Source organism: Nicotiana attenuata, unplaced genomic scaffold, assembly GCF_001879085.1.
Source record: "Nicotiana attenuata strain UT unplaced genomic scaffold, NIATTr2, whole genome shotgun sequence".
Lineage (NCBI taxonomy): Eukaryota > Viridiplantae > Streptophyta > Magnoliopsida > Solanales > Solanaceae > Nicotiana > Nicotiana attenuata.
The window spans coordinates 617-72,705 of NW_017673579.1; the positions used below are offsets into that span (position 1 = coordinate 617).

Below are 72,089 nucleotides of genomic sequence, written 5' to 3' on the forward strand. Positions count from 1 at the left end.
TTTGAAGAAAGTTCTTACCCATATCCTAAGGATCAATAATGTATAATTTCTACTTCATTCCATAACAAATTTCATGGCTAAACCTTGTTTTTATAAAAACCCTAGGTTTTACTCGAATCCCATGAATTTTTACTAATTTTTGTGTGTTAATCTACCCAAAACCCAAGTATTAAACTCACATTAAGTAGAAATAACTTACCTCACAATGCTAGGTTGAAATCCCCTCTTTGAAAGCTCCCAAATCGCCCAAGTGTGGAGATGAAATGAAATAAATGGCCTAAGTCCCGTTTTTAAAAGCTGTGTCCAGGCCTCTGATGTCGCATTTGCGACATCAGGTTCGCAAATGCGAAGTCGCAATTGCGACAAAAGCATCGCAATTAAGAACTGGCCCCCTCCTGCCTTGATCGCAAATGCGATACTGGGGTCGCAAATGCGGACCCTGCTGGGTTCGCAAATGCGAAGAAAATGTCGCAAATGCGACGACTGCCCCCGGCCTGGCTTCATCGCAAATGCGAGGTTCGAAATTGTGAACATTTCCTTGCATTTGCGAGACCTGCAACATTTCCCAGAAACACCAGAAAACTGGGGTGTTTTTCACCCCCAACCCAAGCCCGAAACTCACCCAAGCCCTCGGGGCTCCACTCCGAACACCCACACAAGTCCAAAAACATTGTGCAAACTTGCTCGAGCAATCAAATCGCCAAAATAACATCTAAAACTACGAATTCAACTCCAAAACGCATGAAATCCTAAAGAACACTCAAATTCCTATTTTTACAACCGGACGTCCGAATCACGTCAAATCAGTCCCGTTTCTCACCAAATTTCACAGACAAGACTTAAATATTATATTGGACCTATACCGGGCTCCAGAACCAACATACGGGCCCGATATCAACATGATCAAACATTATTAAATTCTTTCAATCCTTTGAATTTCAGTTTAACAATTTTTAACAAAAAATTCAATACTCGGGCTAGGGACCTTGGAATTCGATTCCGGGTATACGTCCAGGTCCCATATTTTCCTATGGACCCTCCGGGACCATCAATATGCCAGTCCGGGTCCGTTTACTAAAAATATTGACCGCAGTCAAACTTGGCCTTTTAAGCCAACCTTAAGGAACTAAGTGTTCCGATTTCTACCCAAACTCTTCCAAATCCCGAACCAACTATCCCCGCAAGTCGTAAATCAGTGAAAGCAAGTACAGAAAGTCATATTTAGGGGAACGAGGTTCTAGAAGGCAAAATGACCAGTCAGGTCGTTACATATGAGGTGGCTACTTATACCGCTCGATGGTGTGTGACTTGTCAAGGTTTGACCCGAGAGCAATTTGCTACGGTAGCGCCCGACTTCGCACGCCACATTCCCACAAACTTAAGGCACATATACCATGATATGGGAGGTCAACCGCAGGAATAAGCACCTTAACTACAATGAAGCCGATGGATTCTCCTTCGTAGATCAGAGTCTTCTTTTAGTTGGCAGTCCACTTTGATTTTTCATTTGTAGTCATCAGGTTTGTAAGAGTCTTTTAGTGTTTTGAGTCTTGATTAAATATTCTCTTGTTCGAGTCAAGTCCGGTCTTGTTTAAATATTCGTCTTTTGGGTTGTATCTTTATGTAATTTTCCTTTGTCTTATACCAAAAAGAAAAAATCGAAAGGGTCATGTCCTTGAACTACGTAATGATCTGATTCATGCGGCGACATGATATGTAGGCAACCCACAAAAGGTTCGATCGAAATATTTTTCAACGGCTCTAAAATAAGGCAAGGTGTAAAAAACAAAAAAAGAAGAAGAGAGAAATAAATAAGAGTGTCAATAAGCAGCAACCTTTTAAGCCGGAATGAAGCATGAAGCCTTCCAAAAGCATGTTAGAGACGTGATAATATTAGGAGCATAACATAGTTACGTGTGATTCGTATTTATAAAATGCTTAACCCTAACACGTTTGTTGCCTCTTATATAGTAAGCTTAAGGTGGTTGGTTTGTGGTGAAACTGGCAACACATCATTACTTTACCAGATCTAAGGGGAAGGTAGCAATGGCTAACAATGATGAAATTGAGTTGGTCAGTGACGACCCTCTAGGTCAATCGGTTGAGCAAGAGTCGGAGGAAGTAAGAAGATTGAAACATCAACTGAGTGATGTGTATCAGGCTTGGGTCTCTGGTCAGCCTCCGCCTCAGGGTCCCTCTGAGGGAACTTCCACCATACCCCAGGCTACTCAACCACTGCTCCATGCAACGAGCGAGCACATTCTACCACCAGGGTATGTGCCAAACTATAGCTTCCATACCGTCCCTGGTATCTCTAATGCACAGCCTCCTGCCGCACCGGTTAGGAACACATCTCTCGTCATTTTTGGTCCGCCTGTGTATACAATACCCCCACCAAATCTTGTGACGAAGCCAAACATTGAGCCACTATCTCATGCTTATGATGGCCAATACTACTCTCCAGATATGGATTTTAAGGGTTCGGCTCCACACGATCAGACCCCACAGTATGTGTTACCTGCAGAAAATGAAAAGGCTGTAAAGACAGGAGAGCCAGATGAGATGGTCAGGAAAATAAAAAGTCTTGAAAAGAACATAAAGAACATACAAGGACTAGGTGGTCACAAAAGTGTCTCATTCAGTGATCTGTGCGTGTTTCCTCACATCCATTTACCCCCAGGGTTCAAGAATCCAAAATTTCAGAAATATAATGGACACGGCGACCCTATCGTCCACTTGAAAAGGTACTGCAACCAGCTGAGGGGTGCAGGAGGAAAAGAAGAGTTGCCGATGGCTTATTTTGGGGAGAGTTTGGTAGGGGTAGCCTCTGAATGGTTCATTGACCAGATATCTCTCACTGGCATGTTTGGGACGACATGGCCCAGACTTTCGTCAAACAATTTCAGTACAACATTGATATTGCGCCAGATCGCAATTCCCTGTCCAATATGAAAAAAAAGCCGACTGAAAGCTTCAGGGAGTATGCCGTTAGGTGGAGAGAGCAAGCATCTAGAGTTAAACCACCCATAGATGACCATGTGTTAATCACTGTCTTCCTTCAGGCTCAGGATCCTGATTATTTTCAAAATATGATGGCTGCAATGGGCAGACCTTTTGCTGATGCAATCAAGATAGGAGAAATGGTCGAGAACGGCCTCAATACTGGCCGAATTATAAGTCAAGCGGCTCTCAAAGAATCCACCAAATCCAGAATAGGCCGAATAACCGTGTTAACCAAAAGAAGAAAGATGAGGCCATGATGGCATCACGGGCAAAAAAAGGCCAAAAGGGAACATCTCAACCCCCGGATCCACGATACTCAGTTGCCCCGCAGTATGCAACTCAGTCTTATGCCAAACCATCCAATTGCCAACAAATGCAGGCCCTAACTTTAACATACCATCATCTGCAACATCATAACTCTCAGTCACTCTACAACGCTAGTCCAAAACAAGATTAAGAAAGGGAACATAGGCGGAAGGACAATTTCACGCCAATCGTAGAATCCTACACAAGTCTGTTTGAAAGGTTGAAACGTTGTGGCATGATTGAGCCGCTTCAAGGGTATATTCCTGATCCATATGCAAAAGGTTTTAACCCTGCTGTACAGTGTGTATACCGTTCTAATTTCCAGGGGCATAGCACTGAGAAATGTAGGGCGTTGAAAAAAGAAATAGAAATGATGATTCAAGAAAGGATGATCGTGGTTCAAGATAATGGCACCCTAAACGTCATGACAAAGCACGCAATGCTTGGATGATTTACAATGTTAAAGAATATGGGGACAATTTGACGAAAAGGTCAAGAACCCGTCCACTGAATGCAAGGATATCAAAATTATTAAAGGTCTTTTTTAACGCTGATGTGCAAATGCATAGCAAAGATGTCGAGCTTAGTAATTGGAAAGTCACTCCCCTCCTTGCCGGAAAGGAGTCTTGGTAACTTATTTTGTCGTAATTTCTATCATCTGGATTACTTCGAGGTTGTGATCCAAATGTTGTTTGTTTGTCGTGTCATCAAACCTCTCTATCCTTTAATTAATGAAATGCAACTTTTTGCTATGTGTCATTTTAATCCATTATGTTTAGTTCTTCTTGCATATATAGTTCTTTTCACGCCAATTTTAGTGACATGACATGTATACGGAGTTTTCGGCTAGATTTTAGAAAGCTTGTCCAATCTTGAATTGAATCGAGGAAAAACACGTGGAGGACAAGTAAGAGGTTGGAAAACTTTGATGATAATCCTGTGTCAAGATCACATGGAACCAAAACAGTCATATCCGTAGAGGTTAAAGATGTTTATCCCAAATCTATCATGAATACTACTTTAAGGATAATTGAAAGTTTTGAAGTTTGTCTGGACTAATCAGCGAAAGCTTTTGGCCACGGCCTGCCATAATCTAATCATATCAAGGAAGATGACCCAAATCTCCAAAGAAGGTGCATTCCAGGGAACTTAAAATGATTAGTAGGTACTGAAGTGCATCATTTCACATCAAGGCAAAGACCAAGAAAAGGTGGCTCCAATTTGTCAAAGGTCATTTGTTACGAACAAGATATTGACTACGGAGCTATACAACTGGCAAAACCAAGAAGTCAGTCATGTCCGCACCTGAGAAGAGATAGTATGTTTGGCATTGTTGAGGCTGGGAGGCCTTTTTTCGGCTACCCAAACACTTTATACCCTTCGTTACCCCTTTTGAGCTGGTTTTATTTTTCTTCGACCCCCCCTCTTTTGGAATCAAGTATATAGTAAAAAAAAAACAAAGAATCGAAGATCCATGCCGCCAGAAATATAGGAGCTAGGACAATCTGATTATATATAAAATAAAATAAAAAGAAGAGAAGAAAAAGGAAAGAGAAAAGAAAAATGAAAAATGAAACATGAATAGAAAAACAACAAAGAAATCTTTCATATTAGTTTGAACTACGTTTGACTTGATTCCTTTAAAGGATACGTAGGCAGCTCTACACTAGGGTTCAGTCTAACCAAATCAAAAATGAAAATTCCCCAGTATCTGAAACTGGGGCAGAATTTTTTTTTATGTTTTTATGAAGAGTCAATTCCAAGAGTTGTAAATATACAACCCTATCATCTTGAGTCTATTTTAAGACTTAATGTGATCCTTTCTTTCTAACCCTCTCCAAAAGCCTTCCAAATAAAGACCTTCCAAATAGTCTTAAGAATGCCAAGGGAAACACGCAGTAAGCAACAGTTGTCACACAACGTAGAACAATGTCAAGTTGCTCGCACAAAAAGGCAAAAACAAAGAAGAGATAATGAATGGAAATGAGAGAGTCTTATTGGTGAAAACCCTCATGGGCACTATAAGGCGATGGTAAGTAGAGATAAATAAATGAGAGAGGCCGGTTGGTGAAAACCTTTCAGGGCACCACTGGTCGAAGGTGAGCTGTGATTTGATGCAAATGATTGGCACAAAGAGGCCAACTTCAAAGACGAAAAGGAAAAACAAGAAGAAAGGGTAGATTGGTTGGATAGATTCGGCCGCTCAGTCCAAAATGCATGTCATGATCATTAAAGTTGGCTACCATATTCAAAGGAGCCCCTTTTTTCTTTCTCTCCCGTAAAGTGGCATTTTCAATTAAATACTATTCCTTCTCACTTTTACCTCGCGTCATTTTGTCAATTTGCATTTTTATTTTGAGTCAGTCTTTGTTAAAACAACCGGTAATTGATTTCAACATCTGTTACCAGCTTTCCAATTATACAAAGCGATTTCTATCCTGGCACATCGAAGAGGACATACCTAGGAAGTAACATGCACAATAAGCTTGTTGAAGCTAAACGAGATCTGAGGGTTCATGCCAACGGAAGTTCCAAAAGTTTGTTGGTCTATTTGTTTAGAAGCAAATAAAGAAAGGGCCACAAAATTGGTCATTGTTTCCTAGAAGTGCAAAATAAAGGATGTGGGGCATACGCGGCATTGACAAAAGCATGAATCCAACTGTGATTTCCTTTGATAAGCCGAACAAAGTGTTTTGAAGACATCGAAAAGGTCGCTAAGCAAGACTTGTTTCATGGGAAAAGTTGATAGCACCCCAGACACAAATTAATTTCGGGTGCAAAATAATCAAGTTTGATTTTTAAGAAAAAAAACTACCAAAGTGAGGACTTGCTTTATAGACAAGGTTCAGCAACACCTTAGACATCCGATTATGAAACAGCCGAAGGCGACAATAGAAAGCCAAAGTTTCTAGAACACGGTGCAGAGCCTCCTAGCCGTTTGGTACCATTACTTGCAAATCAGTTCTCTAACAACGAGGTGGCCGCAGATTCAAACTGCTCAGGGCATTCAAGGCCACAAACCGACCACCATTGTTAAACTCACAAATCTTTCTTTGTTTGAAGCAGGAAACAAAGCAGTGTAGAATTGAAGTTCTCAAAGGACGAATGTCACCAAAGGTAAGTTCTTCAAACTCCCTACTTTTTCATTCTAGATATGCCTATAATCACATAATCAACCACTGCATTTTCCACAATAAGGTACATCAGTCCTTAGTTGAGGTTCCATTTTGAAATAGGGAACACCACTCCCTAGCCGCATGTTTAGTATAGGGTACACCAATCCCTAGCTGTATTTTCCGACATAAGGTACAACAATCTTTAGTGAGGTTCCATTTTAATACAAGGTATCCTATCCCCGGGTTACTTTCTCTCTTAGTGATACAAGGCGCCATCCATTGGTTATATTCTCTCAGCGATACAAGGTGCCAATCCCTAGCCATATTCTCTCTTAGTAATATAGGGTGCCAACCCCTGGTTACATTCCTTCTCACTGATACAGGGTACCAACCCTTGTTATATTCCCTCTTAGTGATACAGAGCGCCAACCCCTGATTACATTTTTTCTCAGTGATACAGGGCGCCAACCCCTGGTTACATTCCCTCCAAGTATTTCAAACTCAATCCTAGGAGACGCACTTCCTAGTCCAAACCTTTCAAACTCATTCGTAGGAGATGCACTTCCTAGTTCGAGCAATTCCAATAGGAGACGCACTTCCTAATATGAATCATTAATCCTAGGAAACTCACTTCCTAGTCCAAACCTTTCAACCAATCCTAGGAGATGCACTTCCTAGTTTGAGTTAATCCAATAGGAGACGCACCTCCTAGTTTGAGTCATTCTAATAGGAGACGCACTTCCTAATCTGAACCATCAATCCTAGGAGACGTAATTCCTAGTCCAAACCTTTCAACAGGAGATGCACTTCCTAGTTTGAGTTATTCCAATGGGAGACGCACTTCCCAATCTAAACCATCAATCCTAGGAGACGCACTTCCTAGTCCAAGCCTTTCAACCTCACTCGTAGGAGACACACTTCCTAGTTTGAGTCATTCCAATAGGAGACACACTTCCTACTCTGAACCATCAATCCTAGGAGATGCACTTCCTAGACCAAGTCCTTTAACCTCACTCGTAGGAGACGCACTTCCTAGTTTGAGTCATTCCAATAGGAGACGCACTTCCTAATCTAAACCACCAAATCTTAGGAGACGCATTTCCTAGTACAAGTCTTGCAACCTCATTCACAGGAGACGCACTTCCTAATCTAAACCACCAATCCTAGGAGACGCACTTCCTAGTCCAAGCCATTCAACCTCACTTGTAGGAGACGCACTTCCTAGTCTAATCCTTTCAAAATCATTCGTAGGACGCGCACTTCCTAGTTTGAGTCATCCCAATAGGAGAAGCACTTCCTAATCTAAACAATCAAATCCTAGGAGATGCACTTCCTAGTACAAGTGTTGCAAGCTCATTCACAGGAGACACACTTCCTAATCCGAGCCATCAATCCTAGGAGATGCACTTCCTAGTCCAAGACTTTCAACCTCACTCGTAGGAGACGCACTTCATAGTTTGAGTCATTCCAATAGGAGACGCACTTCCTAATCAAAACCACCAAATCCTAGGAGATGCACTTCCTAATACAAGTCTTGAAACCTCATTCCATTGGGAGACGCACTTCCTAATCTGAACCATCAATCCTAGGATACGCACTTACTAGTCCAAACCTTTTAACCTCATTTGTAGGGGACACACTTCCTAGTTTGAGCCATTCCAATAGGAGAAGAACTTCCTAATATGAACCAATAATCCTACGAGACGCACTTCCTAGTCCAAACCTTTCAACCTCATTCGTAGGAGACGCACTTCCTAGTTTGAACCATCAATCCTAGGAGACGAACTTCCTAGTCTAAGTCCTTCAACCCCACTCGTAGGAGACACACTTCCTAGCTTGAGTCATTCCAGTAGGAGATGCACTTCCTAATCTATACCTTTATTCCTAGGAGATGCACTTCCTAATCCAAGTCCTTCAACCTCACTCGTAGGAGACTCACTTCCTAGTACGAGTCCTTCAACCTCGCTTGTAGGAGACGCACTGCCTAAGTCTACCCTGTTCATTCTAGTAGGAGACACACTTACTGGTATGAATCATTAATCCTAAGTCAACCCTGTTTCGTGAATATTGAGCCATCCACTTCACCCAACGCCTGCATAGACGTGTATATCTCGACGAGGACTATTGTTTAACATTGGTCTCAAGCCGAAAATCTGGCCGAAAATCCGGCCGACTTCCGGCGACCACCCTACGGTCTGAAGCTATTTTCTCGACCTAGGCACGTTTTTCTTTGAGACAAAAATGCTAGTTTCGATGGCCGTGTGCCAAGGAAATTACAATGGCATTTTATCTCAAAGAAAAATGTGCTCGAGTCGGCTGCCTCGTTGCGGACCCGAGTTTGGTAAAACTCCTAATCCCTTTCTCTTTATCTTAAATTTTCTATTTTTCTTATTTGATTTGTTAGTTTGTTTAGGTTTAAGTTCTGATAATGATCGATCCACTACTTCGTATAGTATTTTTTCTGATTTCTACGCTTAGTTAGTTATGTCGTGATTAATTACTTTACTATAATACGTGTTTTGCCTAATCGTAGATTTTTATTTTTTTCCTCGGATTGATCATATCAGCATTAGTTTAATTGGCTAAGTTGAATGCTGAATTTTCTGTTTTTACATTGGCTTGAATTGGTTAGTTAGTTTGATATTAGTTTGTGAAGGGTAAAAGGTAAATGATGAAAAGGGTACTAGTAGCTTACTTTTTACTAGTAGGGTGACTGAAATGACATTTTTTTCTCCTTGTTTATGCTGTAACAGATTTTCAGGCTGTCCTTTCACCTTTTGGACAACCTTTGAATAGTGTTTTGCACACAAAAGTTAGTCCTTTTTAGGGATGGCAACGGGGCGGGGCGGGGCGGATTTGGCAAAACCCTCAAAAATTTCAACCTGCCCCGCCCCGCCCCGCTTAATTTTTTTCTTTTTTCTTTAATTTTTTTTCTAAAGCAAACTGGTCTAAAAAGATGGTCAGTGAAAGACATTAATTATATTTTAACTACGTGGATTCTACACATCTTGGACTTTATAATTCTTACAAGTTGGATGTTATTTTCAATTAAGTTAATATTAGCAAAAGCATCGATCTGCTCAAATTAAAGTACGTGTAGACAGTGCGAAGTTAAGATTATCACTAACTACATAACATAATTTTTTGGCGACCTTTAAACAAAGAAGGCTTCAATCTTAAAATGCAAACAAAATAAGAAAAAAAGGAATTTAAGGAAAATTAACTCTAATTTACTGGAGAAATTAGAAAGGATCTAAAACACATCACTGATCAGGTATCACGTGCACAGAGCGATATTATAAACTTTGCCTAAAATTAAAAACTACAGCATATATATATCAGATTTAATAACATGCAATGTATATTATCGTGACTTCGAGATTTAGCTATAAAAATCCCTCAGGTAACCCATGATACATATCTTCGTGCTAGTGAAGAAGAATGTGAATTTGTAGTTGAAATGATTGCTTGTTTCAAAAAAGATAAAATTCAATGTTGCCCAGCATTCAAGCCGCATTAAACCTGCAACCCGCCCCGCCCCGCTTTAAAAATTTTAAAAATTGTTTTAACCCGCCCCGCCCCGCCCCGCACCCGCATAAGAGTAAACCCGCCCCGCCCCGCATCCGCCCCGCCCCATTGCCATCCCTAGTCCTTTTGGACAGACTTTTGGTGAACCAAAATCTGCCCAAAAAGTGGCTTTCTTTGCCTACTTAAGGGCAACCCTTTCCTCACTTTACATACACACTCTATCACACATCTGCTAGACATTTTTACCCACTAAAAAATATAATTTTAGGAGTAAAAATCAGCAGTTGAACTTAAAGAAAGTAAGCTGAAATTGTGAGCTTTATGAGTGCTTCTTAGAGTGAAAACTCTTTCAAAAAAGAATAAGTCTTTTCGAGTTGATTCTGGGCTTCTTCTCTAAGGTTCTGGGGCTGTTTGAATACGAATCTGCTGCTGTTTTTGCTCGTTCTCATTTCTGCTATTTTGTTGTTGTTTCTGCTCATCTCACTGCTGTATTTTTATTCTGCGATCCAGGTAATTCCTACGCTTATGTAATGTAGCCTTATATGAATTAAGCGAAGAAGACTCAATAACTTGGAATCGTTTTAGTTTCTTCTACTTCTTATTCTATTTTTTTTAGTTGCTAGATAAATTCTGTAGTTGTGGAATCCTTATATTTGATTTTTAGTTTGTAGCAAAATTGGACTAGTTTCATGGTAACACTGTTAGAATTCAAAGTAAAAGAGTGTGTGTATTTAACATGTTTAGCTCTAGTTAGTGCTTAAAAATTCAAGTGTGAAGGCTTCGTTTGCCTTTATTTAACTGATGTTAAATGAACACAGACATGAAATAATCTTAAACTTCATACTTTAATTCTTTTTTCTTTGTTCAAAACTAGTATCAAAGTTCTCTGTTGGTGGTTATATTGAAGTTATAAAGGGGGAGGGGGGGGGGGGGTAACTGATCTTACTGGGCACAAAATGCTTCTTGCTAGGCATTATATTGATTTCTTTTAATTATTTTAGCTTTCCCATGGATGCTTATAGGACTGTCAGTTGGGTTTTAGCATGTTAAAAATTAGTGCGATAAATTTATAATATTGTCAGATGCTAAGTTACTTCGGGCCATGGGATTGAAAATGCTTTCGGCTTTTGGTAAGAAGGTTGCCCACTCTTTAAAATAACAAGTTGACCCAACTTTTTATATTTTTATTTAATTGAATAGCATCAATAAAAATCAGATTTTTATTTCACTCAAATAACTTTATAACTTAGTCTCTTTTATAATTAATTTAAGCGTTAGGCAATTAGTAGGCGCGCTTTAATTTCACAAAATCGCTTGCGTAATGTGATGTTTAACATTCAATAAATTAATTCAATAATGTCATATCATATTCGTTAGTTTTAGTTACTTTTTAATTTATTTGCTAAACTCGCGGATTCACTTGCGCAGTGCGATAGTTGACTTTTTTTAATAATTTTCAAAATTAATTTCTTTGAATGTAGTAATTTTCTCCAAAAGTAATGATGTACTAATAATACTCGTCATGACTCCGGATTCGCTTGCGTAGCGCGGTTATGAAAAAAAATCAATAAAACTCATCTCGGTCGCACATTCGCTTGCGTGGTGCGGTCAGGACAATTTTATTCAAATCTTTTCTATAATAATTTTAATAATAAAAGCGGACATAGGTAAAACATGAAAACCAAATAAAAACATAGTTTGTCCAAAATTAAATTAAAGCCAAATGTAGTCAATAAAGCGACCGTGCTAGAACCACGGGACTCGGGGAACGCCTTACACCTTCTCCCCGGTCAACAGAATTCCTTACCCGGACTTTGATTTCGCAGAACAATAATAAAAGAGTCAAATTTTTCTTTGACTAGGGATTCAAATAAAAGGTGACTTGGAACACCCATAAATCAATTCCAAGTGGCGACTCTGTAAATAAAATAATCCCTACTCAAAATTTCACTTTAATGGGAAAAACTCTTTAACCCACAATCCACAATAACATCACATATATTTTTCGGGAGGTAGAAAAAGGGGTGTGACAGGCCCTAGTGACAGCCGGGTACTCGGTTAAACTTTGCTTCAACTGGTGTGAAAGCTATGGAACTCCGGAATCTGATCGACTCGAGAATTGTAGGTCTCCACCTTCTTGTCGTTAGCCTCGATTTTCTTTTCTCCCTACTCTATTCTCTTAGTAAGCTCCTCGAGCATTCTCATTATAGCAGGGTCAGTTGTCGAAGTATTGTCACCTGATCTTTCGGGCATTGGCTCGGTACGACGAGTAGCCTCTTGTTCGACCCTACTCGGTGACATGTGCTGATTTTGCAACTGAGCAATGGCATTCTTTTGGGCTTGCAACATTTCAAATATCACTTGGAGACTGACATCTTCGTCTCCCCTGCCCTGAGTACCTCGACCGTTAGTTCGACCCTCTCTGCATACGCTTCCATCGGGGTCCCCGCCTAAGTTCACATTCTAAGAAATATGCGAACCAACATCGACCGGGTTGACGGGCGGTGCTCCTCCGATGTCAGCTTGTGGCACCTCGATTCCTGGAGCTATAATATTCTCGCTCTCTCCGTGGAGTCCGAGACCGTTGTCACCATGAGTAGCTGTGTTTTGTGAGTTTGACATGATTTATCCTGAAAACAAAATTATTGAAGAAACAAGCATAAAATAGTGTGTTATACCAGAATTAACACTGAACAATCACTATTATCCTTAGCCCCACGGTGGGCGCCAAACTATTTACCTCGAGATACGAGTAACAATTAAATTTGTAATGTGGTTATATGTCAATTGATAACTAGCTAAATAATAAAGGAATTAAGTGATTTAAATGGGTCAAACCCGTATAAATGCAAGTTATCGACCCCAATCTGGATTACACTCGAGATCAAATGCCAAGAATAGTAAGAGCAACAATATCAGTATGAACAATAAGAATTATAAAGAGCGAATAAAAGAGCGTTTGTATTTCTCAGTAGAAGTGTAAGCAAGAACTCATGTATGATGATAATTGCCTCCTCTACAAACGAATAGGGTTCCTCTTTATATAGTAGAGGAATCCTAAATAAGGCATGACTCTAATTTCGGAAGTAAAATGCATGATTGATATCATTAACCGTTAATGGTTCTACCGGTTCTGAGATTCTCGCCAGGATTGGTGGTCGATCGCGGATATCTCGTAATTTTGTTACTATGGTGTCGATTTAGCCCGATCTCGATCCCTTAGTCTTCATATTCTCTGAACCCGAACTTGCTTCGATACCGGCTCATTCTCGAGACGTACCTTCGATCCCATAAAATCGAGTATCCTCGATTTTTACCGTATACACAATGAGTTTTTTCTTTTTGGGCAAATGACTACTCATAGAATGTTTATAGAGGGAGCTAGGTGTGATCTCATTGTTACAAGGTTGGAATAAACATAGTTCAATTCCTACAACTGAACCTATCCAAAACTAGGGATTCCCTTGTACACTGAGGCTTAAAAAAAAAAAAAAAAAAAAAAAAAAAAAAAAAAAAAAAAAAAAAAAAAAAAACTAAGTAAACCACACTTAGTATATATAAAAATTGATTCAGCCTGGATCAATTTTGAAATATCCTTTTTCAACTCGAATTCTGAAGTTTGGTCTACCCTTCTAATCATTCTTCATAGTAGATATAATCTGAGGTGGTAGATTTATAGCCTATGTGAAAAAGGTGTTTCTTTTGGTAGATTCAGCAAAATTAGTAAGAAGATTGGCTAAGACATTGCCCTTTCTATATGTATGCTTGAATTGAATTTGTACTATAAGACTCATGCTTTGAACTTGTTTAATATCATCTGGAATTTGTCATGAGCTTTTGTTCGAATGAATTGACTCAGATAACGTGAGGTTAGAAGATTTTGACTCGAAATCATAACAAATGACTACTTGTCCTTAAACAAACAGTTCTTAGAATACTTATTCAAATATCTACTTATAACTGACTTGAGAGATTTCAGCCTTACTAAGTTTTAAAAAATGATGGATGGTATACTCCACATTTAGTGGGTTTTACTTGACCTGAATATTAAGCACTAAGCAGACAATCAGCCTAGTAATTAAATCAATCATACTGTTCTAACAAGCAAAATAAAATAATTATGGCTATGCATCTCAAAATGGAGCTAGGAAAAGTGACATGCCCCTCCACTTAAAGTAAAAGAAGCTTCAACACATGCATTATTACCTCATTTTCACACAAAAGCACGTCTATCATGTATCATCAGTATTTCATTTCAGGAAATAAACAATTCTTGAAGAAAATAGAGTCCTAAAACGTTGGTATTTGGGAAAAGGGAGGGGTGAGGAGAGTAGCATAAAAAATTATTTTAAAAAAAAATATTTTCTACTCTTTAATCAAACACTAGAAAATATTCCAGAAAACGTTTTTCACTCATCAACCAAACAAGGAAAAATAAGTGATAAAACCACTCATTTTCCAGGAAAATATTTTTCAGAAAAACATTTTCCTTCTTATCAAACACACCCTAAGCGAATTATAATAATTAGATTTTTTTGTTTTCGAGAGATTGCATTTTGTCTAATGCAAAAGGATCAAATCAAATAATTGACTAAATTCATGAGTATCTTCAGTAGAGGACAAACCTCTCGAGATCATTATAAATTCTTTCGTTCGTCCTTTTCAATTAATCGCTCATAAGCACGTCAACTTTACCAAAAAATAGACCACTGACAAAGTCATCAACTGTTAATTTTGGAATAAAATCAAGATTATGCTAAAAAATATCACAGAAGAAACAAATATATATATACCGTGCACATGAAACCTTTTTGAGATAATACTTAAAAGAAAGGTCCCCATAAGGATTAACCAAATCTTTCTAAAGTACTTTCGCCCCTATCATTGACTGGTTCATAATACCAAATACGTTTGGTTTTACAATGAAACTTGAATCGTAAACAAAAATCACACAACATAATTGAGAAGACACTAAAAGATACTAAAATCACAAACAAAAATCCAATACTACTACTAAGTTACTATAAATGATAGTAACTTTCACCATATAGTACATGTTTTTTTTTTGTTTTTGGGCTCTATAGTTGACATGAGCAAATATGTCTAGTTCCATTATCAGGACATGATTCTGGAAAAGAGCAACATACAAAAATTTAGGTAAAGGAAGGGGAAGTACAAGTTCCATCAAAGGAGGCAACTAACATGATGGAGTAGTGGTCACAAATGTCATGAAGACAAAAGGTGGGGCAAATGGAAGAGCAAATCAAAGGTTGAAGGAAGTTCGATTTATTAAGGGGCACAACAACTCCCTCTTCAACATGTCACAAGGCTCTCGTTAACTAAGATCCGAGCACGGAAACTATCTTTAATTTCCCCATGAAACCTTTGACAAAGGCACCACTACTCAAAGTGCGTTTGCTTATGTACGAGGTATTCATTATTAAAATAAGAATTAAGAGGATGTCAATTTCACATGATATCACAATAATGACAAAAAAAAAAAAAAAAACTTCAGTGAGAAAAAATATTAACATAAGAATTCCATGTGTGTTTTAAACAAACAACATCTGGACGCATAGCAACAATTCTGATTTCTATGAGGAAACGATATTTACTACGCTTGTAAATGCAAATTTAACAAGCACGCTTGCTTGATATTTCAGTTTTTTTTACCAAAATCCAAGTTTAAATTCTTTAATAAAATTTAGAGAAAGAACATAGTTGGGCAAGGGAAGGGTGGCAACTTGGCTAAGTTTAATTATTTGAGATCACATCAAATGGTATACAGTCCTTTCCATTCAAGAATGAACTTAAGCTTATGATTATATTCTTTTATTGGTTAGAAAATCCCATCATCTAAAGCTGCTCGAACCAAAGAGAGTTAGTACTAAAAAGCAAAGGCACTACTTCGTCTGGAACAGCAGAGAACAATGTCTGATTATATTGAGATGACATCAAATACTTCACAGTCCTCTCCATTCAAAACTAAGTCCATTGCACCCCCACCTTCTCCTATAAGTACATCTTATGGCTATCATATATATTTTCTTCAATTTGTCAGAGAAATCCCATCATTTAAAGCTGCCCCTTACTAGAAAATCATAAGACAGTAAATCAGGAACAGCAGAGATCCGAGGAGACACAATATCTCTGAACTAGTTCATGCGTGAGTGCATGCTGCACCAAGATACCAGTTAGACATATTGGAAGTCTTAGCATAGTTTGTCTTTAAGGACATTAGAGTTAAAAATGACTAAAGGGCAGCCCGGTGCACTAAGCTCCGGCAATGCGCGGGGTCTGGGGAAGGGCCGGTCCACAAGGGTCTATTGTACGCAGCCTTACCCTGCATTTCTCCAACAGGTTGTTTCCACGGCTTGAACCCGTGACCTCCTGGTCACATGGCAGCAACTTTACCAGTTATGCCAAGGCTCCCCTTTAAAGTTCAAAATGACTAAAAGACAAAAACTGTTGAAACAATTGAGAAGAGTGGTGGTTGGCTTATTCTTGTCCGATTTGTACATTCATGATGGTAGGGACCTAACATTGGACAAATGTTGATAGTGGAACTACGAAAATAAACAAAAAGACAACAGTTGAATTGACCCTCTCCCATTAGAAGTGCAGGATCCGCAGAAAATCCAAAGAGACTCGCAAAGGCAACATCAGCTGATGAGGACCTAGCCATGTTCCTTTAGGAGGAGGCATTAGATGGAACATCGTGGAAGTGATGGGACAATGTCCTCAAAGAACCAATTTCATTAGAGGACTCATACAGTAACATCTCTAAGCAACAAGTTAAAATACAACGATAGTGTAAAATTTTCTTTACTATGTTAGTATATACTAGTATAAGTTAAATCCTTAACTTGAAGAGCCAATGACTACATCCAGTTATGCAGGCTTGGGATTTCACCAGTCACCACCCAAAAGGGAGCATATAAATATAAGTCATTAAATTAGAAAAGATAACAAAAGCAATGTTACAAACACAAGTTCCCTATATATAAAATTCAATGCTCTAAAATTGTAGATAACTGCATCAAATATGTATCGAACTCAAATTAAAAAGCAAAGGGAACTGGCAGATTTTTCTCAAACACAGACTAGGACAAGGATTTAATTTATCTAGTTCTAGCTTAATTTCTCTCATCTGAAGCAATTTAAGCTCGATTTTAAGAATTCCTAAGTTCACAAAACTACATACATTCCAAATATATGACTTCTTCCAGCACAAATATTTAGATACGGACTCGGTTTACTCTTATATATAGTGATGGCCCAGGAGATGATATTTCTAAACTTTCGACGAAAAAAAATTACTCGTGTTACATTTCATAAAAACAAAGTACAAATCAGCCACTGAGCTCAGCACCTATCATTTTAAGGTGGAGGGTAATCCAATTTGAGAATAACCCACTTTGGTAGAACTTGGAATGGGCTTGGTTCAACCAAATTAAGCTGAAGATTTCTCTACGCTAAACTCATGAAAAAGAATTAGCAGACTTGCAAGTTGATCCATAGTAGCCCACTTGCCCAACACACACAACCTGTAAATATTCCAGGATTGATTTCTCTGTGTTACCACATGACAACCTAAAGAGCCTTTTCTATAACTTTTTTTCTTTTTGGATATGTTTTCAAGCTTCTCTGACAATGTTACAGTGATCTACTGGAGGTAAATCCAGTCACAGGATTCACCCATCAATGCACAATATGAACAAAGACACCCTCATTTCCATATAGCCTCTTTTTCTGGACAAATTGGAGCTGAACTAGTTATGGAATCTCGTACTCTATACAGAGCGAAGATTTCTAGCAAGAAAATCTCTCGACTTTTGGTTACTAATTTTGAACTTCCCTTCACAGCTTTTTCACTTTTGGTCGTTTTTTAGAAGCTGGCTACTTGAAGAAGAGATTATTGAGCTGTTTGGAAGACAAGTTTGACCACTTATCCACCCAGATCAGCTTCAATTTTGTGTTATGCATTTTTCTTGTACAATTTTGAGCTACCTCATCAGTGAACTTGCTCCGTAGTATAACATATGGATAATTCATAGTAGAAAAATTCATTGAAAACCTCACTTCATATGAGCGATCCTTGTTCTATTCCATCTACTAACGTGAAAGAAAGCATTTAGGTTTTTATCCCAAGATAAATTCAACCTGAACATTAATGCAGTATTACATGATTACTTTAAGAAAAGGTCCCATGCTTCTGTACAGATTTCCGCAAATGCTGGGCAGAACAGTATGTTATTCATAGTGTTTATAAGCTGATATATTCAATCCAATACATTAAAATAACTACCATAATAGCAAACACTTAATAGAACAAGTCCTTTTATCCTTACAGTTTCTTTTAAAAGAAAAAAGCCATTGTTTATGGAAAGTGCTCATCTAGATATAGGATGATAACCTTTCAAGGCATAGTCTTCAATAATGCACAAAAACACCAGGAACCAGATTTTAGCATATAAACTACAATGATGAGGATCAGAAAGAGAGATGCCCAAGAATCTCACTAAAACTACCTGAAATCGACTAATTAATTCATAAGGAACTGAGTGAGCCCACAAATACGCCATCACAATCAGCCAGTACGAGCACGGGGATGGTCACATAGAATGGAATAAACTGTCTAGAGTAGCTGAGACAGCTCAGTTATTCTGGCCAAGATAGACTAAGTGGATAGACTAAGATACCAGAGAAGATCATTAACCATGCATCATAATTACTTGCAGAGTAGGAATCTATTTAATGGAACACACAGTTAATTTGGAATATAGCTCAGAAAAAGAATGCATAAGTTAATTGGAAATCTCAATTTCTAATGTGGCAAAGAGGATGCCATAAGTCAAAAGGGTTGACTGTAACAAAAAAAATTTTAATAAAAAAAAAATTCTAGAAAGATAGTAAAATATAATGCAGCAGCATTCTATTGATTAGATACTCCAGTTATATGTTTTAGTTTTTATTGGATAATTTACATGATTCTAATATCTGGTCCCAGAAGACTGTCTACATGCAGCCAAACGAGGACGAACCATACATCATGTAAAATTCAGGAACAAAGGAAGCATCCAACCTGCTACAACTGTCAAAAAAAGGCTCCCAACTGAGCAATTGTAGTTGTAGATATCTATGCCTTTATGTGATGACGGTTGGCTTTTCTCTTCCTGTGAAGTCCTTTAGTTTTGAAACGGAAAGAGCTAGATCTGCAAAAGATAACTAGTTAAATTGAATGCGAATATTACATAGTTAAGCTCGTAGATGAACAATCTAACCTATCAATGGTTTCAATGCAATTTGAGCATCCATGTCGTGTTTGGATACATCCGGCTCAAACTGTTCAATGTATATTCTAACTGTTGCACCAGCAGACCCAGTACCCTGTAAAATTGAGATTTCCACTAATAAACTACAAAGAGTAGTTTCTGGATAAAATAGAAGGGAATGGTGACAAAAACCCACACAACATAATAAGATGCTAATCCCTCTACGTCAATTTCAATGTCTCATCTTGATAGAAACTAGCTTATAAAGTTGGAGACTATATAGATTTTTTCACAAATAGTGGTTTGGAAATGGATTGTGGAGCTACGATTTAGTTCAGTTATTTACACTTCAAAAATGTAAAAATGAGACCCAAAGAAAAATGACACTCAATTTGAAACAGATGGTTATACTACTCCTATTCTCAAGGATTTAACATAAGCAAAAAATGCAAACCGATAGTCGAAAGATTATCCGGGACCCGTCACTGAAAACAAAGCGAACCCCCTGTTTGGATGCGACACTTCCATCAACCTGAGAAATGCACACAACTAATCAAAAATTCAGCAGTTGATAGATAAACATTCTCATTTCTAAGAAATTCCAGAACTTACAGGATCAGTATAGGTGAAGTCATCAGCAAAATCTAGGACATAACTTCCTGCAAGAGAACCTTCAGTATTTAAAGAACTTAAAATGTTGTAAATCTTGGAAAATTTAACTTAGAAAATGATAACTTACCATATTTATCACCTGCCTTGCTTTTAGAAATCAAATCTCGAAGATACTCTATCATCTTATTTGCCCCTTCTGATTCACATTCCTAGTTAGAGAATTATGGCAAATTGTTGCAATTAAACATCATCTGAACAATTAGGTAATCCATGACACACTCCAAAAGACAACTAACATAGATGTAAAAAGATGTTTATCAAATACAGAAAGTCATCACATAACATAATTTGCATACCTCATAGTCATATCTCGAAAAGAAATTCCTTCCATAAGTGGCCCAGTGCTCCGTCACAACATCAGCAACGGAAACCAACTTCTCCCCTGATCTTTTGTCCTTGTTTCGATATGCAAGTATTGAAAGCCAAGCTAAAACAGCCCTATAGTTACAAGTTTAAAAAGTGAGAACAAAAAGAGTTGATTGTTGTTATGCTAAGGCTTGGGGAAAGTTTAAATTGTAGCATAGAAGAGAATGTGAATAGCAACAACTCATTTTGGTGATACAGATTAAGAGAAGAATCTCTTAAGGATGAATAAGCTCTCATATGGCCATAGGGTCTAAGCAAGGACATATAGCAATAGCCAATGGCATCATTTAAGATAAATGGAAGGGTAAACCAACAGCGGTTCCACCGGATGAGAGTTGATTAAATGGTTACAGTCAACAATACTATCATAGTATTACTAACAATGCAGGAGATAAAAGTTCTCATTCTTATTTGTCTTTATTTCACAACATCCAAATGAGGTATGGGGAAAAAACACATTGAAACTAATGTTTAACCAGATTTGGTGGTCGCAAACTACTTAAGAAGGGAGTTTTCATCATCGATGAACATAGAAACATACCATATACCATCTTTTTCACGGATGTGGTCAGAACCAGTCCCAAAACTTTCCTCGCCACAAATTGACAACTTTCCAGCATCCATTAGATTACCAAAGAATTTCCAACCAGTTGGCACCTAAGGGGCATAGTTTGAAAAGAATAGTTAAAGAATGCAACATCATCAAAAATTAAAGAGCAGTAAACAAGTTCTAACCTCATAAAAGGGAAGGTTTAGCTTTTGAGCAACGCAATCTAGAGAACCACTAGTGGGCATCGATCGAGCTAAACCCTACAAGATATATGTGTCAACTTTGTGGTTCGTAAGGATCAAAGCCAAAAGGTGCATGAAAAGCTTAAGTGCTTCTACCTTAGGCCCGGACTGAAAATATGGAATAGCATCTTGGGCATTGGCAGCAATAATTGCAACAGAGTCAGATGGGGTAACAAAAAAGCGTCTTCCAAGAATCATGTTTCTATCACCATCCCCTGCGTAAGTGTACAATTGAAAGTCAGACTATGGTTCCACATGGCAGAAGATTGCAGATAATCTTACTAACTTAGCATAGACATGATAGGAACTTTCTTATTATATAGGACATGAACAATAGGAAGAAGTTAACATGGAACTTCACTTATAGCTCGGAAATAGATAATTAGGCAGACATAAAAATATAAATAAACTGACATGAAGCTCAAGTCGTTGATGTATATTATTCATCACTATGTTTCTTTCTGTCCCTCAAAATCCTCCACCTTGTTTCTTGTCAACATGTACAGCCAAGGGGCACTTAATAAAATTAGTGGTCTAAAGCCAACTCTTAATAAGTGTCTTAAACACATACACACAAATATATGCAAGAAGTTAGTGTCGCCTTTTTTTCGTACTTGTTTATAGTGTAGTATTTTTACAAGAGATAAAGCATTTAAGATCACAACAAACATCTAATAGCATATTATTATTTAGATGATTCATTCAAATTAATAAGATGTTAGCCATGTGTTTGCAACACATTACCTTGGACCTTGTTGTAAGAAACTTTTTTTTACTTATATGAAGATTTTAGTAGTTTAATTCAAAGTTCTAAAATATTTATACAGTCTTTAAACTTTCTTTATAAAGATTTTGTACTTTTTCCTTTTTTTTTATAAACTTCAATATATACGAAGGAAAAATAAAATTATAAAATCTACTATTAAAAATTCTTCGGGCCCAAAGCAAAGGATTTACTAGCCTCCCCTTTGAGCCTCCCCTTTGAGCCTCCCATGTGAACAACAATTAATTAAAATTGTGCCATATTTGGATCCACGTTGATTGGGTTTGAACTACAAACTCTTTCCTTTTTCTCATAATAACTGAGCTTCAACAAGAACAAATGGATCTTCAGTACAACTTATCAGATTTTCATTTGTACTAACTTCCTTAAGAAATTATTCAAGTGAAACACCCCCCAACCCCACATAAAATCCTTAGACTAATTAGAATTTGTCTTTAGGTTTCCTGTGTATGGAATATGAATATATCTTTCTGCTTTGCATTTATCAGTGAACTTTTACACAATTAACTGCATAGAGAGTAACAAGCCCCACTAGAAAGGCTCCATATTCACACAACAAAAGATAAAATTTCAAGCAAAAAACAGAATGCATCACATAGCAAACTGAAATAGCAAGAGGACATTTGTGTGAAGTGCTATGGGAACTGCCGATGAAGACAATGCATTTGATTGCTTACTATCTAAGTGAAGACCTTTTCTGGTATTATCTACTAACTATTTCAATAAAGGATGCACACCATAAGATTACAGCCAAAACTCCACCACCAATCACCGAAAGACAAATTTAGCATTAGCCTATCCATCTTCAACAAAGTCCGTGTACATGCTTCAAAATTGATGCTTAGGTAGAATCGGTGTGACGCAACCATGCAATGAGAATGGAGCTAACTATTGCTTCGCCTTCTACTAAAGCTAGGTAATACCCATGTGATTCATAGGCTCTGAATTCGATGACACCCAAATCAATGTATTATGGGTGTAATTTTCTTTTCCAGCAAAGCAGTCTGAGACCCTCATATCTAAGGTAACATGCAGCGAGGCCTCTACGTAAGAGCACCATTTTCCAATACTACCCACAGGATATTCATCATGATTCTGTTACTGGAACGGAACTCAAAGGTGTCTCAGATTATATCCTAATCCCTTCCATAATAAGAAACGTAACCTACAAATTATTTTTAAATTAATTTTTGTTAAGAAAATAGACCTTGAGTCTAACTTAACTTGAAAAGCTAGTTCAAGTAGAGAAGAATACAGCCCATCTGACTCTAATATCACGTTAAGAAAATTGGCATTGGGCCAAACTCAACCCAAAAGCTAAAAGATGAAGATTATCCAAAACCATAAGGAAACTACAACCCATACACTTAACAAATGTGAGATTCTTACAAATTTCACAAACATAGAAATTAGGAATTCCTCATATTCAATTGTTTTGAAAGTGTTTAACGTCAATAAAAGCCAGAATTAGATTAAAATAAAAAAGTCAACCCTATTTGAGAATGGTAACATATAAAAAAGTCGACCCTATTTTATTCCACCAATGAAACAATTTTTAGTCTTAGTGGTTTATACAAAGAGTAACTAATTTTTAAATAGCTACAATTTATTTGAGCTAATACTAAAACCCATAAACAGCATGGTAAAAGGAAAAAGGGTTTTCTAATAGGTTAAAAGCAAGAAAAACTTTAGAACTGAATTTTCATCTCTTGTAAAATTTGGAAACTTCTAAGGAATTTTAACGAAAAACTAAAAAACAATGCACCGAATTCTTTTGAATTGAATGCATTAAGAAAAGAGGAAGTCCCTATATAAACGCCTGAAAGTTTTAACTTAATTTCGTAAATTCCAAATTGAATACTCCGCTTGATACTATTTTCACGTAATATGATGACAAAAGATTTTCAGCAATTTCATTATGTATGGTTTTGACATACTTTGGAAATATCTCTTTCTTTTAAAAGTTTTGAAAATATCTCTTTCTTGTCGTATCACTTAAAGCAGTCTTACAATCAAGAAACAAAAAGAATCTTAAAAATGAGAAAAGACATTAAAAAGATCTATCGTACCATCCCTCTGTGCATTACATAGACAATTTGGATAAAGAGAAATAGGAGATGTTTTGATGACAGGGTTTGTTCTAATTATTCCTTATAAAGGAAATTGCTTTTAAATCTCTTATGGAGTTAAAATATTTACAAACAGAACATCATGATTTTGCTTATGAAAAGCAAATAAGTTTTGACCTTTCTGTTAACGTCTAAAATATTCTTGGTCATTCTAATAAATAAATGAAAATCAAACAACCTCAAGAGGCTACGTTTTGCACGCACTCAACGATATAGCCTAGTGGTCAATGAAGCTAGATCAAATTCCTTTTTTAAAAATGGATGGTGTTTGGGCCAATTGTCGTGCACCTAGACTACTCCGCTGGTGATTAGTTACCTCCCACTAGCACATTTCTCAAATAAGTCTATCTAATAAAGCTTAGGCAGGCAAAAATAATCACTTAATGTCTATTTGGATGGCTACCTTGTAATGGATTTGGGTGTAATTACACGGTTTAACATGTTTGTCTTGCCAAGTAATTACTTGACCAGCTTGGAATTGGAGTGCAATTGAGGAAGAGCAGTTACACTCTTCAATTCTCAAAGGCGGCAAAGAATTGGTGATAATTACATTCCAAATGACTTTTCAAATTCTTTCTTTTTTCATTTTGTATATTTCTTATATATACATATCTTTGTCATATATTACAACTTATTTACATGTCCATCCAAAAAAGTTTATTTAATTTTTTATAATTAGCTTTATTTAAAATATAAAAAAAATAAAACTATGTAATTGTACTTGTCAACCAAACATGACACTAAAAGTTACGTTATAATTACGTTATGGCAAACAAGCAAATCATTATGATTACTATATTGTGTAAATAGTAATTACACATTAGTTTCCAACCAGGCTTCTAGTCATTCTTTTTTTTACTATGTTGGGATATGAACCCTAAACTCCCTTGATGTTCACTTACTTCATTTACCGCTGGTGATGTCTTTCTATCTGCCTAAGCTTGGCGGTCAGAGTTACACAATACATACGTTGATAGGAGGCACGGGTACAAGGCGAAATAGTTGAAGTGCATGTACGGTGACTCTGGCACCACTTTCATTATCATAAGAAAAATGATACATGTAGCGCATAAACAACCATCTTGACATAAATTACGTGGGAAGAAAGCCAACTAGACAAGAGAGATTAAGACAGTATAACCAAGAAGTACGAATTATGATAAAGTTGAATACTAACGAAAAAGCAGCACAGTAGAATAGTAGGTCTTCTAAAAACTCTTCAAAATCATTTCTAAATAATTATACAAGGAAATATCCAGAGACATTATAATGTTTCTTCTCATGTGTAATAAAGTTAGAAATTACAACATTTAATAGATTATGGTCAGGACATTTTTATTTTCGTTCTCCCTTAGAATCATGTGCAAACCGATGTGTGCAAACTAGTGAAAGGAAGAAGCAAAATTGCTGTGATTAAGCTTTCAACAACGGTATAACCATGCAATTGAAAGAAAGTGACCACTTAATCTTGAGAGACTAATTGTCCTGCTCCTTTCTTTCTGATCTCTTTCCATTTCAGAGACTTTGGGGTGGCATGGTGGGAAGGAGAGAGGAATATCTAACTAAATGTTTTCTGATGGCCTCTTATACTGATTATCTTCTAATTATTTTTCTTTCATACAAGGTTCTCATAAAATTTTGAACTCCATCCACGCATATCATATATGTTCTCCAGTTAACTGAAAGACAACTTTTGGTGAAGTGTTGAACAAGAAGGTTTTTAAGCATACCATCACTTGCAGCACCAAAGTCGGGTCCATTCTCGCCATACAGGATATTCACCAAATCCTTGGCATACCTGGACCAAAATAACTAAAATATATTAGTTCTTTTCAAGAAGTTAAAGCACATCTAACTCAATAAAACATTCTTTTCTTACGTAAGGTTAGGGTCTGGATGACCATGCCCAAAATCTTCCAGTGGCTCACCATTTGCAATAGATTCCTACATAACATACAAAAATGATAAAGCTACAACCAAGAAATTCCAAGATAGTCCAGTAGCTGAAGAAACAACTCCACGGCATACATACCAGGCTAGCTCCTAGTTTGTCAACAAAAATGGGCTTTGCATAAGCCCCTGTAACTGCATGCATGGCATCAAATGTAAACCTGTCAGCAGCATCAGACATTAATAAACATGAACAAAGACATCCGGCAGAGAGAAAAGAGGAAGAAGGATACAAAATAATAAATATTGTCCTTTAGTGTAAGCTCATTTTACTGAGTATCGAGATTATGCAAGAAATTTATAACTTATTAAAGTTTATTCATTTACCTACAAAATTGCATTTAAATTGCTAAAGTCAGATAAACAGTGATTTCTTCGTAGCTCAATTAGCCTGTGTTCAGTCAAATAGGATTTCTCCTTCCTTACAAAGACAAAACAGGCATAGAGATAAAGTCATAAAGTAACTAAGTGAAATCGATAAGGTTGAACTACCAGACGAAATATATTTCAAGAGGAACATCCACCATAGAAGAATGCACCTGGTATTTACATTATGATTACAAACTTAAGCTGCTGAAACAGGATTGGAAGGCTTAGAACCTAAATACATTTGGTGATCCAGAAAGAAGGAAAAAACTGATTCTGGAGTAGACACAAGACTCGGATAGGCAACAGGAAGAAAGGAACTTATCTGCAAACTAATCCTCATATACACCAAAGCCAAGAGGTAGCCAAGTTTAAAGAGATACCTTGAGGCAAAATGGTAGATGCTTCTGGCTAAACAAGGTGACAAGACCACAGGCTTGATTCAAAAAATGCAAATGTTCAAAAGAATTACAAGCATGTAAAATGATGATATGAGAGTGGGAATAATCAACTCTTTACTGCAAATGTTCACAAGAATTACCAGCATATAGAATTTTCATCATCCAGATGATATCAGAGTGGAAATAATCAACTCCTTATTTCCTATTGCCAAGAGGAATGATTGGAGTTCTGCTCTTAAAAGCGTTAACCTCTACATCTTATTTCATAGTGGAAAGAGAGGTACTTTGACATTTTATCATAGGTGTTCGCCAGTGATCATTGGGGATGTTATGAAAGCATTGAACGACTTTAATCACTTTTGAGTGTTTTTGTTTTATGAAAAATTTTGTGCTACATATATCACATTAATACTTGCTAGGGCTGGAGAAAGAATTGAGGGACTTCAGCCACTCATAGAAAGATAAAAGAAGTGATCAGCAAACTTATTGTTGTCACGCAGAATGCTTATATTTAAGGAAGACAATTAATAGAAACAATGTTGATCACCAGGGAATATCTAGAATTTAAATATAGGAAAGAGACAAGGTATAATTGCATTGGTATGTATCCTTGATCTAGAATAAACTTATGACCACGTTAATTGAGAGTTACCCCTCAACCTATTGAAGAATAGTGTTCTGGAGACAAATGGGTGAAAATCATTAACTTTTCCATCTTCACTATTAGATTCCATTCTGATTAATAGAAGATGGTCTTTTTCTCACTTTCATATTCTTGTTGGTAATGTAAGGATTAAGTAAGATGTTGAACATAGCTAGAGAATAGAACTGGATAGGAAGTTTCTCTATGGAGGTGAACAGGACCAACACTTTTGCTATCATGCACATGTTACATGCTGATGACACTGTAATCTTTTGTGATGCAGAGAGGAACAACTGAAATATCTCAGTAATTTTATTGGAGTTTGAGGCAATTTCAGGACTTAATAACAATAATAATCTGGCAAAAAACTGCCTCTATCTAGTTAATGATCTCTAGAATATACCAACAGCTGGCGAAGTATTGGATTACGAAGTCTGATTTTTCCCCAATCCCCAAAACATATCTAGGACTACCTCTTGGAGCTAAACATAAGGATGCAATTGTTTGGAAAGCAGCCGGGGAGCAGTTTGAGTGTATATCAGATTGGAGACAACAATATTTTCTCCTGGTGGATTGGTGGAGCACTCACACTTATCGATAGTGTGTTGGATGGTATTCCAACCTACGTGAGGTCTCTACTTTTACTACCTATTGAAGTGGTACAAGCTTAAAAAAGATTTTTCCACAAGGAAACAAGGATAGGAAGACTTTTCATTGGTTAAGTAGAATAAATTGACTCATAAAACGAATTTGGTTGCTTAGGGGTAGAATTATGAGGTTGCTTAACAAAAATTTGCTATCGAAGTGGTTATGGAGATACAGTTTGGATCAGAAGAACTCTGGAAGCAGCTTATCCATGCAAGAGTATGAAGTGATGAGCCTGGTGCACAAGACTAGTGACATGGTGATATGGTATTGGTTCTATGGAAGAGTATAAGAAACTTATCGGAGGAATTCCCTCCAAACATTAGCTTCTCAGTTCTATTACCATTCTCAAAAAAAAAAAAAAAAAAGCTTCTCAGTAGGTAATGGAAGGAAGTTGAGACTTCGGCTTGATGATTTGATACACCACATGCCTCTGAAATATGAGATCCCGAATTCGCTACTGTTGCTTGGTACAGTTCTACTCATGGATGGGAACTATCTTTTTGAAGAAACTGGGAAGATTAGGAAGTTGAGAGGATAGCTTAGACCTTGAAAAATTGGAAGGAAAACGAGTTTCACCAACTGTACCAGATTCTCTTAAGGTGAAAACACCAGAAGGACAGGTAGGTAGGGTATAAGCTTCTATCTTTATCTTACATCTCCTCGGTTAAATAGCCTTTCAAATCATTTAGAGAACAAAAGCTCCTCCGAAAGTGGCTGGGTTTTGTTGGATTGAAAAGCATGAGGTGTTTGACGCAAGCGAAACTTGCAGAAAAGCGGCATTAAGATTAATGCCAGATGTTATATGTGTGTAATGAAGATATATACTGATGCATTGTGCAGTGGCAAGGTAGCTTGCATTTTGTTTTTGATCCTAGATAGGCTGAATCGGGTGATGCAGGGAGGTTAAACTGGTCAAGAAGAATAGTTAACAAATGAAACAGGAGTATGTGAAATACAGCTCCTACATTTGTTCTAAGGTAGTTTGGACACAAAAGAGTCGGAGATGCTTAGGTAATGCCAATACATGGTCTTAGATATAAATGCTTGTATATTTTGGCATTTGGGCGTATTTTACTGAATATATATGATGTAGAAACACCTCTAGAATTCCTTATCTCTCTTAGAGTTCCAATAAGATGCTCTTTCAATTGAAACCTATTTCCAGTAGTGTTATCAAAGGCGAAAAGCACAAAAAAGCTCTAAGGTCTGTTAGGGCTTTAAGCGCAAATAAAGCGCGGGCTTTAATGAAAAAAGGCGCAATGGGAGAAAAAGTTAAAATATGCATGTAGTCCACGACTAATCATTATAAGCATCAATAACAAATATATGGACGAAGAAATTGAAAAAAAAAATCACGAAAAAGTGAAATATCAATAGTTTAAGGTTGCCTTTTCAGGATTACACTCATTGGCAAGGGAAAGTATGCCTTAGAGCTTTGATGCGACACTAAAGCGCCCACAAAGCAAGGCGAAGTGCTCTACGTGTTTTGAGCCTCGCTTCAGGGCTTAAGCGTGCTTTAAGCGCGCCTTTGACAACACTGGTTTCCAGTACTATTCATTACCTACTTAAATATATAAAAGGAACCAAGTTTATCCTTGAAATATTCAAGTTTGTATTATAAGTAAACCTTTACCTCTAGTTTGGCTTCCACTTTAAGAGTACTGTATTTTCTCAGCTCTTCTCTTGAGTTCCAATTTGTGTGCAAATGAAGTAAAATTACTCTCTGAAATGAAAATTAGGTGCAAAGACTAAAATAAATTTAGATCCGGACCATCTTGTGCTGCTATATAGTAACAGAGTATCAGCTCTTCCTCTCACCTCATATGAATCCCACAGTCTTTTCGTCAACAACAACATACCCAGTATTATCCCACACTGTGGGGTCTAGGGAGGGTAGTGTGTACGCAGACCTTATCTCTACCTTGTGAGGATAGAGAGGCTGTTTCCAAATCCCACAGTCTTTTTGTCATATCTACAAAACTTTCAACCTCCTACCACATGTTCAGATGTTCTTGTTTGCTCGCAGCTTGATTGAAAGGGGTAATGATCATAAACGATCTTGGTAGTGTATCTTGTTTGACATATTTGAATTCCTCATTCCATTCAACCGGAAATGAAATCTGTCAATTTGTGATGCCACCCTTGAGTTTTCTCCGTTGGAACCAAATGAATTTGAGAACTTCCCACCTTGCAAAGGTGGATCTATCCACTGCATTTCCTCAATAAAATAAAAAAACTCTCTTATCGATCTAACCAATTAGTTCTGGTGGCTCCTTTCTTCTGAGTATCTCATCACACTTAAATCACCTCCTACTATCCAGAGGGATAACCATTAGCCTCTAATCGCCTCTAATTCAAACCATGACACCATTCTCCTGAGGCTTTTATAAGCCGCATAGACAAAGTGAGGAATGGATCCCGCAAAAAAACAAAAAGTAACTCTTTCTTAGTACTGTTATAACTTAGTTCAATCCTACTAAAAATGCAGTGAGTGATCTACTTTAAGTAGGAATAAGGTAGAATCCTGCAAACATCCATTCATAATTTGCATTGCTGCTAGACAGAACTGCAGCAACAGTATGGCATGCATTTACATTTCCCTTACCAACTTACAAGACAGTCAAATGAAAATGGTAAGACTGAATTTTTCTTTCGGAACAATAAGAGGTGTTGGTGTTCTAACAGCTTATGAAATACTTTTGCCGTATAAATATTCAAGTCGATATTCTACATTTCTCTTACATGTGACTAATGATAATTACGTACAAAGGACGTATGATGTCTCAGTAGAATCTAAAAACTCCTCATTATCCTTTACTGTAAGTTATTTCCTTTACTGTAAGTTAAGGTTTCCAAATTTCACCTATGGATATAGTTATGCTAGAAGCAGAACCAGATTCACATACTGCATAGCCATCACCGCTTCAAAAGGGTTCAGGATATACTAGGTGATTGAAGTTAATTATCATCTTGTCAAAAGAAATTAGATATGTTTAGATATTTGAAGAGAAGTGTGTCTACCACAGCAGTCATCTATTTGGGGAACAGGCAAATAGAAATCAATAGTATATGAAACTATGGAGGAACAAGAATGTCCAGGGGAAATATGATCTAGCAAATTAAAAGTACATAAAAGCACAAAGTAAAACAATGCTTCATAACTGGCAAAACATAAGACAACACACCTGAAATCTGGTCGCGAAATAAGACTTCTAATGAGCGAAAAATCAAATACATCCTGCACATTATCAGTTAAGTTATAGATAGTATTATGGAGTGCATTTAAAAAAATTCAGCGATACAAAATTTCAGCCACTCACCTCCATTAGCTCCAAATAATCAGCCACAGGGTCAACCACCTCCACACTAAAATTTCCATATTTTGTGACTCCAAGTTGAGAAAGATCAACATCAGGAATGTCGGCAATTTTTATTTCAGAAATCTACATTGCCCTTATGAAACAAGGAATTCAGATGCCGAACCATTTACCAACGAACCATAACAGTTTCTTTCAGTTACCTACACTACACATGTCTATGCATATACAGCACTAAGAACCTTGTGTTGTATCCCAGCTATAAGAAGTCATTTAAATCAAAAAATAGCATAGCATATTATTCAGCGCAAGCGGAGGGGATCATACAGAAAGGGTGTTTCCATAGATCTTGTCCGTGATAGACTCAGGTGCTGGTTGGCCACTGCTGTAATTGAACTGACAAAAGAAAATGATAATCAGAAATGCTAAGTTCTTGGAGTAGCCTGTTTAGAGAGGTTGAATATCAGAAATCAGTCATATCCAGGAAATTCTATGTGGAACCATTTTTTTTTTTTTTTTACTATTTTAAAAAGATAACGAACTTTTTCTGTACATTTTAGCAGCCAAGGAACAGCTAAGAACAATTTCCAGTACATGATTTGCTGACTAGAAATTTACCTTGATACCCCAATCATACTCAGGACCACCAGGGTTATGGCTTGCACTCATTATAAATCCACCATTTGCCTGTGGATTAGCTTTCATTCAAAAATAGCAAAGAGAAAGCAAATAAGATAATTAAAACAGAATCTTCACCTCTCTCTTCCGTATAACAGCAGACACAGCTGGTGTGGACAATATACCATCCCTGCCAAACAGATATTCTTCATATATACGTATCAACTATTTTCTTTTCATTTTTGGATAAGAACACAAAAATAAGCAGAGAAATACGCCGGAACAATGGAACCCAGAAAAAGAAATGAAACAATCTAGCTATATACAAACACTTACATAAAAGGTAGAAGGATATGGGCTCTTAGAACAAATAAGGATTGATTGCAACAAAAGATGGCTCATGGAGACTATAATTTAAACAAGGCAATTCAAAGTTATATCGCACATAAAGATTGAGTAAGAGGATTTCCATCTTCTCAAAAACATAGAGAACAGATTTATACAGATTAAATTGGCAGGACTAAGTTTCACAGTACAGAAAGTAACCAAATTAGCGCTTAATAACTCAATGTAGTTAAAAAAGTTCCTCTTTTTGAAAGTTTAAGCTTATTTCAAGCAATAAGATCACTAGGATGTGAAATATGAAGAATTCATTCAAGCTATGATGAACATGTAGATTGCTATAAGTGTAATTTAGGACACTCACTTGCCAACCAATATTTTACCAACACCATTACCCGCAGCAATTTTAATGATTATCTGCATTGTAGCTTAAGATGCATTAGGGATCAGAAAACCACAGATAGTTCTTCAGGAATCAGGAGACACATGAACACAGAAATTATGTACAAAAAGGTGATCACTACCTGTGAAGCTTCTTTATTAAAATATCGACCATCGCCTCCTAAGACTAACAGTCCATTCTTAAAATCCTCTGGTGGCAAAGAATTAAACAATGCCTGTATTGAAACATCACAAAACAATTACACAGAGTTGAGAACGCTAAAATTCATTATCACTACAAGTTCACAGAGAACCATACCTGTATCCAATTTGCAAGGTAATTTTCCTGCATAAACACTTTAACCTAAACACAAAAAGGTAATTAGAATGAACCGTATGCATTAAATTTTTCTAATAAACAAAAAAAAAGCACCTTTTTGCGTAGACCACTAGTTCCGGTCTTCTGGCCTTCAATAGGCTTTGTAGGAACTGATTTAATCTGTGATTCAAGCAAATCAATAATAAAGCTACAAGTTTCCAATTAGACACATAAAAATCTACTCATTATAAATATAGAAATTTCGAACAAATTAGAGACCTCGAGACCCTGGGATTCGGCAACGGTTGCAGAAGGTGATGATGGTGAAGAGGAGGCACTGACAATGAAACGAGCAGGTGAAATTGTTGCAAAATAGTATTTGAAGGATGACAATTTGGGAAAGATAGGTGTTGACTTGAAAAGTGACAAGGATCTAAGGTGATGAGAGGAACTTCCAGTAACTAATGGACTGGAAAATGTTGTCAATGTAATTGCACTCTCCATTAGTTTGCTGTTTGAGAAAAGCAGTGGAGTGAAGCACGACTATTTTTGAAGTAAAAATGTAAAATACTTCAAAAATACTATTCTAAATTCAAAAATACTGTGTTTGGGGAGAAAGATACGGAGCATGTGCGTTATGGTTATTTTTGAGAATCTAAAGGATTCATAGGAAGCCACATGCTTTTCAGATTGCTTTATCGGCACAACAACTTATGGTTTATCACCCGCTTCACGTGGACTACCTCTTTTTCTGTCCTGATTACTAATTGTCAGTAATTGGTCAAAATGAGAAATATTTAAAAATAGAAAATAACTAGGATCCGTTTGGCCATAAAAAAAGATTCATTTTCTTTGAAAAGAATTTCACTTTTTTTTTTTGAAATCCATATTTGGCTATGAAATTTTCGATTTCACTTGAAGATGAAATTTCAGAATTTTTCAAAAATTTAAGAACTACAAAAAGCTATTTTTCAAAATTTTCACTTCAGATCACTCACAAAAATTCAAAAAAAAAAAACCAAAATTACATTTCTGTCCAAACACAACTCTAATTTTCAAATACCATTTTCATTTGAAAATTTTTTTACTTTTTCCAAAATTTTACAATTCTTATCTCCAAACGCTCACTTAGTTGATGAGTTTTAAAATGAATATTATATTTTTTTAACCTCAATAACTTGAGAGAAAAAATTCCAACTTCAACCAAATATATTCAAACACCTACATATTCACGAGCTTTTCAAATATTAAAGTTTAATATTTTTATAAATAATGTGACTTTGAAATATTTTAAAAGTTGTTTGAGAAGTATTTCGCGTGAGATGATGATTTTCTCGTTCAAACACAAGTCGGCATTTAATTATAATTTGTGTCTAATTTTAATAAGGCAGAATAGCCTCGTAGGCACTTGTACTTGTTAGCGTTTGTCATCCCGGTCCCTATACTCAAAGAAGATTCATCCAAACATTTATAGTTGTTCAAAGCCAATATTTTAAACCCCTCTCACCTCGCAAGTTCTTCAAATCTCTGACATGGATGACACATCAGTGGTCACGTCAAATTTTTTGTTACACATCATTATAACTTATTTTTCACATTATTTTAAAATTATTCATTTCCTTTTCTTTTATTCCACCATTTACTCCATCTTCCTCCTCCCTCACCATTTTTATTCTCCATTCACAAATTTTAAAAATCTCCTAACCATCACTGTGTGCGACCCCTCTTCGACCATCCTTCACCTACAAAGCTTCTTCACAGCCAACATTCCACCATAGCATCACCAATCAACCACCAAAAGCTAAACCGGCCATCAATAATGACCACCCGAAAGACCAACATCACCCAAAAATTTTTGAAATTTCACTACAAAAAAACTAGAAAATAGGTTTCACCGGCGATCTTCTTTCATTATTTCTATTTCTTTTCTTTGCAAAGGCTATCTTCCAAAGTAGGGAATAGGGTGTGAGAAAAAAAAACTCCCCAAAAATTGATGCAAATCTGGTACATTTTTTGGATCTATAGCGACGAAGGATGTCATTGTTTGGATGAAGATATGGTGGGGAGGGTACCGTTGCTGTGGGTTTTGGGTTAAAATGGGGGAAGAGGAGCAAAGTGAAGAAGGAAGGGAGACAGAGAAGGGGGGAGGGAGGCGTCCTTGGTGGGCGACAGAACATAAGAGAAAGAGAAAAATCACCTATTTGGCCTTTTCTTTCTTTTCTAATTTGATTTTTTGAATTTTTCTTTTTCTTTTTTTTCTTATTTTAATCATAATTTTTTTACGTTCACGCTTCTTATATGCGTGAAATACACGATTTTGTCCGGTTCAGCGATTAAGTTGCCACATAGACTTGGTCAATGGTCAGAGGGGTTTAAAATATTACTTTTGAACGAGTAGAGGTGTCTAGATGAAACTTCATTAAGTTTGGGGACCGGGATGACAAAGTGGCACAAGTATAAGTGTCATTTAGCCTATTCTGCCTTTTAATAAAGGCCAAACACATCGCAAGCCCCTTAAAGTGTCCACCCTTTTCACTTAAACTCAATCTTAAGTATGTTCCATTTGAACACTTTAACTAGGCTTTTACTGTGAAATTTAGACACAAAATTCTGACATGGCAAGGTGAGTGTTTCTCACATTTTTCAAGCGCGTGAAAATGATCCGAAAGACAAACCTTTCATACTTCTTGCCGGAAAATAATAGCTTTTGCCAGAAAACTTTTCGTGTAAATATTTCTTTTAAAAATTTAGATATTTCACACCATTACTATCATTTCCTCCTCCAAATCTAAGCACACTACCACTACCGCCACCTTTAAATTTTGCTACCATGTTATGATCCCTGCATTGAGCTGAATAATTAGGGTAAATAAGTAGTGCGATTGTCAAGGATCGATGGAGGTTTTAAAGAAAGGAGCTGAAGATTTAGCACTGGAAATGAACAACCCAGATTGAATGTGGATTAATGAGCTTCGAGGGTGGAGATTGTGCCACCCTAGCAGGACCAACTTAGCAATTTTGTTACATAAGCTAACAGAATTCAGAGATGAGCATATACCGATAATCCAAATTCCTTTTTCTCTTTCTTCTCTTCTTCTTCTTCTTCTTCTTCTTCACTTTTCTCTTCTCTTCTAACAGTAAATTTTCTTTTCAATTTTGTAGATCTTAGCCATGCAATGAAATTTCTTAGTTTATTTTATTCCAGTTAAGTAGTTCATTTTGTAATCGTATTTTAATTAATGAAAATTACAGAAAATTGTCCCAAAAAAGCTCATTCTCTTTTATTGTTTAATAGAAATTCAATTTATAGTCAGTTCCTGACATTTGGTATCAGAGCCTTCATACATGTGACGTGTGAATCGTTAATGGTTGAAGGCACGAGGATGCAGACCATGGACGCGAAAATCACTCACCACGAGGAGTTTTTAGCTGAACTCACTGCTGGGCAACAAACCTTACAACAAACACAACTTGGCATTTAAGGCACATTGAAACAGATTTTGGATCGTTTGACTACGTTGGAAAGACCACCAGCGAGAGCACCAGATATGGGCGATGGCTTGCTTCCTCTACCAGCCGATGAAGCAAGGCTCAACAGACAGGCAGGGTTTCCTATTCCCCCTCCAAAATGGGAATTACCCAGTTTTGAAGGCAATTAACCAAAGGTATGGCTTCGAAAATGTGAGAGGTATCTCAAATTGTATAGAACTGCCAATAACTTGAAAGTTGAGGCTGTTGCACTTTATATGAATGGTTTAGTTGAAGTATGGTATAATTCCTTGACATTGAGCAACAGAGTAATAACTTGGGAGTAATTTAAAGCAGAATTATGTATTAGATTTGGAGAAAACCTGATGGAGGATATGTTGACACCCAGTTTTTCCCTATATATTTTCAATATGCAAAATACTTTCAAAGTAGCATATATATNTCAATAATTATGTTCAAGATTATTATTTTTGATGATTCATTTATTGGATCTTTATATTTATGCCAAAATATGGCTAAGGTAATTTTTGCGTATTTTTACAATTTTATTCAGTATTTTTTAAAGTTAATTGCATATAATTGCAATATTAGCCATTTTAGGTTTAAATATGTCTCATATTTATAAAATGGGATCCTATATTTAAATTGTTAATTATATATTATAAATCATTTTTAGTGCTTTCAATTTGTTTTCAGAAATTTATCTAATATTTTTATAAATTAAAAGGGAAAAGTGGCTATTTAAATTTTAGCCCAAATTGGGTTTCAATTATAACCCAAATCAGGCCCGAATTACCCCAGCCCAATTCTAATTAAACTCCGACCCAATTTCAATTAAACCGACCCAAACCCGGACCCCTACCTACCCTCTTTAATCCAGGCCAATCATTCACATCAACAGCCAGCATTCACCCTTTACATTTTTAACCCTGAACGACCCCTAAATCTAAATCATTTCTCACCACCCGCCGCCTCTGAATCCCTTTCCCTCTCAATTCTCTCTGCAACCTCATATGAACCCTAGCCACCGCTACCTAATTCCACCCTAATCCACCTCAATCCCCACCTAATCCATGGTCTCCTATGGCCGTTTGAGGTGTATACCGGCCTCCTGCATCTCATGGTGGCCCGTTTGTGCGATTTCATGGCCAGATCTCAAAGAGATCTGGTCCAGCCCTTGCTCAACATCCATTCATGGCCTTTCTCCGGCCATCCCTGGTCTTTCTCCGACCATCCGTGGCCGTTCAAGTCAGATCTTTGACTTTTCTGGCTAGATCGGTAACTTTCAAAGTCTTTCTCACTTTTTTTGAGTTTTCTGAAACCTTAGCTCTAAGACCTTTCAATTTTTTTTCAGATCTATCTTAGATATGTTCTTACTATGAACTTCTTAAGTGTTTTTCAAAGATTCTCCGATTTCTTTCAAAGTGACTCTTCAATTTTCAACGATTAGGGTTTCTCTTAACTTCTTTTGAAAGACTGCTTCTCTGATTTTTTGGTGTTGTTTCATGATTTCACTATGTTCAAACAACTTGTTTATGTTTTCCTTCTATTTGATTTAGCATATTGAAAACCCTAGGTCTTTTGGTCTTATCCGAGTTCTGAAACTATCCTTGTTTGTTTGAGTGTATACTTGTTCGATTAAGTTCTTTTCCTTGTTTGACTTATCTGATTCTTGTGAGCACGTGATTTTTGCCCTAAGCAATAATTCCCAAAATTTCAAACAAAACAATTTTTTCTAGTATTTTATAAATTTTGTGAATTTTGTGGCATTCTTTGGTAATTGTTGCATTTTTATTTGTGCATTTTAATCCATATGAAAATACAAAAATATGCATTGGCATTTAGGGATTTAATTTTACAATTTTAGTATGAATTAGTTTTAGAATAAAATGTAAAGAAAATTGCGAGAAAATAGTTCTTTGCATTGTTAATTATTGCATTTGTCTTTAAATAGAGTTATAAGTAATTTTAGGAGTTAAATAGTGTAATTAGGTCTTTGCTTTGTTTTAGCATTTTATAAAATCAGAAAAAATAAATAAATACAAAAATACAAAAATAGATAAAAGAAAAAAAGGGGAAAAAGAAAAATTAAAAAATGGTCTTAATTGGAGACCGAATTTGGGCCAAAATCGGTCAGCCCAAACGAAATACCCCAATCCAGGCCGGTCCATACCCGTCCCAACCCGGTCCAGTCCCACACCCCACCCAAAACGACGTCGTTGGTTAAGTTTTAATCTGGACCGTCGAGGTTAATTGATCAGACGGCCCAGAAGTCCCCAACCCTTGATATATAAGTGTCCGAACCACCCATACCCCTACCCCCTCCTACCCTCACCGTCTCTCAAACCCTAACCATGTAACGCCACCGTCGCCCACCGTAACCCCACCGTCTACCACCGTCCCTCCGCCGTCCGCCGCCGGCCGGAAATCGTCGCCGCCGGCGTCGAAGCTCCGATCAACCCCAAAATTACACCACCGGTTCTCCTCGTTCCCCTATTTCCAACCCTGCCCTTGGTTTCCCTCGAATCTCGCCAGAGCTCGTCGAATATCCCGTTAAAATTTTCCGGCCAAGTCGCCGGTTACGCCAAATGGTCCCAAATTAACACCATGGGACCGCCTTGACCTCCTCTACCCAACCCCCATAGCCGCTTGGCTCGAATATAACCAGAACGGCTCGAATATCTATTTCAAGTTTTCCGGCCAAAACCCTAAAATGGCCAAAGTACATGCAACTGATGTCAAAGGGCCCCTGGACCTCCCTCGTGACGAATTCAATGTCAATGGCCCTCAAATCTCGTTGGAGATCATTCGATTTTGAATCTGTAATTAACGAGTGAGTTCTCGTTCTTCTTTCTGGTTTCTTTGTTTATTTTCCTTCTTTTCCTGTTTAAATCCCTCTGTTAGTTTTGCTATCATGTTTGTCGGTGTCCAATTAATTTTTATTTTTAGCTTGGTTAATGATCGACTGGTTTGATTATTAGATTAGAGCTCATTTTATGTTGATTCAATACTAATTTTGTTAGGCTGATTCGATTAGAGTCTGTTTTAGGTATTAGTTTAAACCCTGCGTTGTTAATTTTTAATTAATTTTGTGTAGGTTTGACTGGTTTTAATTTGTTATACAGTGTAGTCTAAGTTGTTAATCAGTGTGCTAGGGGGTTTGTTTGATTTCGGTTATTTGGAGTAAATCAGTAGGTTTTCCCTTTGTTTAAGTAATGTTTTTCTTAATGATAATTGATTCTGGTCTTGGTCTTTAATTTTGGTTCTCATTTGAATTGTTGACTCGTTTAGTGAATTAGACCAGTTTTGATTAACAATTCAGGTAGATTTAAGTTCCATGTTCTGAGTAATTAACTACAACTACTGACTAAGGTTAAGAGGGGCTGGGGTTAGTTAGCCTAGGTTAGTAATTTAAGGGTAAGGACAGGGTTAAAGTAGGCATTGTACAGTAAGGGAATCTTGCAGTAACAGATTAAGAAGCCCCTAGAAGCTTCTAGGTGGAGGAGAGCTGCAATTTCTGATTTTTAATAGCATTAACTTGAGAAACAAGTCACAACCTTAGGGACAAAAATGAAAATAAGTGAGGGACTAATGGGTAAAATTTGAATCTGAAGCTGCACCCTAATTTTGCCTATAAAATGGCATTAACCTGCCTTGTTGAAGAAGTTTTTGGCAGCCATCTAAACCCCTCCAAACAAGGCATTCTACCAGTTAAGGGAGAGCCCAAAAGTTCCCCTCCAAAGTATTCTTTCAGTTTTTTTTTCCAGATCTGAAATCAGAAGTTTCAAAATTCAAAAGCCAAAAACAACAGAAATTACAGAAAAATCTGAAAATACTGTTTTGTTCAATTTCTTAGGTTAATTTCAAGTTTTAGTGGTTGATTTGCATTTCTTAGCTCAATTTCTGGTAGCTGAAGTTCAGAAGTAGTCCTGGTTTGAGTTCAAGTAGGTTTTGAGTTCAATCAAGTCAGTGTTGGGTCAACTTATTAGGTGCTGGTTGCTGTGATGTATTCCTGGGCTTTGTGAAGTGTCTTGGTTTAAAATCGTTCCTGAACTGCTGCTGAGAGTTGTTGTTACTACTGCTGACTCTATCCTTCTGCTTTCCTTTGCAAATTCCAGGTACACAGTTTTGACCCACTGATGTAGCACCAATTTGGAGTGTAATGAACGATGTTCCAGCTTGTGTTCATTTGAATATCTGAAATATTTATCCTTACTTGTTTGAATTATATTAAACCAGTGATTGTGTAATTAGGACTGTTTTATTTAACGTATAGCAGACTGTTTAATTGGATTGTTTGGACTGTTTTTGGACTTCAGCAGGATGAAATGTCGATTGCTACAGTTTTCATGCTTAATTAGGTAGTAGGTGTAATACGTGCATGCATAATTGTAATCATAGAGAAATTTGTTAGTTTAGATGTTGAATTTAAATTCAAGTTTTTTTAGCATGTTGATTCATAACTGAGAAAATTATAGTCCAGTGAACTAGGATTCTGAATTTGACATTAAGCGTTTCAATTTTGCCTTTTAAAAAAATTCGAATTGTGTATGTATTCTTTTGGATGGTTTTGAGCGTCAACGGGCAGAATATATGTGTTAACCAAATGATTGAAAATGGCTATAACACGGTGCTCTGCTGGGTTTGAATTTCAGATCCTGTTTTAATTGAAGCTTTGTTTCTGGGCTCAAATGCAAGGCCCAGACAGTTATTGTCCAGCTTCATAGCTGTAACTTGTGTGTAATATACAATAGCACGCCCAAGTCTGGGCCTGGTCCTTTCAATAGCAGGCCCAAGTTGTACGATCAATGGGATGTTGCAGAATATATATTCAGGCTCGTCAAGTCTCTTTACTAACAATGTTAGTTAATTGATCAAGCCTTTGTAGAGACAATTTTGGTCAGGAGATAATAGTTTACTTTAGGACTGGCCTTTAAATAATAAATGAGATGAGCCTCGCCAAATAAACAAACAAATTGCGGGGCCCTCAATAAATGCTATAAAATACTTAGAATTCGGGTGAACCGCTTAGCGAATTTCACGGTTTTCCCCAAAGATAATACCTCATTAGTCACTCTAGGCCGTTTTAATAAACTTACCTTCGCAGTTACGGGTGCACATTTATGTGACCCAAATCCAAATCTCAACGGAGTCGAAGTGTGTTGACAATCACGGGTGCACTGGTGCGACGTGGTTCGAGACGCACTTTCACGACGTTGCAACTCTTATAAAAAAAATATATAACAATAAAAGCGGTTTACTAATAAAGGGCGCATGAGCTAGAACACGTTTTGAAATCAGATAAAATCAAACACAACAGTTGAGCGACCGTGCTAGAACCACGGAACCCGGGAATGCCTAACACCTTCTCCCGGGTTAACAGAATTCCTTACTTGGATTTCTGGTTCGCGGACTGCTAACAGAGTCATAATTTCCACGGTTCGGAATTCAACTGGTGACTTGGGACACCCTTAATCTCCCAAGTGGCGACTCTGAAATCTTAATAATAAATCCCGTTCCGATTGTCACTTCAAGTTGGAAATAACTCCCTTTATTATACCCTCTTCCGCGGGTGTAGTGCGAAAAAGGAGGTGTGACAGACTCTAGTAGAAAAGGAAATACAGACTCAAATGACAATCATGAATACATTAAAGCTCCTGGTGCCCGCGGGACATCGTTCGGTCTCGCCGCGGGCCTATATGCAAGTTCCCTTTGAAGTCTGTCTAGGTCACTCATTATCTGCTTCACAAATATCATCACCGATGCAAAGAAGGTGGTGCGAGTCATGTTCTCGCACACTTGGCATTTCCTAGTAATGGAGTGAGCAACGGTTAAGATTCTCTCTCTGATCCTGCCCTTTTCTTGAAGCAACCGCCCTATCTGTTGGGCCCTGGCCTCCAAAGTCTGCCCGGCTACCTGGTTTTGTTCCTGGAGTTGTTGCAAGTCCATTTCTAATTGTGCCAACGTCGTGTAGCAGTGCTCTCTTTCAACCTTGAATTCTTTTGCCTGTTTGATCATTTTGTTCTCTGCGGCAATGACCCTTTTCTTTAATCCCGTGAACTCATTATCGTATTCTTCTTTCAACTGCTTAACCATGCGGGTCCGTTCTTCCGCATTTTTAGCCAATTGTTTTCGAACCCCGGCTAATTCCCTTTCTGCCTTGTTGAGGTCAAAACTGTAGTCACTCACTTTTTGTCTTAGATTTTCGATAAGCTTTGCATCCTTGGCACTCCTAACGGGATTTTCGGCTGCTATCTTCATCTTTTGGATTTGGGCTCGTAAGGCCTCATTCTCTTTGGCCAATTTCTTCTTCTCACCCTCATCGGCTGCGGCTTGCACACTGTTTTCAAACTGAAGGTCCCGGATTTGCCTTTCCAATTCTCCTATTTTAGCTCTGTATTCATTTTCTTTAGCTAACCAGTCCCATTGTTCTTGCGATGATTCGGCAAAATCCTGGAGGTCAGGTCTTTTGGCCGGCCTCCCAAATGCAACTTCCCTTCTATAACAGGCGTGATACTCAGGTGACACTTCTCCTTTAGATCGATCCCGTACACAGGTATTCGCCGCCAAGTATTGACATTCGCTCCAGACATGGCGAACCTTTGCTTCAGGAAACTGGCCATCAGGACCAATCTCAACCACTTGGATACTAAGATCGTCGTCTTTTGGCACTATTTGGCATCTCCCGAGTTGCCTTAAAACCCGATATGGGGCATAAGGCTGAATGCTCTTAAGATCCATCAAGAGGAAGTGCGGCCCCGCTACTGGCATATATATGATTTCGTCGATAGGTAACCATCCAAACGTCCACTCTATTTGACTGGAAGTGAGGGATCGAAAGTATGATGTCCAACCCATAACTCCTTCAGGCAGGCTGACCCCCTTAATCCTCGTATAAAACTCCTCTATACATGTTTTCTCTGTAGACCCATAACTCAGGAACTGAGGATGATGGCACAGGTGTTTAGTCATCCACATTTGCAACAATAGATTGCACCCCTCAAAGAAGTCTCCTCCGGCTTTGCAGGCTGTAAGAGCGCGGAAGATTTCGGCTAATATCATGGGAGCAAGAGTGCTTTTGGCTTGAGTGAGTAGAGTGCTGACGACCCCAGCTATTTTTATGTCAATGTTTCCATCTTTCCTCGGAAATACCAAAAGCCCCAAAAAGACCACCATAAAAGCAAAACGTCTATGTTCTTCCCACTTTTGGCGGTTTCCTTTGCTACATATCTTGTTTTCCGGGTTATTGAACCCTCCGATATAGCCATATATGTGGTATATGAAGTGTGGAGTACAAAAGCCATTTGCCAAATCCGTGTTGTGGACCGTCCTGCTTATCTTCAGTGAGTCTAAGAATCTGTGCACGGCCACGGTTCTCGGGGCAACCAAGTACTTGTGTCTTAAAGGGACCTCAGCATTTTCGATGTATCCAGCTATTTCTTCTAAAGTCGGGGTGAGTTCAAAGTCTGAAAAATGGAACACGTTGTGTGCCGGGTCCCAGCATGTGACCAATGCTCTTATAATGTCTCCCCGAGGCACAATCTCCAACAAACCAGTAAGCCCTTTCAAATATTTTTTGACTTCATCTTGCCCTTCTCCTCCTAGATCATTCCACCACAGACGCAACTCCAAAGGGATTTTATGCATGATTGAGAAAGGTTCATTTTGAATCGTGCTCATCCTGCACATTTATTAAGGTGATTTAATCACTTATTTTGTCCTAAAAGGGAAAAATGACACTATCTTTTTTCAAACTTCTAATTTAAAACAAACAGCCAGTGTTGTAGATACGGTCTTTCAGCACTTTGGGGAGAAGATTTTAAGGTTGTGCCTGCTAACCGTTGAAAATGACCCAAGGTGGCCGTTCTCGCAAAAACAGCCTTCCGGCGCCCTTTTAGCGCATTCGGCTTGTTTTAGACAAGAATAGCCTCACCTGACTTATTTATGACAAAATAAATTTTTTTGTTGTTTTGGGCATTTTTTGCAAAGGGGCAGTTGGACCCGATGAGGGTTGCCTACGTATCCCACATCCTGTGAGAATCAAACTGGCGTAGTTCGGGCAAATAAAACTAACTATTTTTGAAAACAAAACCCGTTTTCGTTGGCAAATACGCTATTTCTGAAAACAAGACTCTTTTTTTTTATATTTTCTTTTTCAGTGGCAAATAGAACAAACTAATTTGAAAATAAAACTCTTTTGTTTTTCTTTTCCATTGGCAAATAAAACAAACTATTAAAAATAAAAATACTTTTCTTCTTTTTTCTTTCATTTTCCTCAAAAATCTGGCAGAGTTTCGGCACTATTGGGACATTGGTTTTCCTAAAATAGGTAATTGACTCTCTACACTGCTATTTCTCTCTTTTCTTTCTTTTCTCAATTTTTCCAATATTCAAAAAGCCGGTCAGCATGCGAGTCTGAGACAAATAAATGTACACGTAGCACGTAAGATGCATCAGGATGGTCGTTTCATTTCAGGTTACCTGTCCTAGACGGACCCAACCCCTGTGTTGAGTCCCCTAAGTCAAAATGCACGTGATGCAGATAAGCGTTCCTACTAGGGATCCGGCGTGAGGCTGAGTTATTCTAAGTTCAAAACCTGGGTATATGTTCTAGACTGTGTACCCAAGAGGACAACTTGAGTCGAGGAGGGGGCTACGTACCGGGAACCAAAAGGCCATCCGGCTTAGTAACTTGTCCGGCCTCTTTCTTATTTTAAGGTATGACACTAACAGAATAGGGAGTCTCCACCAGTGAGTACATCCCCGGAGATGAGAAGAGAAGGTTTCCGTAACAGTTTTATATATACAGTTCAGATAATATCAAAAGCGGTAAAAAGCAACATTTTGCACATTAGTCCCAAACATGTAATAAAATCATATAATAAACAAAGCCAAATACAACAATATATCTAAGCTCGAATTCTGAACCCTGAACCAGATATTCTGGGTTCGCTCCCCAGCAGAGTCGCCAGAGCTGTCACACCTCCTTTTTACCTACACCCCCGAAAGAGTATAAAGGAGTTTTTCCAATTAAAGGACAATCGAAACGGGATTTATTATTAAAGATTCAGAGTCGCCACTCGGGAGATTTATGGTGTGCCAAGTCACCGGTTTAGAATCCCGAATCGAGGAAAAGAATAACTCTGTTTAACAGTCCGCGAACCAGAAATCCGAGTAAGGAATTCTGTTAACCCGGGAGAAGGTGTTAGGCATTCCCGGGTTCTGTGGTTCTAGCACGGTCGCTCAACTGTCATATTCGGATTAATTATCTCATTTTAAACAATTATGAACCTGTATGCAAATTTTAGCTTTTACCGCTTTATCTCATTTTTAGGAATATTGCAACGCTGTTAAAACACGTCTTGAACCACGTCACATAAATGCACCCGCGGTCTTCGACATATTTTAACATTGTTGGGATTTAGATTTGGGTCACATAAATGCGCACCCGAGTTTAGGAAGGTGATATTATTAAAGTCCGGGCCTAAAGCAACTAGCATATTATTAACTTTGCGGAAGGCCATGAAATTCGCTAAATGGCTCGCCCCGAGGTCTAAAGTATTTTAAATATGATTAAGAGGGCCATGCAATTTGTGATTTTATTTGGCGCGGCGTACCTCGAATATTTTAAAGGATATCCTAAAAGGACTATAATTCTTCTATTAATGACTATATCTATAACCCAATTTAATTTCATTAATACTTGCCTGAACGGTCCAAAACCCGTACCAGAACCTATGGTGGATTGGGTTTTCGTCACATTGGGCCTCAACTTAACCCAAATAGAAAGAGACATTAATCAGCCCAGATCCTGAGAGGCCAATTAAACATTCAGGGCTAACGCCGGCCCAAATGAGGGGCTAATTATAACTGGGCGGGGCTGCACATCAGCAGAAACTGAGGCCCACATTACTCAGAAATAGGTTGTTAAGCCTTGATCCGTTAACAGACCCCAATCGAAACTGGAACTTAAACAAATTCAAACGAAAAAAAAAACACTGCTGAACTTATTTCAAGTTGTTCAAATTGTATCCAATACTTGCTGCAAATAATTTTAGAAACAGAGACGGGATGACTAAACTAAGTTGATTATTAATAATATGGAGGTATCAAACTCAAGATATTCAAGTCCTTATTCTATTCCAACTTCAACCTATCAGGCTAGTATGATACATTATTCTACTAACACTTGTTCATGCAAACAACTGCAATATGCAGTCCTATTGATACGAACTAAAAAAAATTGAAACAGTCCAATCATATCAGCCTAATACCGCCCAGTTTTGATTACAGAAATTAAACATTGGATGCTAACATGTGAATTGACATAATCAGAATTAAAATCCATTACACGGTCCAGATATTCAGTCCAATTATACAGTCCTTAGTTGATTACATACAAAAATAGAGTTCTAATCAATTACAAGTCAAAAACAAAGGAATTCAACAAGAGAGGCCTGATCAGTACTTCATTTCATTTCAAAAGCCTGGGAAATACAAGATGTGTACCTGAAGGTCAAAAACAAATAGGAGAAATGGTCAGCACAACAACAATAGCAACCAGAATTTACTAAGCAACCACAAGCTCGAACTCAACCAGAAATAACTCCAACCCAGTAGATGTTTCACACCAAATCAGACAGAAAACCAATCAATGTAGCTTGAATAACACCAAACGAAGTTGAAAATACACCCAAAACACACTCTGAAACTTCAACAGCTGATCACAAGGAACTTCATGCTATTTTTCATATTTATCTAGGCTAGAAATTCGAGACAGTTGCTAAAAATTGGAAAATGATCTAAGGAACTAAATGTAACAGTATTTTTGGGATTTTCTGTAACTTTTTTTTTTGTATTTTTGAAAGAACTAAGACCTAAGGGAGCTTCAGAATCTCAGATCTGGTTTTGGTTTTGAATTTCAAATTCTATATTCTAAACTTGTGGAGATTTTGGGGGGAATTTTTCAGAGATTGAAACTTGTAGAATACTTTTTTGGGGGGAATTTTAGATGGCTGAAAACTTGGAAAAGAAGGCAAGTAGGCTGCCTTTTATATGCATAAGAGGGGGAGGAAGCTTCTAGATTTCACTCACACTTTTTCCCCCTCTTTTATTTTTAGATTTTGTTTATTAGTCCTAAAGTTTTAACTTGTTGCCTAAGTTATTACCCTAAGCTCCTGAAAATACAATTGAGGCCCCATTTTAGAAGATTCTAGGGTGTTCTAGTTTCAACTAGAGCAATGTCTTCTATGTAGGAATACCTATACTACCCTTATTTTATTCTGAAATTACCAGATTAGTCTAACCCCAACCCCTTTTACCCTAATTGCTGGTCAAGACTTAACCATGGCTAAACAAAACACTATCCTGTTCAGCTATAACCAAAAGATCCCAAAAATTAAACTAATTGGACAATTAACTAATCATGAAATCCAATCTAACCATGAACTACAACTAAAACAAATTGCAGTAACCATTCATGAATCAACTAACTGAACTAAACACAAAATTAGACCTATTAGAATAAATTTAAATCAAACATGAAGACTGACAACAGTACTGCCACGAAGAACATTAACAAATCATCAAAACATAACTAAACCCTAAACATGGAATTATTAATACAATTACTAATTAAACTGATTTAAACTAAACTAAACTCATTAACACTAACTAACAGCAACCATAAGGAATTACTAATCAGTTCAGATGCGGAGGAACAAATTAAAATCCAAACAAAGCTCAAACAGGATTGACCAGATTCGAAACAAAAATTAAACTAAAACCTAGAACAGATACGGAACCCAAAAATAAGAATCAAAAATAGAAATAATCGAAAAACTTACTGAATTTGGGATTCGACCTTGACGGATCTCAGGTTTGGGTCCTCAAATAATGTTATGTACATGTTCTTATTAAGAACAAAACATAACATTATTCCAGAACCCAAATCGAGCACTGGCATCCTCAAAAAAAAAATTGAACCCTTGAATGGCAAACCCTAGACCTAAAATTCGTGCAATTTTACTTAGATTTGAAAAGTTCTGATTTGGGATTTGGGAAGAGGGAGGTTGGGAGAGTATATGGTGTGATTTCGGGCGGATTTGACGGAGTTAAGGTTTTGGCCGAGGTTTTTGATCTAAGATTCGAGGCGATTGATGATGATTCGAGGTAAACTGAAGGTGGATTTTAAGAGGGGAGCGAGGAGATACTATGGTGTAAATTTGGATGGGAACGGAGACCGGCAGCCGCCGTGAGGCGATTTCCGGCGGTGGAGCATGGCGGCGTTACATTAGGGTCTCTGAAGGGTATGAGGACGATGATAGAGGGAAGGGGGGAAGGTCAGGGATCCGACACTTATGTATTAAGTGAACCCATAGTTCCTGGCCGTCGGATCAAGCTACCTCGACGGCCAGGATAAAAACTTGACCAAACGGTGTCGTTTAGGGGATGGGGGACCTGGACCGGGTAATTTTGATTGGGCTGGGCAAATGGAACGGGTGTTGGTGGGTTTTGGGCTTGAACTATGATCAGATACTGGCCCAAAATTGATGGCCTGCTTCCCTTTCTTAATTTCCGTTCCTTTTATTTGTTTTCTTCTTTTTTTTTTTATTCATTTTTTCTGCTTTTTATTAAATGCCAAATCAACAAATAAAAACCCAAATTGACTTCTAAAATTATATTACTCAATTTCCAAATACCATAATTCCTAAATAAACGCAACCTAGGATAATTAAAAGTATAAATGCAAAAAGAAATATTTTTGTTATTTTCTTTATTTTTTGAAGTAACTTAACTACTAATTAATCCTAAAATGTGAAATTAAATCTTAAATGCAAATGCCAAGTATATTTTTTATATTTCTCATTAATTAAAATGCACAAACAAAAATGCAAACAATTAACATAGAATGTCACAAAAATCCACAAAATTGTAAAACAATGAAAGAAATTATTTTGTTTGAATTTCTGGGAATAATTCATATAGGGCAAAAATCACGTGCTCACAAAGGCTCCCCCCGTGAGAGTCTCTCCGAATTTCTTCAGCAAAACAGATTCAATTTCGTGAGGAGCTAAATCATTTCCCTTCAGCGTCGTTGTATAGGTGATAATAAGCTCCCGAGAGTTTGAAATTCCATTTTACTTTGGCACGTCGGGCATCCTAAATCGCTTCGGGATTAGTTCTGGTATTGCACTTGGTTTGTATGGCAATTGAGTATATTTCTTTAAGTCCGGTCCTTTCAGCACCGGTGGTGCGCCTGAGATTTAGTCTATGCGGGCATTTACTTCCCTCATGAACCGTAAGAGTTCATTTTTAAAAGGATCATTTCGCTATTGGGACCGGATCTTCTTCCCCCAGCCCCATCGGAGCCAACTTCGCCCCTATGGGTGTTGTCGTCGACCCTCTGTGTTGTATGCTTCACATGAGCGCCGGGAGGAACCGGTTATCGTCTATTCGCATTATTTGAAGCCCCCGACAGCGCCTGCTTCAACTCCATCATGACTTTATCCTGCCACGTGAGGTGACCTAGAATGGTCGCCTGTTGCTCTTGCAAGACCCTTACCGCGTCAACGACATGTTCCTCCTCAGCATCATCGGGAGTTGTACCCCGAACATGTCGAGGATATTGCCTGTCATGCACTGGTGTGGCGTCGTTTCCCACATCATGGGTGTCACTGATTGAGTCCTCGAAATGAGGCCGATCCCCTCGAATCTCGGGATGTGTGTTCTTAACACCGTTATCTGCCATTTCTTATGATTTTTTTCTAAGACAAAATAACCAAAACACGTTAGTAAAATAGGCAAGAATCAATTTAATTGCACAGCTGTCTAGGCCGCATGGTGGGCGCCAAACTGTTTACCCAAAAAATGGTACAGCTGAATTTATATGTGGTTTCTAGACAAGTGAATTAATTTGATCCTAAAATAATAAGATGATTGAAGAAATATGCAATACTTAGCCTTGAGATTGAGACGAAATAGCAGAAATAGTGGTTCCGGCACAACAACAATGAAATTAAAAAGCAAGAAGATAAAATTGTACTAAGCTTTGGATAGAGTATAGCATAAGTTTGCCAGAAAATTCGTGTTCCCTACAATGATAGCTGAGCTCAGTATTTATAGTTACGTCTAGGGAAGGAGGTCCTAGGATCGTGCTCCTCTTTAATGTCAATTATGAGGGCGGTTGATGAAGATGTAGCAGTGAGCATAAATGTCAAATTCCTTGTAACGGGCAATCGTATTTAATTCCGTGGAATATTCCCTATTAAATGCTACCGGACGAAGAGTATTTATACATCCTTATGAGTGTTATTCTTCTCGGTGACAGATGAAATAGTTGTCTTCAGTCTTGGACATCCCCCGTCTTAGGCTCCACGTGTCTCTTTTTTGGACGGCCACGTGGCATAGCATATTTTACCCTATAAAGAGTTAAGTACAAGAGAATTAACAACTTGCTGAAACTACATAATAAAGATTTTATGGAGGATAAGTATATAAAAGATATTGTTCACTTCTCTTCCTAATTAGTTCTCCAAGTGTATTTTCTTTATTAATTTATTGCGATGATAATTTAATATTTTGAAACTATAATTAAATGAATATTAATTTATTTCATGTTGTTGAAACCGATAGGTTTATGGATATCATCTTTTCCTCCATAAGAAGTTTAATGGAGCATAACAAATATCAAGGGTAATGCATATTTAGTTGACATTTTATTTTAAAAGATACAAAGTAAGGCCTTAAACCTCTATAAACTATGGGATTTGGTATAATATTGGCCTTCATCTACCTGTCGGGCTAAAAATGCCCCCGACCATAAGGAGATCATTAAAAAAAGGGTAAGTTTGAACGGAAAGGTTAAGGTCGAAATATTTTAACTTTATAGGTGGACGGAAGGCAATATTATACCGAATCCCGTAGTTGAGAACTATTTTAGGCCCTTCTCTGTCCGTTAAATGAATATGTTCTTCAAACAAGAGGCATCTCCTCATAAATGGGTATTGTTTAACCAAAAAAACTGAATATTTGGTTAAAGCTAGAAATTAAGAGAGAAATCGGGTTACTGATAATCAAGAAATGAGAGACTTTGAGAACAACAATAAAGCAATGAATAAGTATATATTTCAGTATAATCTCAATAATATTTCGTGTCCTACAGATGTTGAGACCTTCCCCTTTTATAGTTAATTCTAGGAGAAAGTGTAATGCCTTTGTCTTAATGAGGCAATTATGAGCAATAAATGACATTAAAAGAAACGTTACTCAATCATTCCTATTAAATACAAATTCTCTCAACGTATTTGGCATTTAATGCTGAATTTGGACTCCTTTACGCTATCAGATTCATTTCTTCAATTCCTTCCGATCTTCGAGCTTTAAATGACTCGAACAGGTACGAGTCTCATTTCATTTGAATAATAGCTCGTGCCTTTAAGTATCTTCTCTCCCGCATCTGTTGTTGCTCGTGCCTTCTAACTGATTACCACGCTTTGACTATTTGACCGGTCCACATGTCATGACAGGTCATCTTATATAAATTCAGTTTTTTCCCAATACAGATAGTCCCCCCACTTTCTATTTATTTATCAATTAAATATTTGGGAAGTGGATCTTCATTAAAAGGGGAATTTTTGCCATAATCAATGCTATGACAGTACTGACGCTTCAGTTGTCTTTTCTATTTAATGCACTGCATACGTGTCACCTTCTTATTAGCTCTGCAATTCTGCAGCTTCTCTTTTTTTTCAAGGCTTCTTCAACTCCACTATTCACGAAGTGATAGTTGCCTTTATTATAGGCTTTCCATCATTACACTCCTTAATCTTTGGTTGCTTTTATATATAAACTTAACCCTTTTTCCCTTGTCTTCTTCTCCACAAACTTTTACCAAGTATTTCACTATTTACTCCTATTCACTTCTTCCTCAGTTCACATCTTTTTACCATGTCATCTTCGAATCCTAACCCTAGGAGAGTCCCAATTCTTGACAGTTTCCCCAATGCCCCTGTAAGACACAGAAGAGGTAGAGGAGGTAGGCTTCGTGGCCTAGGGTCCATTCGTGGTGGTACCTCTGATTCCATCACTCCTTCTTCTGGCACTATTTCTAGAGGTTCTTTCACTAAGAGATCCTCTTCTAAAGGCAAAGAATCTTCTGAGCCTATTCAAGAACCTTTGGTTGAAGAAATAGTGCCAACCGACTTATCTTTCGAGCATGATAAAGAATCCCTTCGTGACCATGTAATTGATGCTGACACCTATCCTTCTTTAATTACTGAACCCTTGATTTCCACTGTTCGAAAAGATTGTCGTTGGAGAGATGACCTTCATATAGTTATTCCTAACCTAAATCAGAGAATTTCTTCTTATAGGATTGGTTTTTCCTTTGTTTATACTTACCCCTTTACTTTGGGATTTATTCCTGCTATCGACCCAGTCATACTCGATTTCTGTCATTTTTTCAAGATTTGTTTGGCTCATATTGGCCCCCTCGTATTTAGAGCAGTGACTTGTTTAAGGTATGTATCGGCCAAGGCTGGTGTTGATTTTACCTTCTCCCATCTAATTCATCTTTACCACCCCAAGCTGTTCCGCAATGGTGTTTTTACCCTAACTGCAAGAAGTAAAAGGGTTTTGGTAAGCCCTGAAGATGATAAAGATCGAGGCTGGTACACCCGTTACGTTGCGGTACCCACAGTTGGTTTGGTGGGTGAATCAAATATTCCTTTTCCTGAGAAATGGAACCTTGCACGTAAGTATTTCTTCCTTACCGTATCTGTTTTTTTTTATTTCAACTCCTTTTCTAATTTCATTCTTTTTTGCTTTTTTGTAGCAACCATGGGAGATGTGGAGCCCGTTCCTAATTTCCGTGGTTGGGTAGATGCTATTTTGAAAGCCGTGCCTATGGAGGCACGAACCTGGAAATCTATTTCCAACAAACATGGTTGGAAAGTGAAAACTCACGGTATGCATCCCTTATTATTTCTCGTATGTTAAATTCTTTCCCCTCTTTTAACTTTTTATCCTTCTTTTTGTCAGGATTTGCTATTCGAGGAATGACATCTGAAGTAGCTATTGCCCTTCGAGCCTCTTCTGGTACTCCCCTTTCTTTGGAGAGAACAAAAGCTACGCTGTCAAAGAGGAAAATTGTTGAAGAGGATTCTGAGGATGATGAAGATGAAGACACCTCTTTGATGGCTAGGCCTAGAGCCAGGAGACGCATCATTTCTGAAGATGAAGCTGAAATTTCTTCTGCCCGTGCTTCCTCTCTTACCGAACCTATTACTGTTGTTTCTGATGATGAAACCATTCCAAGGGACACCATTGAATCCACTCAACATCTCTTCGTTGACGGTTTCGAAAGTGGTGAACTAGGTCCGGTTTTAGATGAAGTTCTTTTTTCCTCCTCCATTCCTATTCTTTCTATTCCTCCTTTGGTTTCAAGTGCTTCCTTGCCTATTTTACCTGTTCCTACTCCTTTGCCAATTTCTGCTCCCTTACCTGTTTCGACTCCTTCGACTCCTGTTATTTTCACCTCTTTTACCGTTCTTCCTTCTATAGCTCCCCCTTCCTCTGTTCAGCATGCAGAGGAGGGTTCCAATAGCAGAAGTTTGGCTATGAGGAGTGTCACACTTGAGGTTCCTGCTAATAACAGTCTTTTAAGGAAGTCTGGTGGAGCAGATGTCTGGCTCGAGCCTTTAATTGGAGACATTGAGAAGAAGAAGATGAACAGTCATAGTTGCTTAACTTTGATGAATGACATAGTTCATTCTACGTTAAAGGTATTCTTCCTTTACTTACTAATAATTTTTTTTATCTCTAGATTCTTATTTTCATGAGTTGTCTTTGTAGGCTAACCTTATTGGCACGGAATTGATGGGAAGAATTTCCCTTTTAGAAAAGAAGGCCCGTGAGTCTGATAAGACTGTTCTTGAGGCTGAGAGGGTAGCTAAGGAAGCCCAACTGGAAGCATCTAATTGGAAGGAATAGTTTAAAAATGTTCAAGAAACGATAAAAGAATTGCAAGAATACAGGTATATCTAACAAAAATTTATTTATTTTAACCTTTCAAAATTTGTTTAAAAAAAGTTAAGAAAAGAACTTTCTTTCTCTGAGGGTTGTCTCTTATTTTCTATCGCAAGTCACAACCAAAGTCAATGTGCTCCCTGCATCCAAAACATGAAATAACGCGTGTCAAAATCCGATTGCGCCGGACAGACATGCAGGAACCAACGGTGAAATATACACGGAAAATACTTACCCACACCAAGTGTTTACATCAAACTGTATTAACTCACTATGGTTAATTAATTTAATTAGATGAGAATGCATGTAATTTACCATGGTTAAATGATTGAAGTCCATATGCAAGACACATGTCATATATCTATCGGTTTGGTGTAAACACCCGGTGCGGGTAAGTATTTTCCCAGTATACACCCACGACCAGAATTATGGGGCATTTCCGTTATTCTAATTGAGCTAAATGGCAGTTTGGTACCATTAGAAACATCTCTCTCACTCCTTTATTTATTGCCTCTGATTTCCGATTTTTAATTTTAACCTCTTAAATAAATATTTCGCGTTAGTCTCAGGCTTCTCTCTCTCTCTCTCGTGTTCTCTCACTAGATCCCTCTTTCCAAAGCTTTCTTCAAGTAAATCTTACTCTGTCATCTAGCTTTAATTTTATGCATATCTGATAAAGTTTTGTTTTCCTCCTTATTTTTGTTCGTAAAATTCTCTAATGATATACTAACACTTTTTGTGAGTAATTTCGGCTGCATCTACCATGTCCATCTGCTTTTCCTTTGATTTTGCGGTTATCTATCTCAGATTTATGCTTTTTAAGCTTCCGATTTGAATTCCTGTTTTTTTTTTCTGTGAATTTCTGTTGTTATGATGTTTTCTGAAGGTTGATACATGGGACCTGCTCTGGTCTCTGGGAAATTGTACTATCTAATGGTTTGATTCGTGAAATATTGATCTAGATCTTAGGCTTTGGTGGACAGAGTTACCGATACCTGTATCAATAGCCGGTGGAATAGTGGTGGTGCTCACAAGCTGGCTTTGAGTGCCACCATTGCGATTTTATTTTGTGCTTTTTAAATCTAGTTCTGTCAATTTTGCTTTGGCTCATCCAGATCCGTTTCTAGAGTAGCTGCATCTTTTCGTACTGTTGCATTACTTGATATTTTTTGTATAATTCAATGGCTCTATGTACGTAGGGATCCTTAAGAAGAAAGAGAAATGGGGCTGACATTCACCAAGCTTTTTAGCCGGCTATTTGCCAAGAAGGAAATGCGCATTCTCATGGTTGGTCTTGACGCAGCTGGTAAGACCACCATATTGTACAAGCTCAAGTTGGGCGAGATCGTCACCACCATTCCTACTATTGGTATGTGCTTTACTAGCATGTAGCAAGAATATTCGGCAATAACATTTCTACAGTTTTTAAGTTGTAATTATTGTGACAAATTTTGCTGCAATTATGACTTAAAAGACTGACCAATCATTCTGATACGGAAATGGAAAATGTGCACAGAAAAAGATGCTCTCCATTCCCATTTTATGCAGCCTTGTTTGATTCGACACGAAATTAAAGAAATAAAGAAAGACTTTTGAATATTCTTTTAGATTCTGGTGCAAATGATGCAAATCTTCCCCAATCGTTTGCCTCCCTTTTTTTGGACTAGTAGTAATGGGACCAATATCTGTTCTTCGGATGCAATTGTTTTTGGTTGTTCAGTAGTGTATGCTGTTTATAAACTTTCCTCTGAGGTGTACTCAAAAGGGGTATTAATTTTCTTAATGATTCTTTTTCTCTTCTTTGATTTGCAAAAGCCTTTTGAAGTGTTACTGAAGATTCTATGCCTTGCATTGTACTGTCAAATCACCTAATAAGCTTAATTAAAACTCTACAATAAGATGCTTGTGGCATAGCTGCTCAGACGAGTCATCAACAATAATTGATAATTCACAGGTTTCAATGTGGAGACCGTTGAGTACAAGAACATCAGCTTCACCGTTTGGGATGTCGGGGGTCAGGACAAGGTATCGCTTTTGTTTTAATCCAAAATTAGTCTTGCCTCTTCTTCCCCCTTTCTACTTTTCTTTCTTTTTTACTGGTAGCTCTTTTTGTGTTGCATGGAATGAATGTTTTAATTCAGTTTTCTGAAGGATCCTGCTTGCTTATTTATTTATTTGCTTTGGCAGATCCGGCCACTGTGGAGGCACTATTTCCAGAACACTCAGGGTCTCATTTTTGTGGTTGATAGCAATGACAGAGACCGTGTTGTGGAGGCAAGAGATGAATTGCACAGGATGTTGAACGAGGTAATAATTCCCGCCCTTTGTAATTCTGTTGTTATTCTTGCTGATGACCTATAGGTCACGGGTTCGAACCATGGAAGCAACCACTAATGCTTGCATTAGGGTAGACTGTCTAATTCTTGCTAGTGTCAAATTTGTCTTCTAAAACTTTTGAGCTATAGGCATAAAGTTGTGTGCACAAGTCAGCAAACTTTACTTAAATCTTCAGTTACTAGCGTAATATTTATACTGAAAATGATATATGGTATACTCTCTCTAGTCAATTAAGTTTGACTGGAATCAATTTGATGTATGCAACACATCATTTTTTTAAAGCTATTACCTAATCTGATATTTTGTCATGTATATAAGCTTCTGTACATGTAGGTGGCTGTTTATTTGTGTTCATTCTGTACCACTTAGTTCTTTAGAGGCTGATGCCAACTACCTTAAAACCACTCCACTACTGCTGCTCAAGGATTTACAAGTCTTCTTTTAGAAGGGAAGTGATTACTGCTTATGACACTCCCTGTCAAGTGTCAAACATCCCCTTGAACACTAAAACCTTTTAGTTGGTGATGAAACCTTTATAGCATTAGATTCTTCTATGAGATTTAGATTTTTTTAGAAAAAAAGGATCTTCAAAAGGATCCTGGTAAAATCTAGATTCAGAAATTTCAGTTTCGATGTGAGCTTCATTCTAGGTAAAGATGATTGAGTGTGCTCTAAATTTTGGTCATAGAATAAAATGTAAATCATGAACTTTGATTAGTAAGGTGGAAAATTATGCTCAAGCCTAACAAGGTAGAATTTAGTGAATCTCGCATGATTAAACCTGACATGAATGACGTCTCTGTCACATGAGTAGAATTTTATTTGGTCAAGGTCGATTCAAATCAATGTTTACATCCTTGTATGATAAATTAGACTGCAATTTGGAGAATATAAAATCTTAGACTTCCACTTATGCATGTAAGCTTGATGCACAGTGCATGACTTAGTAGAATTTGGTGTAATGGATTTAGCTAGACCACAAATCCATCACTGGAGGACACTATGTGATTCCTGGTACCTGTGCTTGTAGGAGTAAGTAGGTAACCATTGGAATAGTCGAAGTGCATGCAAGCAACTGGAGGCCACCGTTATAAAAAAATACTATGCGATGCTAAAAAATTTCCACACTTACACTAGGTGTCCACCTTTTGCTTGGAATACAGTACTTTTATTTTGATGGAGAAGTGAGTATCCATATAGCAGACCCCAACTTGTTTTTTTTAGTTTTTTTTTTTTTTTTTTTTTTTTTTTTTTTTTTTTAATAACGAGACTAAAGCATAGTTGTTGTTTGGAGATTTATGTGTTCCTACAAAAGGTAGAAGAACTTTCACACTCTAAAAGAGCAGAGGTATGAGTGGAAAAATATCTACGACTGGATCATAAAAGGATAGGCAACTATTGATTTTTGGAATAAAACTGGTTTATATGGAGTGACTTTGAAATGACTGTCCATATTGCCGACCCCAACTATATATGGATTAAGTTTATAGTTGTATTGTTCCCTTGTGGCCATCGGTCAAAGTAAATTAGTTTTGTCCTTGGTCATATTTTAGCTGAAAATTGCATCGTAATGCATCATCTTGAGTAATGTCAAAATTTTAATTTTTGATTAAGGCAAAACTTAGTCCGGATGAGTGAATAATATACGCGAAAAATATGCTGAATCTAACATTGGTCGACTTGGCTATTCTTTTTTGGGGTGGAGGTGTGGGTGGGGGTCGGAGGTGAGGCGGCTTTACATGTGTCATCTCTGATGAGATTAAGTATGTGTTTGCACAATATTTATGTTGAAGTTTAAAGCAAAGTATTTGAAGTTGGAGTTGAAAAGAAGTTTGTGGAGGTCATTAAGTTGTGCTACTTAAGTTTAGTATTGTAAATACTAGAATAATAGTTATGATCAAATGGGGTCCCTAAACTTGGATGAAAAACCCAATTTTGGTCCATTTTTTAAGTTCCTAGTTACAACCTTGAAGTGGGTGATAATTGACCTTGCTGAATTTGATTTGGTTGTTGGTCCATCTTAAAAACTTTAATGTGGTTGTTCCATATTCTGTGTTTACTTGCCAGACTTGGTTGCATATTGGCATAAGTATAGATTTGGTTTTACTTAGAGAGAGTTATCAGTTAGATATAATTTTATTTGATCCTTCTTTCTTTAATTATCATTAAAGGAAGGCAAAAAAACTATCCTGTTTGAAATATTTTACATCAATTCTATCTTTTTCATGAAAGGAAGATGCAATAGAAATGAACTCCTGATTTTCGCAAAGGAAGTTAGTCAGATTCAGTCATAGTTAAAAGAAAATTAGAATATTAGATAACCTGTGGGAGTATTGGCGTACACCTAATACAGTTTAACTCTCTGAGTTTCAAATATAGCCACATATGTTGTCTTCACTTTTTTTTACATTGTCTATGTTCGACTCTTCTGCCCTAATCTTACTTAGTAAATAGTTATTATTGGTGCAATGTATCTCGTAATTGAGACAGAAGTTCAGCAACCTATATGAGACATTTGGAAACTCCAGAATAACAATTAATTAGTTAGTGATATATCTAGAGAATTCGGGGATAAATGGGTGTGAAAAAGAATATTTTTCTTTCTACCTTGTCTTTTAAACAAACAGGCACAACAGAAGCTTTCCAATAAGTTACAGAATTTATGCATCAGTCCGTTGTTTGCTTAAAAAGAACACAGGCGAAATAGGCAAGGGAGTAGGTTAGGGAGGAACAGTGGTTACCGGTCCATGAAGTTCTCTTGCTGCTTACATCCCTTTTTTTCCCCCTTATTGTCCTACTTTCTGTTGTTTATTAGACCAGAAAAATGAATTTGGGAATTCTTTGAATTGAGTTTAACCTTTGTTCAGCGACACGTGGGCTTACTGTTGTTTTTATATGTCCCAGGATGAGCTTCGGGATGCTGTGCTGCTTGTTTTTGCTAACAAACAAGATCTTCCTAATGCAATGAATGCTGCTGAAATAACTGATAAGCTTGGACTCCACTCCCTCAGGCAGCGTCACTGGTAAGCGATCTGCCAGAACTTGTGACGACGCCTTTCTTTTAAAACATGCTAAGCATTCTCTTTGCTATTTTTAGGTATATCCAGAGCACTTGTGCAACTTCTGGAGAGGGACTTTATGAGGGGCTTGATTGGCTTTCTAACAATATTGCTAACAAGGTACTTGATAAGTTCCAAATTGATCAAAGTTGGTGATGCAAATTTGCTGTATAGGATTGCATTTCCTTTTTTGTTTTTCCCCCTTTCCCTAACATCCTCCATTTACAGGCCTAAACCAACGTAGAGTTGTTGCGGTTTGATCCTGGATGCAGGCGGGTTTTTATCTAGTTCTTTTTCCTTTTTTTCCCCATTCTCAGAATCTGTGTGGTTATGAATATCCCTTGAAAGTGATTTGCTTCTTGGTAGGACCTGTTGAAATGTTTTTGTAATACAGTGGTATGATATATGTAATTGCTGTTTGTTTGGTTTCAAGTATAATGCTATAATTTGTAACAGAGAATAGATGTTTCATTGGTAAATGGTAATGGAATACTTCCCTGCTTGTTCCTTCCCATCCGTCTGTGGCATTCGTTGAATAACTTGTATGCTAATGTGCTGCTTTTAAGGGAAATTGAGAAGAAAAAGAAACTAGATATGTAGCACTAGCATGGGCCAGCTACCTTTTTTATGGAGATCGAGTGTTGCGTGGAATCTGGAAGATCTTCTATTAGCTTTAATTTCTACTTTCTAATACCAATTCACGTGATTGGTCAACCAGGATGCTGAGACAAGTGCACTCTTAAGTATGAGTGATGAAATTAGTAAATTTCAGTGCAGATGGTACATTGTTATGTTAAATAAATTCCATGTTCCGTGCACCCCTGTTGGGAAGTTACGTGTTTTTGTAGAGCTGCAGTTAGGCCACAAACCCGAGCTCGAGATAAACCCTTGCAGTAACACGGGGAAAGGAAACGGAAATAAGGTAAGAAGACAGGCTCAGAAAGGAGGGAACCAGAGAAAGGGATTAGGGATTTCAGAATTGACAATACTCAAGTCTGCCTCTCTTTCTTATATGGTGCTCTATATTACACAGATCACAGTACCCGAAATTCATTCATAATTTTCTAATTTTGTAGATTTGTCTTCCATCATAGCCTCTTGATTAATATCATTATAAGAGAATGTTAGTCATCAAATTTAATTAAGCACCTTTATTAAAGCGTGAAAGTTAAGCTTAATATGTTAATTCATATCCATTCTGTTACAATAGTCAAAGCAATGTGGTACATGGGTCAACGGCTCCTAGCAAGGTTTCAGATTTTAAAACAGTTTATGTACAAGCTAATTCGAGCGATTATACAAAATTACCTCAAATGAGCTCTTATCTAGGTGATCACTTGTGAAGCTCCGATAGTAAAATGATTCATGAAATTACTCATATAGGAGCACTCAAGCCATGGGCCACTACTGCGCGTCTACCAGCCTTCTCCACCAACTACGAGATCACCCGATTAAGTGATGTCACGTAACACCGCTTTATCGAACCTCATCTTTAACATTCTTTTTTGCAAATTTTTGAGTCTATCTCTTTTGTCAAAATAATAGAGGCCGAGCAAAATTGAACCCTTGACCTCTTCAAGCATAAAATTACACAAAATGGGGATATAAGGCCATGTATGTTAGCTAAATTAATAAAAGCTAATATAATGTTCATTTAAGTGGAGAAACTTCTCCAGGAATAACTCTGAAAACTGATCCCAAGTCAAAGGCGATGACCCTGCTGGTCTAGCTAAACAGTAATCCCTCCACCAAGTCTTGGCGGATCCGGATAGACGAAAAGCCGCAAAATCAACTCCATTGGACTCCACAATGCCCATGTTTCGAAGAACCTCGTGGCAGCTGTATAAGAAATCCTGGGGGTCCTCAGAAGAAGCTCCGCTGAAGGTAGCAGTGAAAAGCTTGGTGAACCTGTCCAGCCTCCACAAAGCATCAGCGGACATAGCCGCTCCATCACCGGCCTGTGCAACTACCCCCGGCTGAACTGCCACAGCTGGCTGGCCCGGTGGAATCTGAGTCTGGGGAGCTACCTGCTCCGGAGTACGTGCAGCAGGAGTCTGGGCTCCTCCTCCAGCCTGGGAAGTGGCTGGTGCTGCAGGAAGCAATCCTGCTCGGGTGACATTCTCCATGAGGCCAACCAATCGGACCAAGGCGTCCTGAAGAACTGGGGTAGCAATAAACCCCTCTGGGACCTGAGCTAGGCCCACCGGAACTGTCTGAGCTGGGGCCGAAACCTCCTCGTCATGGCCAACCTGAGGGTCCGCCACTGGTGTTGCTGCTGGTGGCTGGGCCATGCCCCTAGCACGGCCACGTCCTTTGCCCCTAGCGGGAGCTGCCTGGGGCTCGGAATACTGATTGGAGGATGAGGAAGCGCGTTTTCTCGCCATCTGCGAAAGAACAGAGTGGAAATTCAATCAGCATTTAAGAAACCAAGTCGCACGACAAGAAAGAACAGATGAGAGATTTTCCTAACTCAATAGACTCTGGGGAACAAGTACAGACGTCTCCGTACCTACCCCTCAGAGTCTACTAAGTTTGTCCGTGAGTTGTGAGACTTATGTAACCTAGTGCTCTGATACCAACNTCCGATTTATATATATATATCAAGCTCTTATAGAGCAGTTAAGGTGATGCATTAGAGACATCAGATTTACATAAGTAGAAGCAAAACCCATTGCAGAGGTTCCCATAACAGGAACCCTATTAGTACCTAACACATCCATAGCATAACTATATACAGAAGGCAAACTAACACTACTACTACTGCATTTACTAACTGCCGATTTAACCAGCCTTGTACGAAGTAGCCCTTGTTGTAGGAAGATGTCACAAAAGGTGGTGGTTGTTTATACATTATACAGAAACCTTGTTCTTGCTGAGCTCCATACTTTGCTAGACTGTCCGCAACACAGTTCTGCTCTCGATAAACACTGGTGATGCTTGGCCTATCCAGTTGTAGGAGTAGCAACCTGCAATCATTTAGGATATTAGTGTATTGTGGTGCAGGCGAAGCTAACAAATTCAGTACAGCCTGTGCATCTGTCTCAATAACAAGCGGTGTTAAATTCATTTGTAGAGCAATGAGCAATCCTTTGAGCAAAGCTAACAATTCAGTTTGAATAGCTGTTCCACGTAGTGTTGCTCCTGCGAAGCCCAGGATCTACTGGCCTTTGTGGTTGCGAATAACACCTCCTATACCACACTTAAAGCTGTCAACTGAGCAAGAGCCATCAATGTTAAGTTTATAAGTGTGGGTATTTGGAGGGTGCCATTTAATATAAAATGGCAAGGAAGCCTTAGCTAGGCTGTGGTGGTTTGTGAGGTAATAAAATTCAGCAGCCTTTTTATAGATGACACTTAGCTCTAAGCCTAACGTTCTATTTTCAAAAGTATGTTTATTACGATGAAGCCATAATTCCCGTAAAACAAAAGGTATTAAGGTGGTAGTTGGAATTTGTTGACAGTTATGTGGTATTTTTTGACGAATGAAAACCTTGAATAACATAAGATTATTATCGAAAGTGTGCAAGGAATTCATAATATTAACTGAGGTTTGAAGTTTATTCCAAATCAATTTTGCTATTGGACAGTAAAGTAAAATATGTTGCACAGTTTCAGGACCTAATTGGCATTGAGAGCAAATAGGAGAAGTAATAATACCTAACTTGTGAAGGTAAGACGCTGTTGGAAGCCTATCATGACAGACTAGCCAAATAAAACGGGATATTTTCGGTGGAACATTTAACTTCCAAATCCATTTGTAATTACCTGTTGGATTAGTTGAGACATTCGTACTGAGTGACAGAGAAATATAGATGGATTTAACTGAAAACAAACCTGTGGATATAAGCTTCCAGTAGAGGTGATCAATAGTAGTAGGCTTAAGAGCCATATAAATATTATGAATAAGAGCCTGTATCTGATATGGTAAAATAAAAGGGAGTTGATCTAAATGCCAATGATGGTTATAATAATAGCTCGAAACAGTTTTACATTCCTCCAACCTTGGAAGGGGTCCAGAGATATAATTTCGAAGGGTAATATTGTGATCAATCCAAGGATCTGTCCAGAATTTAACGTATTTTCCTGAGGCTAGATTCCATTTGAAACCTAGTTTACAGGAAGCCCAGCCTTGCATAATATTCTTCCAAATGGAGGAACTATTGTTCCTTTGTAGATGGGAAGGTTTTATATAATTTCGCAGTAGTACTTGTGCCCATAACTGAGTAGGGTTGTGAAAGAGTCTCCATGCAAGACTGGCATGTAGCGCTTTATTTTTTAGGGACAGATTTTGTATAGCTAGCCCTCCCTTATCCAAAGGTTGTGTGAGGGTATTCCAATTTAGAAGATGCAGCCTCTTCTTAGTACTTGTGGTACCCCAGAGAAAATTTCTTTGGTGCCTATTTAGTGAAGTAATTATGTAAGAGGGTAAAGTAATATATTGCATAACATGATTAGGAAGAGAATTCAAAGTAGAACGTATTAAGGTAGTTCTTCCTGCTTTTGTTAAGAAATTGGTTTTCCAACCAACCAACTTACTACTAAAATTGTCTATTAAGAATTGATAATCATTTTTAGTAGGTTTTATTAATAAAAATTGGAAAACCTAAATATTTACCAAACTGATTACCCTCCTTCATTTGGAATGTATGTAGGATTTGATTTCTAGTATGAGTAGAGCAGTTCTTAGAGAAATTTTTTTTTTGACTTGTCGAAGTTAATTTTTTGACCTGAAGCTTTAGTGAGGTCAGCTAGAGTACCAACCATAGCTTGTCTAGAGGTAGTAGTGATCTTTGAAGTAAGAATAATATTATCAGCAAAGAAGAGATGTGACAATTTAGGTCCCTGACAAGTAATGGAGATAGGTGACCATTTACAATAATCCACTGATGTATTTATTCTTCGAGAAAGCATTTCTAAACAGATAATAAACAAATAAGGTGATAGAGGGTCACCCTGTCGAATCCCCCTAGAGGGCTGGAAATATTTAGTGGGATTACCATTTATCAGAATTGAAATACTACTAGTCGTTATGCAAGACATAACAAGCTGTATGAAGGGTTTTGGAAAATTCAGGGCACAAAGAGAATGATGTATGAATGACCATTCCAATTTATCAAATGCTTTCTCAAGGTCCAATTTTAAGAGCATGTGACCATTATTCCCTTTCATTTTGCGAAACCTAGTTAGGATTTCTTGAACTATAATAGCATTATCCGCAGCCCTTCTATTCTTTAGAAAGCTGGATTGAGTTGGATGTATGAGGTGATCTAGTAAAGGTTTCAGCCTGTTGGCAATGATCTTTGTGATTATTTTGTAAATCGTATTACAAAGACTAATAGGTCTATACTGGTAAATAGTAGAAGCTTGCTTATTTTTAGGTATTAAACAAATAAAAGTCTTGTTAATAACAGGATCTATTTTATGACTATTGAACACAGTATGACAAAAAGACTTAACAGAAATATCAATAGTATCCCAATATTCTGATAAAAGAAAGGATGAAGACCATCCGGTCCAGGTGCCTTAATAGGTTTAAAGGAGTCTAAAGCCTGTTTAATCTCCCAGTCTTGTAAGGGATATGTTAAAGAAAGTTGTTCCTCAGTTGTGAGAACATTTGTAGGGAGAATGTAATTATTATGGGAGGAACTTATTTCATAAGTGTGAAATAGATTGTGATAATACTGAGTAATATTATTCCTAATTGTGGTAGGATCAATTATCCAATTTCCCCCCTGGTCCTGAAGGGCAGTAATGCGATTACAACGTCGTCTATTTATAGTGGATAAGTGGAAAAACTTTGTGTTAGCATCTCCATTATTCAACCAGTCAATCCTGGACTTTAGTTTCCAAAAGTTTTCTTCTAATTTCAGTATATTATTAAAATCCTCTATTAGAGTTTTTTCTAAGTTATGCAGGAATAGACTAGTAGAGTAATGGACAGAAGATTGAATACCACCGATTCGAGCTAGTAATTTTTTCTTTCTTTTGAAAATATTTCCAAAAGTTGAAACATTCCATTGTTGCACTTGAGTAGTAAATTGATCAATAGCAGGAAGTAGTTGTAAATTTTCTAACCAAATATGCTTAATTAAAGTAGGGAAAGTGGGATGAGAGGCCCAAATTGTTTCAAATCTAAATATCTTTTGTCTAGGTAAACAGAATTGTAAATCCAATTTTAACGGGCAATGGTCAGAATGAAGCCTAGGGAGATGAGTGACAAGCATGTCAGGAAAATGACTAATCAATTCATAATTAGCAAAAATACGATCAATACGTTCCAGTATATTACTAGTAGTATGTCTACCATTTGTCCACGTGTATCGACTCCCTTTGTAGCCTAAATCTGCCAATTTACAGTGGTTGATACAACGAAGGAATTTATGAACACGTACATTATTAAGAGGTAATCCACCAAACTTATCCCCAGCTTCTAAAATGTCATTAAAATCACCCCCATCACCCAAGGCCCTTTATACCAATCATATATACACATTAAATTATCCCATAATAACTGTCTATTGGTCAGACTAGGATTTGCATAAATGGACGAAAATAAGAATTTAAAGGGATTGGGGATTACCTTGATGTGGCAATGAATCTCCTGGCCAGTGGAAGCAACATGTTCCACATGCAACTCTTCTGTCCATAAAATAACGATGCCACCTGATTGACCTGTAGCTGGTACTTCTATCATACCTGAGAAATTAAAATCATCTTTAATGGCTTGGTGACTGGCACTGTGGGTCTCCAATAGGACCACTAGGGCTGGCCTATTATAGTCCAATAACGACCTGAAATTCCTGCGAAAGTCCTCTGAATGAACACCCCTGCAATTTCAAATAACAAAATTCATATGACTATCCGTGTAATCAAATTATAAACTGCCCCTTGGGCCCCTTTGAGTGTTTATCCGGCTTGTGTGGAGGAGAAACGTGGGCATTAGAAGCATTGCATATTTCCCGACTTCCGGATTGGTTGTTGGTCTTAGATGAAAGGCGGTTGTGCGAAGATTTTGAGGACACCTTACATAAATCTTTCTTTCGTATTCCTCCTTCTACACAAAGACTTTTATCCATCTAGAAAAGCATACACTGGTCGAGTTTCTCTGTTGTAAACGATGGCTACTTCTAATTCCGCTTGAAGATTGTTGTTTTGTTCTTCTGGAGGTGGACTTTGTGGGGGTGAGGGATTGGGAGATGGTACTGGGGTTGGAGGTGTTGGAGGGTCCCAGTACGGCTGAATCCGTGGTGTTGTGGTATTGGGAAGTGGGTAGAAAGGCATTTGGAGAATGTGAGGGTGAAGATGTTGGGGATCCCACGAAGGTGTTGGAAGTGCAGGCTGTTGATAAGGGCTCGGGTGAGGAGATTGGGTCATTGCCCAATGGTACCTGCCGTAAATCTCCATGCCCAGTTGCATCCCTTCCATCACTATTTGAGCCAAGTCCGTTGGATGATTTATCAATACCGTAACCTCCTGATGATTCACTTCCAGTGTATCGTGAGAGCATGATTTTGAAGCCCCATCTCCAACCAAGAAGCAAAGTGGGTTGGTGCATGCGGGGTCCGGGCAGTGTAGACTATCGAGTTTTGGTCCATGACCAAGTGAGGAGGAGGAAGGGAGTGAGGAGTGTGGTGGTGGAGCAGCCTGTGGGCCTGGTTCTGTGGTGTTTGGTGTCTCCTGAGAAAGTTGAGGTTGGGAGTGAACATTGTGTGAGGAGTGAATATTGGAAGCGATGGTACCTTTATCCTTTGTAGAAGAAGTAGATGATGGTGATGCCGATTTGGAAAAGATTGGAAGTGAAGGAGTTACAGTGGGTAAACTGGGCGGTTGGATTGATTGATGTGGTGGAAAGGAGTGAGTATTTAGTGAAGTGGTGGGGGATAATCATAACCTAGTTGCATGGGGTTTGTGAACTTAGGGTTAGGGATAGATGATGATGTCGGAGTAGGGGTGTATGTGGCGGATTTTTCGATTACTAAGGCTTGCATGGAAGTTGGTGGTGTTGTGCTAGGGCAATGGGTTTGCGTGTGGAAGGTTTTGACGTGGCCAGATGCATTGCTGAGGGAGGGAGTTGAATGAAGACTATTATGTGATTGGACCGATTGTCCAAGTACTTGAGTGTCTTGTGGAGGAGTCAAAGTCTGATATTTGGCTTGTAAAGGAGGTGTATCAGGTAGTGGTAGGACAGTTAATGCAGCAAAGGGATTAGTGGTAGTAATAGAAGAGGGGTGATTACTTAGTTGAGTAGTTGGGAGAGGACTTGTCTTTTGAATGGCTAATTGTTCAAAAGGAACAATAGGAGGATTAAGAGGGGCAGTGTCATTCCTGTCAGCATTAATCGTTTTTGGAGTAGGGTTTGGACCCAATTTTTTCTTTGAGAACTGCACTGTTTTCCACTCAGTGGTCGAAGGATTTGCTGTAGGATTAGGAGTAAGTATAGGATTATTAAGAGAAGGAGAACCTGATGAAGGAACATCTTGGCATTGATAATGACAAACTCTTTGGTTATGCCCCATCCGGCCACATTTAAGGCATAAAATATTTAATCCTTTATATAGGATGTTCTGTCTATGATTACCAATATATACATGTGATTTTAAAGGTTGATCCAACTCAACTTCAACACACAAACGTGCATAACGACCCCGTGTAGTAGAAGAAGTGCAATTATCCATAGATAATAATTTACCAATCTTATTGCCCACCTTCTGAAGAATACTGAAGTCATAAAATTCAGTAGGTAATTCCGGAAGACGGAGCCATATAGCAGAATAGCGGATATTTGTTTGCGATGCCATAAACTTTGGTTCCCATTGCCTAACAGATAGGAAGTGGTTCATAATGAACCAAGGCCCTTGATGTAGTGTCCGAATTTTGTTCTCTTCTTTTTGAAATTTGAGAAGGAAAAAATCTGATCCCAAATCGATAAGAGGCAGATTTTCTGTCGGTTGCCAGAGTGTATATATTTTATTTCGAAGTAGTTGATGTTCAATCTTACGTCCTTAACAATCACTGCATGTAAATTCGGTTCTTTTCTACCATAGATAGAGGAATAAAATTGGAAGCGTCAGTAGGTGCTTCCAGTTCATCTTCAACCACCATGGTATTAAAAGTTTGGCCAGGCGCAGGTGATAGTCTAGTGGTAAGATAGGATTTAGGTGGCAAGTCAGTAGGAAGTGTAGGAGATGTAGGCTCGTCAATGATCATTGTGTGGGGTTGGGAGTCTTGGGAAAGGATGTTGGTTGCTTCAGAAGTGGAAGAAAAATCGGGTGGTTTAGGGAGTTTAAGATATGAAGAAGCAGGTAGGTGGTGAGAGTAAATGTTAGGAGTAGTCATCTCTTTCTCCTGTACTCGTTCACCTTCTCTCTTTTGCTGCTCCCTATATAAGTTATACCTCCACGGCTCCACTTGGCTTCTCACAAAAGATTGAGAAATTTACGACTAGTATTAAAATGGCAGATGCTGGTGATTCGCACGAACTATCTTGGTTCGTCGAACCGAGACTTTGTCATTCGCAACAATGGTGACCACCAGGTATTTTTCTAATTGTTTTGTGATTTTCTGGAATAGACTTTGTTGCAAGCTAGTAATTTATTCTATCTCATGTTTATTGATTTTGAGTTCAGTCTTTGTTACAAATTGCCGAAGAAACTTGCTTTCTTTTATATTTTCTTGTGTTTCGTTTTGTTCTAATTAGTCGTTTGCTTAAATGTTTGCGCATGTAAACTAGATTCTTTAATTTGTGTTTTATGTGTATTTCATTGTACAATTTGCTACAGTGAAGTAAAGGGAAGCAGACATGCGGCTACTGATTGATAAATGGTTAATTTATGTGAACATGAAGAGGATTCCATATTTTTACAGTACGATGGTTCGATGGTTGCCTGTTCACGGTCTAGCTGTACCTACCGTCTTTTTTTGTATCAATATCAATAGTTCATCCAACAATAAACGACATCCGAATTATAGAGCTAGGACACAATCAAATCCGAACGAACAAAATGTTGAATTGAAACGTACCAGTCTCTAGCTACTGGGTTATTACTTTTTTATTTTCCAATAATTTCTACAATTAACAAAACGAACGAGTATAAATAAGATTCTCTTAGCTCATTCAGAAGGATCTCATAATTTCATTATCCATTATCCATGACCGTTTATGACTCTAGCACAACCACTCGATGAAATCTAGAGGGAAGTGGGGTAAATGGTCGATACTACTGGAAAGATTCCCCTTTAGATAATAGGTACTGTGATACAGAGTGATTTTGAGAAGCTATGACTTCTTAAATCTTAATTTTAGAAAATTTGGTCTGTTAATACGCTTTACTTGACGTGTTATGCTTTCTAGGACTTTTAGCCCTATTAGAGATTTTTTCACTAATAGAAAATATAGAGAACTTTTAGTATTTTTATTTTTATTTTTATTTTGTAACTTGTTGAATTTAAGTGGGGAACATAGTCAATGAATGCCATGGCGGGTCTAAGGAGAGGCAGAGGTAGGCCTAGGAAGTATTGAAGAGAGGTGATTAGGCAGGACATGACTCATCTTCATCCTACTAAGGACATGATTTTTGATAGAAAGGTGTGGAAGTCAAGATATGGACCGGGCATACAAAATACAGTTTAAAAATAGGCTTTGAAAAGCAAGCACAAAGCCTAAAGTCTCACTTACCTTGCAATGACTAGTTTCCAAACCTTGCGATTAATTAACAATATCATTTATGCTGTGGAGTCAAATCTCAATCTCCCTAACTTTCAAGCTTGAGCTAAATCTTTATATTTTACACCTTAATAAAAATATATTCCAACATCTCAATCTAATTCAATTACAAGTAATACCCTCAATCTAAATTCAGTATTTAATTACAATTCCTATAAATTAAAACACAAATTGTAATGATACTAACCATAAAATAAAAGTTAAAATTTATCTATACATAAAAATAAAAATTCGGAACAGTAGTTCCAAAAAGAACGAAAAACTAAGGTGCTAAATCTAACGCAGTATAGAGGCCTGGACATATATTAAAATTTCAATCTTATATCTAATTCTAAAAGTTAATCATTACTATAATCATTACGCTCCAATCATTGTGTAATTATTTTATCTCCTAGTTAAAGAAGCAAAATTGAAACCAACAATGATTTTTCATAGAGTACATAACTTTCAATTCCCCTTATCATAATTTACCCATTATGGCTTAATCATTATATACTTCCATTTAACAGTAGTAGAAGCCGAAGTTGTTCCCATATTTAATTCATGATACTCCTCAATTATTGCTTAGTCATGTCTACTATCATTATCTTACTTTTCTACTCATTACTACAAATATTATCAAATATAAGTTGATAACTAAATACAGCAATTCAATCTCAATAAAGTAGGATGTTATTAGATAGATTTTTTTTTTATATACCTGATTATGTTTTCTTTCACGAAACTTTCCAACAATGAAGCCGCCAGTCTAATGCCTCTAATATTACTTCTTGTTTGTACTTTTTTTTTCTTTTCTTTTTTAAATTAAAAAAAAAAAAAAAAACTAGCACTTATTTTTCGAAGGTTATCTAGGGCGTGAGATTGACAAGGTGGGGATACGCCCTAGCTTTTTGATTAAACATTAACTAATTTACCACCAATCATATATAATATAAAATTTAGCCCACTAGCAAATTAACTAGTATAGTATCTTATATATTATAATAAATCTCCTTTCACTGGCTTAGTATTTGATCCAATAGCTACAAATAACATTAATTCTCTAATCCCAAAATTAATAAGTATATAAAAATATTTCGGGTTATTACAAACTAATAGGTTGTCCGAGCTAGTTATTTAGATCTTAGAGGACATGCTTAGAGTTTGTTTGATTGATTTTGGCGGTCATTGGGACGATTAGTTGCCGTTGACTAAGTTCACTTATAATAACAGCTACCAGTAGATTATACATATAACGTCGTTTGAAGCTCTATATGGTCATAAATGTCGTTCGCCAGTTGGATGGTTTGAACTTGATGAAGCACAACTATTGGGTCCGGATTTACTTCATCAAGCTTTGGAGGAAGTTACATTGATACGAGAACGGCCTTGGAATGCCCATTAGTTTGCAATAACCCGAAATATTTTTATATACTTATTAACTGTGGAATTAGAGAATTAACGTTATCTGTAGCTATTGGTCAAGTACTAAGCTAGTGGAAGAGGATTTATTATAATG

At 37.5% G+C, this 72,089-nt stretch overlaps 2 protein-coding genes and 1 pseudogene across 2 annotated transcripts; 2 read left to right on the plus strand and 1 right to left on the minus strand.

The window, feature by feature from the left end:
- Nucleotides 1-18,863: 18,863 nt before the first annotated feature.
- LOC109216770 (phosphoglucomutase, chloroplastic) lies at nt 18,864-33,619 on the minus strand. Its single transcript, XM_019380949.1, has 22 exons — nt 33,236-33,619; nt 33,071-33,136; nt 32,957-33,001; nt 32,781-32,873; nt 32,621-32,673; nt 32,053-32,104; nt 31,915-31,983; nt 31,624-31,692; nt 31,300-31,422; nt 31,165-31,217; nt 26,004-26,082; nt 25,851-25,915; nt 25,702-25,769; nt 21,155-21,273; nt 21,002-21,076; nt 20,808-20,923; nt 20,197-20,338; nt 19,968-20,049; nt 19,841-19,887; nt 19,683-19,760; nt 19,238-19,343; nt 18,864-19,168 (listed from the first exon to the last, which is right to left on the minus strand). Exons 1-22 carry the CDS (start codon nt 33,458-33,460, stop codon nt 19,101-19,103), a joined length of 1,893 nt encoding a protein of 630 aa, XP_019236494.1. The 5' UTR covers nt 33,461-33,619; the 3' UTR covers nt 18,864-19,100.
- A 21,374-nt stretch (nt 33,620-54,993) lies between these two features.
- LOC109216768 (ADP-ribosylation factor 2) lies at nt 54,994-60,380 on the plus strand. The gene is made up of 7 exons (XM_019380947.1): nt 54,994-55,101; nt 55,672-55,841; nt 56,427-56,497; nt 56,660-56,779; nt 59,714-59,832; nt 59,907-59,988; nt 60,097-60,380. The coding sequence occupies exons 2-7, from the start codon at nt 55,694-55,696 to the stop codon at nt 60,100-60,102; spliced, it is 546 nt and encodes a 181-aa protein (XP_019236492.1). The 5' UTR covers nt 54,994-55,101; nt 55,672-55,693; the 3' UTR covers nt 60,103-60,380.
- An 8,687-nt stretch (nt 60,381-69,067) lies between these two features.
- LOC109216767 overlaps nt 69,068-72,089 on the plus strand; it is a 20,157-nt pseudogene continuing 17,135 nt past the window's right edge.

What these genes read in the sequence shown, in the direction of transcription:
- LOC109216768 (XM_019380947.1), top strand. Translation starts at nt 55,694, where the DNA reads ATGGGGCTGACATTCACCAAGCTTTTTAGCCGGCTATTTGCCAAGAAG. An exon ending in ATGTCGGGGGTCAGGACAAG is followed by an intron (nt 56,498 to 56,659) that starts GTATCGCTTTTG and finishes TTGCTTTGGCAG; the next exon opens with ATCCGGCCACTGTGGAGGCA. An exon ending in TGCACAGGATGTTGAACGAG is followed by an intron (nt 56,780 to 59,713) that starts GTAATAATTCCC and finishes TATATGTCCCAG; the next exon opens with GATGAGCTTCGGGATGCTGT.
- LOC109216770 (XM_019380949.1), bottom strand. Translation starts at nt 33,460, where the DNA reads ATGGAGAGTGCAATTACATTGACAACATTTTCCAGTCCATTAGTTACT. An exon ending in TTAATAAAGAAGCTTCACAG is followed by an intron (nt 32,674 to 32,780) that starts GTAGTGATCACC and finishes GCTACAATGCAG; the next exon opens with ATAATCATTAAAATTGCTGC. An exon ending in ATTTCGCGACCAGATTTCAG is followed by an intron (nt 26,083 to 31,164) that starts GTGTGTTGTCTT and finishes TGCTGCTGACAG; the next exon opens with GTTTACATTTGATGCCATGC.